Source organism: Ranitomeya imitator, chromosome 9 (assembly GCF_032444005.1).
Source record: "Ranitomeya imitator isolate aRanImi1 chromosome 9, aRanImi1.pri, whole genome shotgun sequence".
Lineage (NCBI taxonomy): Eukaryota > Metazoa > Chordata > Amphibia > Anura > Dendrobatidae > Ranitomeya > Ranitomeya imitator.
Window position 1 is genome coordinate 28922070 of NC_091290.1, and position 59118 is coordinate 28981187.

A 59118-nucleotide genomic window follows, 5' to 3' on the forward strand; every position below is an offset into this window, starting at 1 on the left:
ACTGACTGCCGCCATCTTTGTACAGGAGGAACACATGCGCAGTTTTAATATGATCGTTGCTATCTGTCTGCACAAGGATGGCGGCGGTCTGATTTACCTTGCTGCGTGAATTACGCACAGGTGCAGTGAATCATTCGGCTGATCCACAATGTGTCTAAAGGGGTTTTCCCACAAACAAAAGCATTTAAAAAATTGACTGTGACCGTGTTCGGAATATACCACATCTTCTGGGCAGGGGAGGAAGCAAAATACAATACTGACATTACAGCAGGGGATCACAGAGGATTCATTTTGTGAGGTGAAATATTTCACTGTTTTTAAAAAAATATTTAACCTCACAAAATGTATCCTCTGTGATCTCCTTCTGTAATGTCAGTATTGTCTTTTGCTTCCTCCCCTGCCCAGGAGCTGTGGTATGTTCTGTACACGGACAGACACAGACAATTTTTAAAATAAACTTCCATTCGTGGGAAAACCCCTTTAAAAAGCAAATATCAACACCAACATGGCTCTTCCTATAAAGTATGCCAATGACAATGAAAGGAAAGCAGCAAAAGCACAACGAGACCAAGGGAAAATGAGACTCGAAGAGCAACAGCATTGCTGGGACAAACACTGCATATAAGTGTAGGCATCAAGCACATGAGTCCCCTGATGCAAAAGTCATTAGATTATCGCAGGATGCCATTAGGCAACAGCGCCACATGCCTGCCCCCATCGTGACATTACCTCCCTCCCGATAGCATCGGGTCTCCATCTAGTAAGCCATAAATACAGAATAAATTGTCCTTAATGTAAATATATATATATCTACACTATATAATTGTCTAAGGGTCACTTCCGTCTGTCACGGTCATTCGTTCGCTGATTGGTCTCGGCAGCTGCCTGTCATGGCTGCCACAACCAATCAGCGACGGCCAGTTAGATTAGTCCCTCCCCTGCACTCACTGCCCGGCGCCCGCTCCGTAATCCCCTCCGCTCACACAGGGTTAATGGCAGCGGTAACGGCCCGCGGTGTAACGCACTCCGCTACTAACCCTGTGTGTCCCCAACTATTTACTATTGATTCTGCCTATGCAGCATCAATAGTAAAAATATGTCATGTTAAAAATAATTAAAAAAAAAAAAACCTGCTATACTCACCTTCCGCCGCCTTTCCCGCTCCTCGCAACGCTCCCGGGACCGCTCCATTGCAAACGGCAGCTTCCGGTCCCGTCCTAGGGCTGGTGTGCGACAAGGACCTGCCGTGACGTCAGTCATGTGACCGCGACGTCATCATAGGTCCTGCTCACACCAGCCCTGGGACCGGAAGCTGCCGCTTGCAATGGAGCGGTCCCGGGAGCGTGGCGAGGAGCGGGAAAGGCGGCAGACGCAGACGGTGAGTATAGCAGGACATCAACAGGCCTTCAGAAGGTGAGTATATGTTTTTTTTTTAAAGTCTCTATACTACGTGGCTCTGTGCTGGGCAATATACTACGTGACTGGTCAATATACTACGTCGCTCTGCTATATACTATGTGGCTGGGCAATATACTACGTGACTGGGCAATATACTACGTCGCTCTGCTATATACTGTGTGGCTGGGCAATATACTACGTGACTGGGCAATATACTACGTCGCTCTGCTATATACTACGTGACTGGGCAATATACCGTACTACGTGGCTCTACTATATAACACTATGTGGCTGGGCAATATACTACATGGACATGCATATTCTAGAATACCTGATGCGTTAGAATCCGGCCACCATCTATATATATTTCCTTTCCCTTGGTCTCGTTGTGCTATACACACACACACATATATTCAATTAAAAATGTGCCTGTAATGAAACTTTATTGAAAACATGACCGATCTCTAATGCTACCAGCTGCAAGTTTAGATCTTACCAAACATCTCAAAAAGAAAAATCAGTAACGTAATTAGCTTTCAGAATTTTTTTCTTAAAAAAAAAAAAGTGCTTTAATACAAGATAAGCTTTATACAGTCAGACAAGAAAAAAAAAAAAAAGGCAAGCAAGAGGGTGCGAAATATCAGACCCTTTCTCTATATGCTACATCCTCTGCCTGTCAGACACACAGAACTGTGCATCCATTTATAAATCATGTCAGAGGGAAAAAAAGGACAGATGGACGCTAGGTGCTCCGACACCACGGACACAAGTAAACGATTTTCAGTAAAGTTATATCATTCCTAGAGTATTAACCAACATATGTCTAGAGAAAACAGACTGGAGTCCACGGTAAAGCACTTTTGGGCAGTGGGGAAATGAGGGTTAGTGACGTTTCCACAGGGTGGGATCACCTAGAAAAGCAGTCATGATTCCTATCTAAGCTTACAGTATTTGTGCTGTTAAAATCTGCGCACTTTTCACATTTACCGTTCCGGGCGGCTGGAATCAGAATGTAACATTTATCTTAACTTATGTATTAAAGATCTTAAAGCGACGTAGAAAACCTGACGTTTCCTTTAATCTACTACAAAGTATGAATAACCTGACAGGCGCGCGTTAGTAACTTCGAAACGTTATGTATGTCGACCCTCAGCCGCTTTCTTTCGGAGACAATTGTCCACTGTGCGGAGTTCTGATATGTGCGGCAAAATGCCCTGCAACTTCTCGATTCAAGGGCGTCGATTTAGTTTTGAGGAGGTGGTGGTGGAGGGGCAGGAGGCATAGAAAATGGGGAGAGGCCAGGGACCCCCATCCCCATCATAGTCACATAGTTGGAGTGATCTATGGGAGGAGGGGGAGGAGGCGGTGGAGCATAGAGAAGGCTGGTGGTTCCAGGAGGTGGCGGTGGTGGAGGCGGCGGAGCACTTGGAGGCAGGGGTGGTTGGACTCCAGGAGGCGGAGGGACAAGGGAGGCATTCGACTGCATAGCGTTGTTAGATGAAACAGAGCCTGCGCCTTGTTGCTGCTGCCAGGGAGGAAGGGAAGATGAGCCAGTGGCGTTTTGAGAATCTAAGGAAAAGAAAAAGTCAAATTTAATAAAAATGTGGACAACTAGAAAAATAAGAGATTGTAAAGGTAGCTTTTTTTTACCACTGGATTTAGAAAAGATCAATCCTGTAAAAAAAAAAAAAAAAAAAAAACTCCGTGCCCAACGTAGATTCTCGCCCAAAACAGCAAATCACTGAGCTCCGCAGTTTTCTTGACAATGTAAATGGCATGAGCCGCCGAGTTGACAGATTGGCTGCAGCGCTGGTCAGACGGGAGCAGCGGTGTAGATGCTGCCTGGCTCTAGGACAGTTTGCAAAGCAATTTTTTGTAACAATGCACACCCTAGAAGACAGAACTTCCCCAAACTTCCCATTCATGAATACTGAACTAAAGATTATTTTTGCAATTCGACATCAGAAAGTTTGCAGAATTTGCCTCCGCAGCCGCCGTTACACCACCATTATCTTCGGCTCCATTCACATGTCTAGCTATCCAATTGTAACGGATTTAGCACTGAAATAAACTTACTAGCGGAGCATTAACAGATGCAGACTTTGTTTGTAATGGATCCGTTTCTACTGGCGGTGTCTCTGAATGTTCTGGAGATGTGCAGTGCTTAAATGGATGAGTTAATGGATGACATAACATGACAACCTGACTTTTCCTACATAAACTTCAGTGTTTAAAAACAATAATTAAAAGAAAAGTAACAAACTTTTCAGGAGAAACATTCTGTGAAAGCCAAATCAGCCATTACTTACTTTGCTGCCAAGGTAGAGGAGCTCCAGGTTGGGGTCCACCTGTATTTTGCTGCTGCTGCCAAGGAGGCAAAGAGGGTCCAGATGGTGGAGGTGGTGGCGGTGCAGGACCACTAGGAGGTGGCGGGGGTGGAGGCGGCATCAAACCCATAGGGTGAGAGTGCATGAGACCTGTGGGTGAACGGAAATAGATTAGATTAAGTAGGGATTTATTCTAGGACCGGTTACTTTCCTAGTCGCGTACTTACCCATTGGATGATGACCAGGTGGATGTGCTCCTGGATGAGGCTGCATCCAGTGGGGGTGCGGTCCTGCAGGATTCGGCTGTAGAGGAGGACCATTTCCTGCACCGCCCAGTGGGTGAGGGAAGGAATGAGGGGCGCCATGAAGGGATGGGAATGGTCGATCAGTTGCCATCCAAGGCAGTCGGTTCTGCTAACAGAAAAACACATGCACCTAAATAGGATATACCGTAAGAGAAATCTGTGCCCCGCTCCGATCCACAGATTAACAACCGTAATACCAAAACCGAAACCATTCATTCAGTAGATGTCAGATATCATTCATACTTCCTACAGGAGGTATTCTAACATATACTACATCTTACTGCCTCCACCAGGAACTGAAGAAAATGAACAACGAAGCAACATTGTAACTTAAAAGGCAAAGTCATTCTGATCTTCTCGTGTGTTTCAATTGTTTGCAGGGTAAAAAATGTATATTTAATAAAAGTTTATTAAAAATACCAAAACTACCCTGCTTTAAAGGGGCTGTGCCCAGGCTTGGGGTTCGTCTGCACTTACTGACTGCAGACTTGTGAATCTTCACAGCGCGCACACTGCATGCTGTCAGGATCTCAGATTACATATGGGAATACGTCACATTCCTACTAGACGTGCCCGGCCTTGCTTAATACACTTATTGAGCAAGGAAACGCATGACTGCTCGGCACATGACTGCATGTATGCGAATGGTATACTTAAGGTCACACACTCCCAAAGAATTGTGACAACGTGAAGTGTGCGCACTGTGAAGATTCATAAGTGTGAAGTCACAGAGTAACTGACGTAAAACTCCAAGAATGGACAGCCCCTTTAAGGATTAGCTATTTTATTGTTTAATATGCCATCCCTTCCTAACATGTTCTGCCAATCAATGGAGTTAGGTTTTTAGATCCCTGCCTATTGGTAAAAAATAAATTCTGCAGCTCACACTTTCTTTTCATTACATACACCTCTATGGGCACTCATACAGAAGCCCAGTGGTTCCGCCTGATTAGCAGCACTCTGCAATGCCCCCTGACCTTTCAGTGATGGATGAAGGGGTCCCAGGATACAGAGACCTCCACCCATCTGCTTATGTTGGGAAGAACCTGTATATGAAAAAATCATTACCCCTTAAATATTTTGTTTTTTAATTGAACGGTTCCTTAATGCTATAGGTTGGGGTACGTCTCCCAGTGGGTGGTCATTCTTGACCCGTACGTTCATCTCTAAGGCCCCAAGACTTTGTACATCACACATCTTCCTATAATTTGACCATGATGTCCTTCTCCAGTGATCCCTCACTCAGTATTATGCTTTTTAAGTAGGCAAGTCGCAGCTTGGAGATCCTTGCTTCGAGTGACATGTCTGGCTTGATTTGTTTTGAAATTGGTTTGCTCTCCTTGCCATCCATGGTTTCGACAACGTCCTTCTCCAGCACCACATTTCAGATACATTGATTCTTCTTCTGTCTTGTCTCCAACGTTCAGGTTTTACATCTGTATATTACTAGAGAAACTATCCTATTTAGCATATGCAATTCTGCCTACTAATGTAACCCAATTATGGCATAGCAATTTTGCCTCAACTTAAAACAGGTCTGCAACAGGTGCCACCAGGAAAGGCCCCATAACATCACACATCTAACAAGTTTCCGATGTGCCCAAGATCAATTACCACGTACAACGCCAAGCCTCAGCATGAGCCACATGAATTCATAGACGTTTTAGAGTCTTATACAGCGGTCTGACTTCACTTCTGTAGGACCTACGTACCATGGGTGGCTGGTTTGAAGTCATGCTGGATGGCCTTGGTGACCCTTGAATAGGACTGTGTGTTGGCCCAGCTGTGGCCCCCATAGAAGACTGTATTGGTGCTTCCCCGAGCTCTGCCATAAGGGAAAGGTATTCTTTATCCATTCTTGCCTTATCTTGTGCAGACTGGGGCTCTCCAGGGCGGATTTGGACACTAGAAAGAAATACACATATGTTACAGAGATGCAGAAAGGTGGTGCAATCAGCGATGGATAAAAGGGATCGGTTTTATTTTAAAACGTTTCACCTTGTAAATTTGCAGTCTGAAGCGATGTGTCCAGCCCCTCCACACTTTGTACATAGGGTGGTATTGGTGATGCTTCTGGTTTCTGTATTCTGCCACGGCCGCAGGATCCTAGAAGCAGAAATAATGAACAGAAAACAAAACTAAAAATGTACAAAAAAAAAAAAAAAACACAAAACAAAAAAAAAACAAACCTGTTATCATCCTCCCGCAAAGTACCATTGAGCCGAGCAAGCTCTCGTAGCTGCATTTTTCGGAGATCGTTCTGATCTTCTGGTGTTTCAATCCCTTGCTTGAGAATATTTCTGATCTAGGAGGAAAAAAGGGACAAAAGGCAAATTAGCCCTTATGAATGCACAAGCGGAGAGTGAAGGTTCTGCTCGATTAAGTATCGGTCAGACTTTCAGGTAACTTTTGATGTCTATTACACAGAGCAGAGTAACGTCAAAAGTGCGAGTGGAGATCCTCCTTAACCCTCAAGAAGGAACCCGAGAGAGCGGCAGCCGACCGCTGTGGTGGAGGAAAGTCAAATAAGCCGCGGCGCAGGGAAGATGATTAGCGTTTATCTTGTCTACCCAAGGACACCGCTGACCTCCAGTCCTGATGTGGAGACCCAGTCAGACAACACATTTTGGGGCAAAGACCTGTGTCTTGATTGGCTTTAAAAAAATACATTTAATAAATTAGCAGCCTCTTCCTGTAGCTGATCATTTCAGGGTCTCAAACTCATGACCTTTAGTATGGAAGGCAGAAACTTAAACAGTGAGCCACAGCGGTAGAACAAGACTTAAAAGCTCAATAATATTCTTCTTTACAGGCATAATGAATTGGTATGTACACACAATGGTGACAAAACAGTTACAATATCTTTTTTTTTTTTTTTTTAAAGGGAACCGGTCACTCCCAAAATCTAAGGTGAGCTAAGCCCATCGGCATCAGGGGCTTATCTACAGCATTCTGGAATGCCCAGGCGCGGTCCGGTCCGATGGGTGTTGCGGTCCAGTCCGGGGCCTCTCATCATCTTACGATCACGTCCTCTTCAGGCTGCGGCTCCGGCGTACTTTGTCTGTCCTGTTGAGGGCAGAGCAAAGTACTGCAGTGCGCAGGTGCCGGGAAAGGTCAGAGGCCCAGCGTCTGCGCACTGCAGTACTTTGCTCTGCCCTCAACAGGACCAAGTACGCCTGCCCCGGACCGCAACGCCCATCGGATCGGACCGCCCCTGGGTGAGTATGATCTAACCTCTTTTTCTCATCTTTCAGGTTACATCGGGGGCTTATCTACAGCATTACAGAAAGCTATAGATAAGCCCCTGATGCCGGTGGGCTTAGCTCATCTTCCATTTTGGGGGTGACCGGTTCCCTTTACGAGGGCAATACACATTTGGAATCCCTGTATTTGTAACCTGTACAATGAGGTCACCATATTTAGAGCAAATTGTAAATGACTTAACTAAAACTGAAATAATAAATTATGGGTTAAATGGAGAAGAAAAGTAAATTGAAAAAAAAAAAAAAAAAAATACAGCAGCTCTCCTTGCAAGGAAAAGAAGAAACTCATAGAAAAGTTTAAAAAAAACATTTTGCAGTGTGAACCTGCACCTCTTGAAAACTGTAAAAGGATTCATTTACAAACTTTACGGCATACAACTGCAAGTCTCCTTTTCAGGGTATGCGGAGTCATGGCAGATTTTTCTCTTTTTTTTGTGGAAAATTAACAGGTTTTTTTTTTACGTGTTTTAGTCTGTTCACATCTGCATGGATAGAATTGCAAACATTTAATTTAGACTTATGTAAGGAATAATCAATATCCAAATATGCTACTCTTTAATAGGGGTACTAACATGCACATCAGGAAGCTTGCCAAATCATTAACTAGAATAGTGTCCGACCCACACTTTCAATGTCTGTTTTTACCTTTTTTTTTTTTTTAAAGATCTGGACTATTGCAACTGATCAAATGAACATTAAAATATAAAATAATCCATAAACGCATGAGAAAGTAAACTAATTTTGCCATCACTATTGTGATTGTGATGAAATGACAGATGTTTAGTGGTAATCAACTCTATTAACAGCAGGCTGTTCATTTTCACAGCAGCCATAAATCAAGCAGCGGGTTGTACTGACATCTAGTGGCCAAAAACATCAATATTTTAAAAATTATGATAAAGACACAGCTCGTAGCCCAGTACTTAAAAATTAAATAAAAGCGTCTTCCAATCTCGTTAAGGCATGGGCCATTTTAGGCAGTCACCCATAGACGTCGTGCAAATCGTTCTGGAATTCCGTGCCGGACCAAGTAAAAACATCTGCTCAGGACTGCTGAAGCTTGTGATTGTCTGCAGTGCTCAGGTGACTAGAGTACATCATTGGATGTTTTTCCGATGATGCACTCCTCTAGTCACCTGACCGCTGCAGCTAATCACAGGCTTAATCAATGAGAAACTGAGCTGACTCCAACACCCCAATTATCTTTACGTGAAGGAGGCTACAGACTGGAGTAGCAGGGATTTCCAACATTCCCGATTACGACACTTACCTGGTCTACTGCTTTCTTGACATTCTCCATGGTGTTCGCAGTCACCAAGGCGTGTAGCGGCTCATCCTCCCCTGGAAGCATCTGTCCATCTTTGCGTCCCACTTTGCCCTCTTTCACCGAACCTTTGCCGCGGATCATTATCTTTGCGTTACACTCCTTCTCTATGTTCTTTAGGGTGTTACCCCTACATTGAAAAAAAAGAAAAAAAAAGAAAGGTAATTTAGCCCAAAAAATTTAAATAAAGCAATTCATCTACAGAAATCCATACATTACCTGGGGCCGATAAGTAAACCAACAAAGTTAATCTCCGGATATTCATCCTGTGGGATCATGACCTTGTCACTTACACGAGTAGCGGGTGGTCTGGAAAACAAAGCAGATGAAACATTAAACTAGGATGCGGGGGACGCAAATGAGGCTATTCCTTAAATGTTAGGATGCCTTTAACACAATTTCATTCATTCAGAAGTTATATATCACTTGTGTAAGCTGTACACTAGCCGCAAACATATAAACTGAAGGCCGCTGTCATTGTATTGTGACCACCGTCAGTTAGAACACGCCTGAGAATTAAAGGGAAAAGTGAATCCTTAAAGAGGGCCTGTCACCCCGAAAATCGCGGGTGAGGTAAGCCCACCGGCATCAGGGGCTTATCTGCAGCATTCTGTAATGCTGTAGATAAGCCCCCGATGTTACCTGAAAGAGGAGAAAAAGACGTTATATTATACTCACCCAGGGGCGGTCCCGCTGCTGGTCAGGTCGGATGGGCGTCTCCGGTCCGCTCCGGCGCCTCCCATCTTCATTACAAGACGTCCTCTTCTGATCTTCAGCCACGGCTCCGGTGCAGGCGTACTTTGCTCTGCCCTGTTGAGGGCAGAGGATAGTACTGCAGTGCGCAGGCGCCGGGCCTCTGACCTTTCCGGCGCCTGCGCACTGCAGTACTATCCTCTGCCCTCAACAGGGCAGAGCAAAGTACGCCTGCGCCGGAGCCGTGGCTGAAGATCAGAAGAGGACGTCTTGTAATGAAGATGGGAGGCGCCGGAGCGGACCGGAGACGCCCATCCGACCTGACCAGTAGCGGGACCGCCCCTGGGTGAGTATAATATAACGTCTTTTTCTCCTTTTTCAGGTAACATCGGGGGCTTACCTCACCCGCGATTTTCGGGGTGACAGGTTCCCTTTAAAGAGGACCTGTCACTCGATCAACAAAGTGGAATTAAATACCTTGTAAAAAAGATCCCAAAGCAGTCCTGATTCTGCTGCTTTTTTTTTTATTTTGCACTGTTCTGAGCCGTTGCAGGGATAATCACATTTTTTTTCTGGAGCGCAGCATATGAAATCTTTGCTTGCAGTCCATCTGGGCGTGTCTTCTCTGGGGGTGTGTGCTTTCACACCTCCCTCCCAGATGCTGCCAATCACAGCTAAGCACAGGAGCTGACCTAGCAGACGCTGCCGAGCTCTGATTGGCAGCGTCTGGGAGGGAGGGGTAAAAGTACATGCCCCCTGAGAAGACAAACTCCCAGTTGGACTGCAAGCAGAGATTTCACATAATGAATTCCAGAACAAAATGTGAATAACTCTACAATGGTGCAACACAGCACAAAACTGAAAACAATAGCAAAAATAAATGGAGTTCAGTTATTTTTTACAAGGTATTTCACTCAATTTTTTAGCAAGTGACAGGTCCTCAAAGTCTATAGACACCTTTGACATAGAATTTTGTTTTTACAGATTATTGGATTAACTTTATTTCATAAAATTGCATTTAAACTTCAGTCTGCAATCTTCATTCCTTAATTCACTTTTAACCTCTCCCTAATTTTAAAGCCAGACCCATGTTAGGCGTGCGTGTATCCGGGGTTCCTACGGTCTTCATCTACTCAGATCAGCACAGCTTCTACCCTGCCTTAAATACCTCTTCATGTGCTTTCAGCCTTATCTATAGCCCGATTTCTCTGCCCTCCCCGAGACATTACATGCTTTCTTCGCTACGCACACTATATTTTTGTACATTTCACTCACTTTAAGGCTGGTGTCACACTTGCGAGTGCAATGTGAGAAATACATGCAGCCGCACACTCCGGTCCCGGGTATTGATGCAAGAGACTCACGCGAGTTTCTCGAATTGTACTCGCAAGTGTGACACCGGCAGAAGAGAAAGAATGAGGGGGAGGTGGTGGAAAGCCATGAAAACCAGGAGCGCTAACAGATTTCTAGCTCGGATGTGGTCTTCCAGCTAGGACAAAGTCAAGGCAGCCATCAGTGGTTGCCGATTGGCAGTAGTGGCCACCTGACTTACCAAGCGATAAGATCGGTGAGGAAAATAGGCAGTATTCTAGAGAACTGGCGGTGATCTGGTAAGCAAATGTTTTAAGGTTTTTTTATTTTTTTTTTATTTTCAAGATTGACCAAAAGCAAATTTAACCAATCTTAATGAACTTACTTATAATCAGCCGGTGGTTTGAAGTCTGGGTTCAACCCAACCATCTCGGTAATAAGGTTGTGTCGCTCCTCTTCCAGCTTCTTACGTGTCCTGAACTCTCGTGTGTTAAGACGTTTCCCTTCGCTATTATAAATGGGTTCAGGAGATGGCGACCTGCACGGAGCGAGCAAAAAAAAACAAGGGATCAAAACAAAGCATAAAAAAAAATAAAAAATTCCATAAAGCACAAAATATTCAAAGAAAGGCATAACGATTCTTCAACACTGCACAGGTAAAATACATTTCCAATATTGCAGAGGTGCCACGATCCCCCCGTGGCACACTACATTGTCAGATATATTGGGAATACGCCATAAATAAGGTAGTGATTTAAAACACCACCTAAAACCAATTAGGTGTATTTTTTCATTCTAAGTTTATGGGGGTCTATTAAAAAAAAAATAAATAAATAAAATAAAAGGCTTCAATTGCTGTATCCACATTTGCTGTGCAACAAAATATATTGCTAATTTCCTGGGAAAACAGTCAGTTATTGGCGCTATTACTGGAGTCTCTGCACGCTGCTTTCCCAACATGCCCACTGGAGACATCCCAGGCCAAAACTGGGGGGCATTTGGGGTAAGGAAACTGGCAGACTTCTTCATCAAGGTCCTACCATTTCCATCACTCTTAAGAAATTATTGTATTTGTTTTACAAATTGTGAAAATTAATCAACAAATGGTGATATTTTATAGGCAGATGATCCCATGGCACCTGCTAGGTTTTCATACAATCAGACACTGATCAGCAGGAAAGGGATACAAAAAAGCGCTTGGGCAAAAAAAAAAAAAAAATAATAAAATTGAAAAAAAAAAGGAAAAAAAAAATCACTATTGACTAAAGAGAAAGTCTGCAGGTTAAATCTGTAAATATGGTTAAATATTCAGCCGAAAATGCAATTTATTTTGAGGGCTGCTTTGAGAAAAAAAAAAAATCATTAGAGTCATTAATTCATATCTGCTCACAAACCTTTTTATGTTGGGCCCAATGTTTTAGAACCTGTTTAAAAAGTGCAAAGGCTGTTAACCATTAAAACAAGAGTTGACCTCTCTAATACCTGCTTTTTTTTTTTTTTTTAATTAAACAAAACCAATGGTGAGTGAAGTAGGAGCCGAGAAGAACAGGGTAGCTTAAAGGAAAGGAGTCACCTAGTTATTGCTACCCCATCTGAAAGCAGCATGACGTAGGGGCAGAGACCACGATTCCGGGGATAGATCACTTACTTAGCTGCTTGCTGCCGTTTTGATACATTTTTTGTTTTCTCTGTTGCAGATCTACAAGTTCTCGGAATGCTGAGCTCAGTATAGCCCCGCCCACACAGCTGATTGGCAGCTTCCTGTGTGCACTGTGCCAATCAGTGGTGGGGGTGTGGCTGGACTACCTGGCAGCAAGTTTACTAGTCTTGTGATAATCTCCAGCTGATAAAACACTAAATGTTATCAATACTGTAGTAAGCAGCTTAAGGTACCGTCACATTAGGCGACGCTGCAGCGATCTAGACAACGATCCCGATCTCTGCAGAGTCGCTGTGTGGTCGCTGTAGAGCCGTCACACAGACAGCTCTCCAGTGACCAACGATGCCGAAGTCCCCGGGTAACCAGGGTAAACATCGGGTTACTAAGCGCAGGGCCGCACTTAGTAACCCGATGTTTACCCTGGTTACCAGCGTAAACGTAAAAAAAACAAACACTACATACCTACATTCCGGCGTCTGTCCTCTCCGGTGCTCTGCTTCTCTGCACTAAGCGCCGGCCGGAAAGCCGAGCGGTGACGTCACCGCTGTGCTTTCCGGCCGCTGCGCTTACACAGTGCAGAGAAGCAGAGCGCCGGGGGACAGACACCAGAATGTAAGTACGTAGTGTTTGGTTTTCTTTACATTTACACTGGTAACCAGGGTAAACATCGGGTTACTAAGCGCAGCCCTGCGCTTAGTAACCCGATGTTTACCCTGGTTACCAGTGAAGACATCGCTGAATCGGCGTCACACACGCCGATTCAGCGACGTCTGCGGGAGTCCAGCGACGAAATAAAGTTCTGGACTTTCTGCGCCGACCAACGATGGCACAGTAGGATCCTGATCGCTGCTGCCTGTCAAACTGAACGATATCGCTATCCAGGACGCTGCAACGTCACGGATCGCTAGCGATATCGTTCAGTGTGAAGGTACATTTAGTTACATTACTAGTACCATCTTACATTATGCTCTTCTCAGATTAGGTGGCAAAAACCTTCGTGACAGATTTCCATTTAAAGTGGTATAAACAAACCAGCTGTATATGGATTATTTTCTCTATAAAACTTTCCAACTAATGATATAAGAGACCGTGAAAAGAAAAGGCTACCGAACACAAGATATTGGGCTAGGGGGAGAAAAAATAAAGAAAATGGTTACTGGTTAAGGTATTGAATGCATAAATGACTGGCAGCGATCTACCGCAACATCTGGACAGGACAACTGATGCCGAGATATTGGGTAATGGCAGTAATGAGCTTCAATAAATCCTCGAGTCATGGGGCTAACATACAAGACCCTAAATTAGCCAATGTTTTCTATTATTTATACTAAGGTGTGAACCCAACGATGAGCAGTTTGTGAAGACCTTTCCATTACGGTGAAGGAATCTAGCAAGGCTTAGAAGACACCTAGACATTGTGTGAATGTAAAAGATGAATGTTCATACGCTAGCCTACATGAAAATCTTAACATGAGGATTAAACCATCAGAAACTAAAGTTGTAAGAAGTCGGATTACTAGTCAGCCAGCATAAAAGGAACGCTACGGGCAAAACTGATGATGTTAAGTCTAGAGTACGAGCCGAACGAGGAGAGCATGACAGGCATCCAAAGAGCGCTGCCGAGAATCCACCGCCCCCTCGGGCCATGTACGCCGCATAACCATGTACAAGTTTGGCCTGTAGTGCTTTTATTCTGTACTCGTCCATAGATTTTTCTGCCTTTTAACAGTATCGAACAGTTTAATCAAAGCTGCTTAAGTGTGACAAGATAGAAAATGTGCCGAGGGTCAAAAAAACAGACCAGGCAACGATCGGTGAAAACAAAAAAAAACTCAAACTTCAGGACATAAATAACTCAGTTAGTGGAAATCTGCTTGCTCTCCAGAACAATTTAGATTAATAGGCCCTTGTGCACACTTATAATCATAGCATTTGTAGTTAAAGAGAGAGTTTATTGCCCTTTTGGAAGTTTTTTTTCTTTACCCAAGTGCTCGTATCTTAGGGATAAAAATACATTTTGCAATTGGGTTTCATTAAAAATGCTGCCTAATCTGGCCTTTAGCATTGCTGGCTGCAGAATGAGTTTGTGAGTGAGCTAGTTTGGACAGTCTGTAACTCATCTTTCTGAGCCCCTTAGTTGGTTTGGGACCACAGTAAAAAATTAAGCGCAACTTCCCACTTTCAAGTAACTGGTCATAAATCAGCAGACAGTGTATGTATGTATACATATACATACACCTATATACATATATGTACACACACAGTCAGAAAACGTGCAGGTAACAAAGCCTGCAAGTACCAAACTGACTATTCAAACCCAATTGCAAAAGACTGCTATTAAAGGGAACCTGTCACCCCCAAAATCGAAGATGAGCTAAGCCCACCGGCATCAGGAGCTTATCTACAGCATTCTGTAATGCTGTAGATAAGCCTCCGATGTATCCTGAAAGATGAGAAAAAGAGGTTATATTATACTCGCCCAGGGGCGGTCCCGCTGCGTCCAATCCGATGGGCATCGCGGTCCTGGGCCTCCCATCTTCTTACGATGACGTTCTCTTCTTGTCTTCACGCTGCGGCTCCGGCATACTTTGCTGCCCTGTTGAGAGCAGAGCAAAGTACTGCAGTGCGCAGGCATCGGGAAAGGTCAGAGAGGTCCAGTGTCTGCGCACAGCAGTACTTTGCTCTGCCCTCAATAGGGAAAAAAAAATTACACCTGCGCAGGAGCCACAACAGAAGGAAGAGAACGTCATCGCATGAAGATGGGAAGCGCCGGACCCAGACACCCATCAGACCCGAACAGCCATTGGGTGAGTATAATATAACCTGTTTCACAGCGGGGGTTTATCTACAGCATTACAGAATGCTGTAGATAAGACCCTAATGGCGGTGGCCGCAGCTTATAGGCGAAAAATGAGGTGACAGATTCCCTTTAACCCCATCATTCCATTTCAGTTTCTAGCCTAGCTGTGCGTCTGCAGCCTTTTAGTGGTTGAGGTCACACCACCATACCAGGCGAGTACCGTTGCCTTTGATTCCCGATTGTCGTGCGGATAAATCCCCATGGCGTTTATGGTTATTCCAGTTTTTCTACCTTATAGGCTCCTCTCGACTCTTTCCCAAGAGGATGTCAATGAAGAGAAGGGTTAGGCAGTATGGATCTACACACCTGGTCCTCTTGTCAGGGGAGAGAAGATGCCTACACCTATATGCTGATATCGGATTGCTTGTTACAGACCCCAAATCTCCTTGCCACAGAGGAAGAGCCTGGGGTCTGCAGTGCCCCTATAAAAGCCTTGCCATATGAATAGGACAGAGGAACTAGTGACGCCGACCTCGCCCTCTCTGAGGAGGTTACTTACACATTGTTTCGCAGGGACATTGCACGGCCTTATTCCAGTTTGGGCTCCCCTAAGGAGAAAGCTTACCACTTGGACCCAAGTATGAATCTGTAGAAGACCAGTCCACTTTGACCATGTTGCACGTGAAAAAAACCAGAAAACTTGTCTATACAAATGTCCGATTGGAAACAGCGGTTGGCTAGATGGTTCTGAAAGGGAACCGGTCACGTTAAAATTGGTATCTGACCTGCAGGAAGGCAGAGAAGGAGCTGATCATACTGATTGAAATCCCTGGTGTTTGCATGTAGGAGTCCAGTGGGCGGTCCTATTCAGTGATTGACAGTCAGCCCTATGACTGCACGCAGACCGCTGTAAATCACTCAGTAGGACCACCCACTGGACTCTTATGCATAGAGAGAAGCCAGGGATTTCAATGAATAAAACAAGTTACACTGAATCTGTTCCAGCAAACCTATAATCCTTCTGCTCAGCTTCTTTATACCATGGAGGTCTACAGATCATGTGTGACAGGTTCCCTTTAAAAGATGAGTTATTGGAGCAAAAGTGGTCAAAAAGCGGCTGTCCACTACTCTGACAACTCTTCCAAAACAGCATGTTCGCTCCTGTAAAATATAACGTATACTCGCCTCTGGTGCCTTCAGACGGATCAGACATCAAGAGGAAGTCCGCTGCTCTCACTCCCTTTCGATGCCAGATATGTCCGAAGACTGGGAGAGTGAAGCCAGTACTGAGTGGGAGCAGGGATTACGTGACAATGCTATGTGAGCCCTGAGAGAACGAGTGCTGACACCGCTGGAACGGTGACAGCCCCGGAGGAGGGGTTATTTTTATTATTTTACAAAGGCAAACGTACTGAGTGAAGAGGGAATGTTCCAATAATGGACAACAAAACGCAAGGAAGAGTCTTGCATTCTGTGGTAGGGTACTGAAGATGGCAAACGTTTATCGTGGTCTGCCCAATCAACCGTATCACATGATACTTTAATAAATTTGACTACGCAAAGCCCATGATGCCCAATATTTGTGCAGAACCTGAACAAGTAGCTGATGAAGAATGTTACCGATTATATCATTGGGCACGCACAATGTTGTGCATAGGTTATGGGACCCATTGATGTCTTGAAAGTAATCTGTCAGCACAAAATGACTGTCCAAACCAAGAACAGACACTTGGCACTGACAAGTAGTCCAGGGTACTTTCCCAACTACTATTTCACCATCCATCCCTGCCCCCTGAAGAGCCGACAGTCAGGAAGTCGAGGAAGAGATAGATGCAAAACAAGTACGTGGGGAGATGCCCCGGATGGCTCAGCCCGCGTGCCTGAGCTTGGTTTGTACAGTCATTCTGTGCCGATAAGACTAACTCATAGCACTGCTCATTTCTGCATGAATTCTGCTACGTGGGTTCATCAGCGGTTTATAGACTATTAAAATACTACTGAGCTGCTGATTGCTGACAATAGTGAATCCAAACTTCTAAATGTCAGATTTAATCTAAATTGCAGATATTTATAAAAAAAAAACTAAACGAACAATTCTTGTTTTATGCAAGTTACTTTTTTTTTTTTTTACGAAGACATGCCATTTTCCCACAATTTATTAAAATTTCCTTTATTCTGCACTTAGTTGGACCTGATGGGTGCTGGATTCTCATGAAACATTTGGGACAACCATAGAAAGGTATAAAACTATCTTGGCAGGTTACAGAGCTGGGATCGTGTACTGTATCATCAGAATTCCTCATTAATAGGAATCCATGTACTTACATGTACTTTGCTTCCAATAAGTAACCATTTCCATGAGGCATTTTGAAGACAATCAGCAAAAAAAAAAAAAATAATAATTGTGTCTTGCTATCCTGGGTACACAGCTGAGGCTGCCGTCACACTTGCAGTATTTGGTCAGTATTTTACATCAGTATTTGTAGCCAAAACCAGGAGTGGGTGATAAATACAGAAGTGGTGCATATGTTTCTATTATACTTTTCCTCTATTTGTTCCACTCCTGATTTTGGCTTCCAAACACTGATGTAAAATACTGACCAAATACTGATAGTGTGACGGCAGCCTTAAAGTGAATTGGTCACCATGAAAATGCAGTCCATTCTGCAGGCACAATGTTATAGACCTCTTTCTGGGGTTTTCAGTCCAGTGGGTGATCCTAACAGTGACTGACCGCTATGTACATAGAAACAACTGTGAGTCAATGATCGGATCGCCAACAGGACCAAACATCCCACAAAACAGGTTTAAATGAAAAAAATAAAAAAATGGAGGTTTCTGAAAACTATACATTTATTAAGCTCACACTACTCTATAAACAATGTGCCTGCAGACTGGACTGCATTTTTAGGATGACCAGTTCCATTTCAAACCAGGGCTGTGGAGTCGGAGCCCCTTTTGGTGTAGTCGGAGTCCTGGAAATTGAGTCGTCAGAGGTTTGGCTTACCGACTCCACAGCCCTGTGTAAAACAGAATCTGTCAAATTGATTCATACCGCCCAAACCATGGGCAGAAAAAAAAAAAAAAATCAGAGCCTGCCTATTCGATTGCAGACAGGTCTGCTTTTCTCCGGTGTTCCAGAAAAGAGTTTGAAAAGAAAGCCGGGGACTATAGGTAGCGATGTGACTAGCTTGGCTTTTCCTTGCTTTGCGCCAGGTGATTCACAAGTCTCTCCCTACACAAAGGGAAGTGTCAATCACATGGAAGGAAGCAAGGAGCAGCGCTGGACTAGTCACATCTCTCTAAAGTCCCCAGAAGGCTTATGAATTGCCAGGGTGTATCAGAGAATACCTGGCTGTAATCATGCACTCAGGCGGATTCATGATGCCCGCCGTTTGCAGGACTGTGGAGTCGTAGCCCATTTTGGTGGAGTCGGAGTCGTGGAAATTGAGGAGTAAGAGTCAGAGGTTTGGCTTAAAGACTCCACCGCCCTGGCAGGGCTGTGGAGTCCATTTTGGTGGAGTCGGAGTAATGAAAATTGAGGAGTCGGAGGTTTGGCATAGGCTGGGTTCACTTTGCGTTGATGGGTATCCGCTAACTGAATCCGTTACATAGCGCCACTAACGCAATGTAACGGATCCCGTTAGCGCACCCATTGACCGCAATGTATGTAACGCATCCCTAACGCATGCCATTTTTGGCATGCGTTAGCGATGTTCCGTTATTTTCTGACGGACCTCGAATGCTGTCTGCAGCGTTTTTGGGTCCGTTCTCGCTAGAGCAGATCGGGCATCTACGCTAGCGCGATCCTTTTTGGACATTGCGTTAACGCATTCTGCTAGCGTATGCGCTAAACGGACTGCACTAACGCAATGTGAAACTAGCCTTGCCGACTCCACAGCCCTGGATATTTGGGCAGCATGAATCGATTGTCAGGTTCACTTTAATAGGGACTTTTTTTTACAGCGAGCCCTTTGGTCATAAAACAGGAGTTTTGCTCAGTGTTTTGGCAGAGAACACATTGGGATGGTAAGTTTGCAAGGACAGCGAGACAACACTCCTCTATGGTTGGGCAGACTTACCACGTTTTATCCTCTGGACTACAAAGCGAAATCTGGGAAAAATCTGCAGCATAAATCGACAGATCTATATGTCCATTCTGCAGCGCTGATCCATTTACACTGCACATTTTCTACGCACCGTGTGAATGAGCTTGTGTAACATCTTATCTGCTATCCTGGTACTGGGAGACGGCAGACAAGACAATTACCACATTTCCAACCCCAAAGCTAAAATACCATAGACTACCGATGGAGGAATTGACCTCAACGTTATCAGGCTCTGTGCACACTTCGTTTTTATTTTTTACTATGACTATTCAACAGAAATGTAACATGTCTGGAGAGCACGAGATAATTCCACTAAGTGAAAAAAAAAAAAATGGAAACCCTGCTCACATGCCATAGATCACAAACTATACAGATTACTATATTAACAAGCCCAAGAGAAGAAGAAACGGTTACTGTCAGGTGACAAGCGAGCGGAGGGGGTATCCCAACCTGTCTTCTGGGTTAGGGGGTATTCCCAGGTCTCCCGTGCGAAGCTTGCGAGTCAGATCCTCAATTTGTAGTTGAACTGGAAGAAAGCAGGTTAGAAAACAAAAGGAACGGGAGAAAATGGTTACAAAACCCAAAAAGGAGAAAAATCAAACCCATAACATTTCGATTCAATACAAGTTATGACCGGAAAAGAATGTGTTAAAAGTTGACAAATCTCATACATGGCTGTCAATTGGTTAGGGTTATTTTTACCTGTTTCACACAGTTAACCATAAACAGGAAATTCTCAACAGGATTGTTTTTTTTTTTTTTTTTATTTATTTTTACCCCAATAGAACTAAAATTTGGTTAGTTACGCCCCAGGAAATAAAGGGGCCGTCAAATAAGATCCGTAACGAAAGACTATGCAATATAACATCTAGTGTAAGAGCAATCCCAAACATAGCCACAATTTAATTAAAACAATAGATATTACTAACGTTATTAATAAGCAAATTGTAAGAATACCAACACCAGAAAATGTAATCATGTATCAGCCGGTAGCAGAGTAAGGGCCCGTCCTTCACACCAGCGGATACGTGGTCGATGCGCTGCCTGTGCGCTCAACAGACGGCACCAATAACCTAGTGGCCCGCACACCATCTGGACAGATGGTAGGCGAGAAGAGCTAGATTGATCTTGCACTGGTCCGCTATACTGGAGCGACCGATCCAAGTTTGGGTAAGGCCTTGTAAATCCGGCATAACGTGCCCATACAGGAGATATTGGCTGAGCAAGTTCTCTCTCAAACATTAGGCTCGGTCAAGCATTTGCTCCATACTTGGCTCTTCATCAGTCGTTCATCTTCTGGGAGAACGACAAAACGTGTGATGTGAAACGTTAAATTCCGACGTTCTCTATCGGGTGAGGAGTTTGGAGACCGCTATGCTCAGCTAGCAACATCCATTGTTATTCTAGTGTGTACAGGATGTTAGGATAGATGATCTCACCAGTTTGGTGGGGGTCTGACTGCTTAGCGCTCTACAATTTACTAGAGTTGAGCAAATTTTTCTAAATTTGGTTCCGATTACGATCTGCGGCAAATATCGTATTTGCAATATTGGCCAATCACAGACAAACATCACTGGAGTCAATGCGAGTAGAAATGACCGAACATGTTCGCGATCGATCGTCAGACAAATTCGGGACGAGTAGGGTACCAATACGGCACGAATATGGCTGATTCAGTTCGGCGACCTATTCCGAACATATTTGCTCAACTCTAGTCCATTACCGGTCGCTTTGTCCCCACCAGAATTGAGCAGCAGTGCTCATGCTCAACTGCGGCTAATGTCCATCTCCAAGATCCGATCAATATATAGTCGATGTAATATTAGCAAATGCCTCCAATTAGAAATGTCGTTTAGTTATGTCACGTACCCCATATCTAGGGCATTACAGTAGCTTTAGGCAACCATGGTTATGACCATTCACAACGGTCACTGTGCGAGTGGTCATTAGAACGGATATCCAAGTTACTGCAATGTCCTGCACATGGGTTAAGCGGCATGGCTAATCAGAAGAACGATACTACATTTCTAACTGGAGGTATTTACCAATATTAGAACACCTACCACATATGGGGATAGGATCTTTGACATGGAAATACTCATTAAATTAGGAGACTGCAAAAGGAAGTAAAATTGTTCTCACTCCGTCCCATAGTGAATGAGTGATGGCGGTCAAGTATGCTTTTTTTCGGTGGGCATACTGCGCGGTGAAGTTCTGATCGGTTAGAACTTCACAAGTCTCCTGTGAATGGGTAGAACTTCTAGCAACCGGATTACTGTAAGTCTAAATTCAGCTGCATCTGAATAAGACGACCTCCTACAATAGCGGCTGCTCCAGTGATTCGGGAACGTTTTTTTTTTTATTCTGTGTCTTCGTGCTTTAATGTTATGCTTTCCCCCCTGGTAATTAAGATGCACATTTTCCATTAACATGGCCGTATAATCGCCGAACTTCTGTGGGCGACTGCATTTTCCTACTCTGACCAATCAAAACCACATCCACAGTAGTTTTGCGGTATACACCCTGGTGGTTAAAGGGAACATTTGCATCTTTATATCTGGGTTACATACATATTTTTGGAATGGAGGAGCACAGAAAAAGAAAAAAAACGGATCCAGAACTGGCAGAGCATCGCCAATTGGAGGGGTTCTCGGTTTGAATTAAAAAAAAAAAAAAAATCCAATGAAAGGTTGTTTTGGGGTATTATCCTGAAGTGGTTCAATGATGATTCAAGCACAGTTCTCTCTAACAGCTGCAGTGCTACAGACTAAAATGTGAAAAAAATAAGAAAAATAAAATGATGGCTACAGAACAAAGTGTCAGCCTCAAATGCCAGAGCGAAAACTGAAAAACTTCAAGATGATGTTGCTTTTTTACCTACACACATTCAATACATACTTGTACTGAGCAGCATGAAGTAGGGGGGCAGAAATATAATTTCCGGTGATGCGTCACTTAGTGGACGATTTGCTGTGGTTTTGAGAAAATCCCTGTTTTCTGTGCTGCAGATCTACCAGTTCTCTGAATCATGAGCCCGGTATAACCCCGCCCACACAGCTGATTGGCAGCTTTGTGTACACTGTGCATAGGCAGAAAGCTGCCAATCAGTGGTGTGGGCGGGGTTATACAGAGATCATGAACATGGAGGACTACATAGCAGCAAGTTGGTTATCTCTGAATTTTCGATTGATAAAAACACTTAAAAGAACTACAGCAAGAAACCCAGTGACATCACTGGCATCAGGGTCTCTATACCTACATTATGCTGCTCTCAGGTGAAATAGCAAAAACCTGGTGATAGAGCGGCTTTTCTGATTAGCAGTTATTCTGATTAGCAGTTATAATTTGTTTGGTCTGGCACAACAGAACAAAGCACTTCGAGCCTAAACCTCAGAGGTAGGGTTGAGCGAAACGGATCGTTCATTTTCAAAAGTCGCCGACTTTTGGCAAAGTCGGGTTTCATGAAACCCGACCCGATCCCTGTGTGGGGTCGGCCATGCGGTACGCGACTTTCGCGCCAAAGTCGCGTTTCGTATGACGCGCTTGGCGCCATTTTTTTCAGCCAATGAAGGGGCGTGGGCAGAGTGATGACATGGGTCTTAGGGGCGTGGACGCCTATCGCCATGTTGTCGCTTGTGCGCTGTAGCCAGCTTTTCAGTTCAGGGACGGACGGGGAGAGAGAGAGAGAGAGAGAGAGAGAGAGAGAGAGAGTGTGAGAGAGAGAAAGTGAGAGTGAGTGAGTGAGTGAGAGAGAGAGAGAGAGAAAAAAAAAAAAAAAAATCCCATTGCCTTTGCATTGGGTTTCGTGTTTCGGTCGATCCTCGACTTTTCGCCATAATCGGACGATTTCACTCGACTCGACTTTTGAGATAGTCGGGTTTCGCGAAACCCGGCTCGACCCTAAAAAAGTCAAGGTCGCTCAACCCTACTCAGAGGCATCCAATGCTCCAATACGGAATAAGGACAGGGGTGTTCCTGGGGTGACTAGCTTAAAAGCCGTAATCCAACAGAAAGTAAAATTAAAACAATCTTAAGAGCAATAAAGGGCACACGACTTCTCTAGGCAAAGATTGGCAAAGCTGTAAATCCAACCTAAACAACGAAGAGCATGGTATTTCAAAGAGTGCGATTGTGGCTTCTCACATAACCACTTGCAGAAGTTTAGGAGGGTCAAAGAAAAACAAAAAACATTTAAAATCTACTGACTTTAAAACTCGAGAAGGAAAAGCTGAACCCGAAGTGAGCAGATCACTGTGCCAACTTCATTTCTAAAAAGATTTGTTTTCAGATGACAACCTCTAAGGCGGTGTGGAATAAGGCAGACAACTCTTGCAATCTCAGACTGCGGAATTGTTGAGAATGGAGAGGAATTTTAATAAACAGTAAATTATAAAGTTGCTTGTTTTAACAAACTTACTCAATTAAAAAGAGAAGACAACCCCTATAAAGTCGAAAGGGAAGAGCAGCAGCTAAGAGAAGGTCTTGCTCTGGATCCATAACATTAGTTAGTACATGGCTGGCAATTCACTCGATGGCTACTTTCATGATACCTTTACGACACAGAACGGCCTGTTTAATGTATCCAGAGGTTTTGTTAATTAGCAAATTATAGCAATATATGATAACCGTTCTGGTGTTGGATTCTACTTTAAAATGACATTTGCCTTCATATTCTCATTGACCAACTTCAATAATAGTAAATTAAACTTGTGTGCTGTCAAACGATCAAGAAATTACAAGGTATCACTTTATAAAAAAAAAAACAAAAAAAACAAAACACACAACAACATTTGGTTACTAAAACAAAACCTGTTCAGTGAATAGGATTATGTTTATGAGAATATCTGAAAACTAAACACTAGAATAGTTGTTGTAATAGAAAGATTAACACTTTGAAAACCGATCAAGGTGAAAGAGGAAACCTGACATTACCTATATATGCTCTCTCCTGCTCACGGCTGAGCCCCGGCGGGATTACTGTTGGCATCCCGGGGATGATCGTCTTTTGGTCTGGAGTTTCATCGTTCCAGCGACTGCGTTTTCGCTTCCGACAAAAGTCTGGAAAAACAAAACCGGTTTTACTATTTTTATTCAGATTGTAACCCCCCAAAAATATATAGTATGGTTACAAAGCAGCCTGTACTTGATTTACATGAGCTTAGACAACAGAAAATACCAGGAAAAAAAAAAAACATTTGAAAGAAATTAGTGGAAGAATGAAATGTAGGGGTCAAAGTCGCTAATTTTCATGGTGAAGGGTAAATAGTTAAGACTTAAAAGGGGTTGTCCGGCTTTAAGCTGTTGAAGATTCTCCTGTGCATGCGATTTCCATACATGTGGCCATGTGCCAACTAGATGGACTTCAACTTGATATTGACCATGTTACAGGAGGATCCCTAGTAGGTGCTGACCTGTACAGATTTTGGGCCTTGTGCCGACTACATGGATGCAACCTTGCTCAATGCAAGAGTACTGAGCGAGGCGGCATACAGTCTAGTCGGAATGTGGCCGGAAGTTTGTAAGGGTACCGTCACACAGTGCAATTTTCATCGCTACAACGGTACGATCCGTGACGCTCCAGCATCGTAAAAATATCGCTCAAGCGTCGTAGACTGCTGTCACACTTTGCAATCTACGACGCTGGAGCGATAATTTCATGACGTATGTGCGATGTAGAAGCCGTTGGTTACTATGCGCACATCGTATACGATATATGTTACACCATGCGATCATGCCGCCACAGCGGGACACTAGACGACGAAAGAAAGTTTCAAACGATCTGCTACGACGTACGATTCTCAGCGGGGTCCCTGATCGCAGGAGCGTGTCAGACACTGCGATATCGTAACTATATCGCTCGAACGTCACGAATCGTGCCATCATAGCGATCAAAATTGCACTGTGTGACGGTACCCTAAATCACATACTCGCAGTTACATCACCGCCTGCTCCCCGACGGGGAAACTGATTGAGGAGGCGCTGTCTGAGTAGTGGGCAACCCCTTAAAGACGTCACACAGAAAACAAGCCGAGCATGAGCCAGAAGTGTATAAGTTACACATAAATATGAAAAGAGCGATGGAAATAACCCTTTACATTTTTTTAAAATACAATTTTAAAAGCTAGAACGTTGAGATGCATTTACACTAGCTGAAAATGGGCTACAAGGATTCCTAGGAAGGCGCACCACCAAATCATCGTCTTGTAGAAACGGACAACCAATCGACTGACGAACGAGCAATATGCTTGTCCAGCTTATGAAATGATCTTTGTGCCTTTCTCGGCAGCACATTGCCCTGGCACACAGGACATGTGCTGCCGAGAACAATTATATTCTATGAACGCAGAATGTTCATGTTAAACGTCCCGTGTGCATGGAAGTGCGGTCGGCCGGTCTATAAAAAGGCAAATTGACCACCATCGGCTTAAAAAAAGTTAGGCTGGTTTCACAATTGCGTTTTTTGCGGCTGCGTTTTAACGCATATAAACGCATGCGTTTTTTCCCTATATTTAACATTAAAAACGCATGCTTTTTTTTGTATGCGTTTGGCCGCGTTTAACGACGCATGTGTCGTTTCTATGCTTGCGTTTTGTTGCGGAAATGCAACATGTGGTAATTTCTAGAGGCTTTTTTTTGCCGCAAAAAAACGCATGCGTTGATATTGACTTAGGATACTCCCAATAGGACGCACAAGCGATCTAGTCCTCTTCCGCTCTGAAGAGGCAATTTATCCTGGTTTCTGATCTTCACGCTTTAACAAATATGTGAGCACTGCAGACAATCACTGCTTGCAGAGATTCCTTCAGTGGCATCAATACATCTCCACTACATACAGTTTAACCCCTTAATCCCATATGACGTACTATCCCGTCCAGGTGACCTGGGACTTAATTCCCAGTGACGGGATAGTACGTCATATGGGATCGGCCGCGCTCACGGGGGGAGCGCGGCCGATCGCGGCCGGGTGTCAGCTGACTATCGCAGCTGACATCCGGCACTATGTGCCAGGAGCGGTCACGGACCGCTCCCGACACATTAACCCCCGGCACACCGCGATCAAACATGATCGCGATGTGCCGGCGGTACAGGGAAGCATCACGCAGGGAGGGGGCTCCCTGCGGGCTTCCCTGAGACGATCGGTACACGGTGATGTACTCACCGTGTACCCAGCGTCTTCTCCCTGCAGTCCCCGGATCCAAAATGGCCGCTGGGCTGCATCCGGGTCCTGCAGGGAGCACTTCCGGGTCGCCTGCAGCTCTGTAAGCCTGCAGCGATGTCAGTGAGATCGCCGATCTTACAGAGTGCTGTGCAAACTGTAAGATCGGCGATCTGTGATGTCCCCCCCTGGGAGAAAGTAAAAGAAAAAATTTCCACGTGTAAAAAAAAAAAAAAAAAAATTACTAAATAAATAAATAAAAAAATATTATTCCCATAAATACATTTCTTTCTCTAAAAAAAAAACAAAAAAACAATAAAAGTACACATATTTAGTATCGCCGCGTCCGTAACGACCCGACCTATAAAACTGTCCCACTAGTTAACCCCTTCAGTGAACACCGTAAGAAAAAAAAAAAAAAACGAGCCAAAAAACAATGCTTTATTATCATACCGCCGAACAAAAAGTGGAATAAAACGTGATCAAAAAGACGGATATAAACCATGGTACCACTGAAAATGTCATCTTGTCCCGCAAAAAACGAGCCGCCACAAACCATAATAAGCAAAAAAATAAAAAAGTTATAGTCCTGAGAATAAAGCGATGCCAAAATAATTATTTTTTCTATAAAATAGCTTTTATCGTATAAAAGCGCCAAAACATAAAAAAATAATATAAATGAGGTATCGCTGTAATCGTACTGACCCGACGAATAAAACTGCTTCATCCACTTTACCAAACGCGAAACGGTATAAACGCCTCCCCCAAAAGAAATTCATGAATAGCTGGTTTTTGGTCATTCTGCCTCACAAAAAATCAGAATAAAAAGTGATCAAAAACGGTCACGTGTCCAAAAATGTTACCAATAAAAACGTCAACTCGTCCCGCAAAAAACAAGACCTCACATGACTCTGTGGACCAAAAAATGGAAAAATTATAGGTCTCAAAATGTGGAGATGCAAAAACTTTTTTGCTATAATAAAAAAAACCTATTTTAGTGTGTGACGGCTGCCAATCATAAAAATCCGATATAAAAAACGCTATAAAAGTAAATCAACCCCCCCTTCATCACCCCCTTAGTTAGGGAAAAATAATAAAATTAAAAAAATGTATTTATTTCCATTTTCCCATCAGGGCTAGGGTTAGGGCTAGGGATGGAGCTAAAGTTAGGGATAGGGTTTAGGCTAAAGTTAGGGTTGGGGCTAAAGTTAGGGTTGGGGCTAAAGTTAGGGTTGGGGCTAAAGTTAGGGTTGGGGTTTGGATTATATTTACGGTTGGGATTAGGATTGGGATTAGAATTAGGGGTGTGTCAGGGTTAGGGGTGTGGTTAGGGTTACCGTTGGGATTAGGGTTAGGGGTGTGTTAGGGTTAGGGTTTCAGGTAGAATTGGGGAGTTTCCACTGTTCAGGCACATCAGAGGCTCTCCAAACGCAACATGGCTTCCGATCTCAATTCCAGCCTATTCTGTGTTGAAAAAGTAAAACCGTGCTCCTTCCCTTCCGAGCTCTCCGGTGCGCCCAAACAGGGGTTTACCCCAACATATGGGGTATCAGCGTACTCAGGACAAATTGGACAACAACTTTTGGGGTCCAAGTTCTCTTGTTATCCTTGGGAAAATAAAAATGTGGGGGGCTAAAAATCATTTTTGTGGGAAAAATAAGATTTTTTTTATTTTCACGGCTCTGCGTTATAAACTGTAGTGAAACACTTGGGGGTTCAAAGTTCTCACAACACATCTAGATAAGTTCCTTGGGGGGGGTCTAGTTTCCAATATGGGGTCACTTGTGGGGGGTTTCTACTGTTTGGGTACATCAGGGGCTCTGCAAATGCAATGTGACGCCTGCAGACCAATCCATCTAAGTCTGTATTCCAAATGGTGCTCCTTCCCTTCCGAGCTCTGCCATGCGCCCAAACAGTGCTTCCCCCCCACATATGGGGTATCAGCGTACACAGGACAAATTGGACAACAACCTTTGGGGTCCAATTTATCCTGTTACAATTGTGAAAATACAAAACTGGGGACGAAAAAATCATTTTTGTGAAAAAAAAAAAGAATTTTTATTTTCACGGCTCTGCGTTATAAACTGTAGTGAAACACTTGGGGGCTCAAAGCTCTCAAAACACATCTAGATAAGATTCTTAGGGGGTCTACTTTCCAAAATGGTTTCACTTGTGGGGGGTTTCAATGTTTAGGCACATCAGGGGCTCTCCAAACGCAACATGGCGTCCCATCTCAATTCCAGTAAATTTTGCATTGAAAACTCAAATGGCGCTCTTTCCTTTCCGAGCTCTGCCATGCGCCCAAACAATGGTTTACACCCACATATGGGGTATCAGCGTACTCAGACCAATTGCACAACAACTTTTGTGGTCTAATTTCTTCTCTTACCCTTGGGAAAATAAAAAATTGGGGGCAAAAAGATCATTTTTGTGAAAAAATATGATTTTTTATTTTTACGGCTCTGCATTATAAACTTCTATGAAACACTTGGTGGGTCAAAGTTCTCACCATACATCTAGATAAGTTCCTTAAGGGGTCTACTTTCCAAAATGGTGTCACTTGTGGGGGGTTTCAATGTTTAGGCACATCAGGGGCTCTCCAAACGCAACATGGCGTCCCATCTCAATTCCAGTCAATTTTGCATTGAAAAATCAAATGTCGCTCCTTTCCTTCCGAGCTCTGCCATGTGCCCAAACAGTGGTTTATCCCCACATAAGGGGTATCAACGTGCTCAGGACAAATTGTACAACAACTTTTGGGGTTCATTTTCTCCTGTTACCCTTGGTAAAAAAACAAATTGGAGCTGAAATAAATTTTGTGTGAAAAAAAGTTAAATGTTAATTTTTATTTAAACATTCCAAAAATTCCTGTAAAACACCTGAAGGGTTAATAAACTTCTTGAATGTGGTTTTGAGCACCTTGAGGGGTGCAGTTTTTAGAATGGTGTCACACTTGGGTATTTTCTATCATATAGACCCCTCAAAATGACTTCAAATGAGATGTGGTCCCTAAAAAAAAAATGGTGTTGCAAAAATGAGAAATTGCTGGTCAACTTTTAACCCTTATAACTCCCTAACAAAAAAAAATTTTGGTTCCAAAATTGTGCTGATGTAAAGTAGACATGTGGGAAATGTTACTTATTAAGTATTTTGCATGACATATCTCTGCGATTTAAGGGTATAAAAATTCAAAGTTGGAAAATTGCAAAATTTTCGCCAAATTTCCATTTTTTTCCCAAATAAACACAAGTTATATCGAATAAATTTTACCACTATCATGAAGTACAATACATCACGAGAAAACTGTCAGAATCGCCAAGATCCGTTGAAGCGTTCCAGAGTTATAACCTCATAAAGGGACAGTGGTCAGAATTGTAAAAATTGGCCCGGTCATTAACGTGCAAACCACCCTCGGGGCTTAAGGGGTTAAAGGGAATCTGTCACCAGGTTTGACAGATATAAGATGCGGCCACCGCCTTTCAGGGCTTGTACACAACATTCTATAATGCTGTAGATATATACCCCAGATCCGACCTGTAAGAAGAAAAATAAGTTATTACACTTGCCTGCGGGGTGGTCCAGTACGATGGGTGTCGCAGAACCGGGGCCCCATCTTCTCATGATCACCTCCCTCCTGCTCGTTTCAAGGCTCCCCGAGATGGCGCTCCTGTGCAGGCGTACTTAGCTGCCCTGTTGAGGGCAGAGCAAAGTACTGCAGTGTGCAGGCGCTGGGTGTGTCTGACCTTTGCAGGCGCCTGCGTAGTTCAGTACTTTGCTCTGCCCTCAACATTGTAGAGAAGTACGCCTGCGCAGAAGCGCGATGTCGGGGAGCCATAAGACAAGCAGGAGGGTGGCTATCATAAGAAGATGGGAGACGCTGGACCTGCGACACCCATCTGACCGGACCGCCCCTGGGTGAGTATAATAAAACTTATTTTTCTTATCTTTCAGGTTGGATCGTGGGGCTTATCTACAGAATTATAGAGTGCTGTATATAAGCCCCGAAAGGCGGTGGCCGCATCTTATATCGGCCAAACCTGGTGACAGGTTGCCTTTAAAAGGGAGCCCGTCACTTCCCCCCCCCCACAGGCCCTATTAAGGTAAACGAGCCACCGTTAGTAGCACTAAGGCTGCATTCTGTGAGGGTGGCTCTTACTGTATATTTAGTATCCCTAGGAATGCTGAAATAATCACTTTCATAAATTTCGTGCCATACCTGCATTGTGTCAGGGACGTATGATTTCTCCGACAAGCGCCTTGCAGCCATCCATCATCCCGTGCGCCGCCTCCTCTCTGTCTTGTGCCGTCACCGGCGCTCTACAATTATTTCTCAGGCATGCGCCGTGCGCGCTGCCCTGGAACTTTTAAAGTGACGTAAGTAGATCGCGCCAGATCCCCAGCCCCTCAGTGTGAATATATCATAACACTGTGTGCAGGCACGATCTACTAAGGCCTCTTCCACACTTCCGTCACAATCCGTTTTGTGAAGAAAAAAAACGGATGCAGGAAATGGTGCTGCTGGACCCGTTTTTCTCTCTCAGACTTGTATTAGCGACGGATCGCCTCACGTTTCGTCCGTCGTGCACTGGTTCCGTCGTAAAATCACTGTCTGTCGGGCGGGGACAACGCACAGAGGAACCTTTTTTCTGTACGTCGGAAAATGCCTCAGCGACAGATCCTGTGCTGTCCGTTGTTGGCTATAATGGAAGCCTATGGACGCAGGATCCGTCGCTGACTGTGAAAAGCAGGAATCCAGCGACAGGTACAGGCTTTTCAAACTGCGCATGCGCGGAAGAATTTCCCATCAGGAAAATTCTCGGTCTTTTTACTATTGATGCTGCCTATGCAGCATCAATAGTAAAAGAATATGTTAAAAATTATTTAAAAAAATGGTGACATTCTTACATTCCGGTGTCCCGCACAGCCCCTGCAGCCTTCCCGATGCTCCGTTCCCAGTGATGCATAGCGAAGTGACCCAATGACATCGAAAGACCGCTACCTCACGTGACAGGTCATTGTCTCGCTCTGCATCACTGGGAACGGAGCATCGGGAAGGCTGCAGGGGCTGTGCGGGACGCCGGAAGGTAAGAATATCACGATTTTTTTTATTATTTTTATCTTGAGTTGTGTTGTGTATGCGTCTTCTCTGCGAAAAACTGCGGCGAAGATGCATACACAACGTGTGCACATAGCCAATTCTGGCAACAACTGCCTCGACGGGTCCATCCAAAAAACGGCTCCAGTGCACCCGTTTTTTTACAATCAGCACATTATCCGTCTTTTCAACATTTTGACGGATTGTGACTGAATGTAAAAAAGGGAAGTGTGAAAGAGGCCTTAATCACTTGATGTAAGTTCCAGGGCAGCGCAAACGGCACATGCCCGAGAAATAATTGCAGAGCGCAGGCACAAGCCCGAAGGCCAAAGGGGGATGATGGACGGCTGTGAGGCGCTTGTATCAGGGAGAAATCATACATCCCTGACGCGATACAGGTATGGCACGAAATTTATAAGTGAATATTTAAGCACTCCTAGGGATACTAAACATAAGAGCCACCTTCACAGAATGCAGCCTTAGTGCTGCTGAAGGTGGCTCTTTTACTTTAATAGGCCTGGGGTCGGGGGTGACAGGCTCTCTTTAATGTCTGCAGCATTCACATCTCGCGTATGATACAAGTTAGGTCAAGAAAAAGTCATCCTGGGACTGGCAAATTTAATAATTTTATAGCATATCTGGACAACAGTCGATGCAAATCGATTAACTGGACTCTTATCAATTTGGGCCATCAGATGGGGGCCCTGAGAATTGCCACCTACCTCAGCATCTGCAGCTCTTGGTTAAACGGACTGGCGTGACAATAAGCATGCGCCACGCTAAAATGATGGGTAATCAAAAGAAGAGCTGTAGATACTGGGAGGTAGAAAGACCCACTGACGGCATGAGATCGCTGACTGCGGCGCCTTCACACTGCATTTAGTTACACGCTTGGCAGCCCAGTTAGGGCATACGTTCAAGCCCCCCGCATAACGGGACTCAGGTGTATGCACCAATGGGACCATAGACTACAGGAGCTCTGGCGTTGCAAACGTGCATCATCTTTTGGGCATATAAACGCCAACAGAAGACAGGCACCCAGACAGTCCACTACTTCGGAGTCCGCCTCCAGTAGGCATATACGCCTGAAGATGATGCGCGACAGTGCACCTTTCCTCTGCCAGCACCCAAGGCTGTTGAGTTGGGAGTCACAGCCCATTTTGGTTGAGTCGGAGTCACGGAAATTGAGGAGTCGGAGGTTTGGCTTAGGCTACTTTCACACTTTCGTCGGTACAGGGCCGTCGCCACGTGTCGGCCCGACGGACGTTGTGAAATAAATGAACAACGGGGGTAGCGTATGCAGGTTTACACCACATCCGCTGCCCCATTGTAATGTCCGGGGAGGAGGGGGTGGAGTTTTAGCCGCGCATGCGCGGTCGGAAATGACAGACACGTCACACAAAAAAAAGTTATGTCACTTTTTGTGCCGACGGTCCGGCAAAACACGATCCATCCGTCGCATGACGTGTGGCCATACGTCGAAAATGCAAGTCTATGGAGAAAAAACGCATCCTGCGAGCAACTTTGCAGGATGCGTTTTTTTTTTTCTCCAAAATGACGCACGTCAAAAAACGCTAGTGTGAAAGTAGCCTTCCCGACTCCACCATTATAAACTACGAGTGAATGCTCCCAAATCTCGTTTTGCGTGGGGGTTCGGACGTAGGCCTCGACGGGACCACCGAGGGTGTAACCCTAAACCCAAAGTCGCCGGCATGGGTCCGGTGAATAGATTTGCACCAAGTTTAATAGCCAAATCCTTTAAAAGTTCCGAAATTCAGATTCTGTCATCAATTCTGCATCACCGTGTGGACGGATACGACGCAAAACCTCAAGTTACACCATAAACACCATCAAAAACACAACGAATCTACACAACTAATATTTGGACGCCGATAACGACGGACGGTGCCTACTTTATTCGCTTTTTAGAGTTACCATGACAACAAATGCCAAGAAACCCCACATAATAGCAGGCTTTAGTCTATGCCTGGTCACAGAACGAGCAGCACACGTGTCAGCATCGCTGCTGGGCCCGTCTGGAGCCGCCACAGCTGTTCTCACACACACGGGGACCGGCGACCGACAAAACCGAGTCCTTGTCCATTATTTATGCGCCATTATCAGCTGCAGGAAAGCGTTCAGCAGCAACAAGCCGTAAACGTCGTGCACAATAGGCCTCTCCCTTACCCATTTTGCGGCCACGACTGATCACAGGCCTCTATCTCTCTCTCCCAAGATGACTTGAGTGCGCGCTTGCGTTGCCAGCTGGACCTTTTATAAGCTTGGTTACTCCGCCCACTTACGGCGTTCATTGGTTGGTAAGGCGGTTTCTGTGATTGGATGGCGAAAAAGCTTTCGCATCTGGTCTGAGGGAAAAGGACGTGACGTAATTAACGAGCTGTGATAGGACAGTGAATATGCCAATCAAGTGAGCGGCGGTGCAAGAAAGCGCTGTTAATAAAGGAGGCGTGGCTAACCTGTCGTATCCTGGCCTATCACAGCGCGGGACACGCCTCCTTCTTGAAACGCGCGCTCGCTTTCCGTGCATGTGTTTTCTGTCATCCGGTCTATCGCCGCCATTTTGCAAAGTGTGTGAGGGATTTTTTTTTTTTTTTTTTTCGCGTCTCCTTGTAGACGCGTTTATGTGGGAAAATGGCGGCAAATGTTCAGTAGTGGCACTGTGGTAAAACGTGACAGCGCATGTAAAGGCTGTGGGATAGAGTTTTTCCAGCACAGTCTCTTAGCTGGGGAGCTGGAGAATTTTGTTTTTCCTCAGAATTCTGTGACTGAAAATGGGACCTATGAAAGAGGTAGAACTAGTCCTATCCAACCACATACTAGTGGGAAACCGCAGGGACAATACAGACATAGATCAGTTCTCATAAAGCCATTTTTTTTTGGTGGGAGGGGAGGTGGTCTGTGCTGCCAAAAAAAAAAAAAAATCAAAATGACTGGTAGAAGGAGAATGCAGCTTTTGCTCTTCACATTTTGAAGTTGGACGAAGTTCTTCATCAGGAGTAGTCCAACTTCGAAACGCACCGAGAATGAGCCATCTGGAGAACCACAATTTACTATTATTCACGCCATTTCTTCCATGGCGCTTTATATGTGACAAGGGGTATACACAAGTATAGTCTTTAACAAAAAGAGTCACCGACTGGTACAGGAGGAGAGAGGACCCTGCCGCGAGGGCTCACAGGCTACAAGGGATGGGGGGAGGGTACAGGTAGTTGTGCAGCAGTATGGTGGAACAAGGGTTACTGTAGGTTGTTGGAAGAGGTAGGTCTTCAGGCTCCTGGAGGTTTCCACGGTAGGAGAGAGTCTGATAAGTTAGGATAGAGTTCCAGGGAAGGGAGGATGCACAGGAAAAGGCTGATGGGATTGTGGGAAGAGGGGAGTAGAGAAGGAGATCTTGTGAGGATCGGAGGTTGCGTGCAGGTAAGTACCGGGAGACGAGGTCACAGATGTATGGAGGAGACAGGTTGTGGATGGCTTTGTATGTCATGGTTAGGGTTTTGAACTGGCATCTTTGGATAATGGGGAGCCAGTGCAAGGATTGAGAGAGGCCAGGGAATAGCGAGGGTACAGGTGGATTAGTCGGGCAGCAGAGTTTAGAATAGACTGGAGGGGTGCGAGAGTGTTAAAAGAGAGGCTGCAGAGCAGGAGGTTGCAGTAGTCGAGGCAGGAGATGATGAGGGCATGCACTAGTATTTTTGCAGATTCTTGGCTGAGGAATGTGTGGATCTGGGAGATATTTTGGAGTTGGCAGGAAGTGGAAAGGGCTTGGATGTGTGGTTTGAAGAAGAGATCAGAGTCGAGGATTACCCTGAGGCAGCGAGCTTGCAGAAATAGGGAGAGTGGGCAGCCATTTTGTTTGATGGATAGGTGTGTTAAGGGGTTGAGTGAGGTGGTTGAAAGATGAGGAGTTTGGTTTTATCCATGTTAAGTTTTAGAAATCTAGCAGAGAACAAAGATGAAATAGCAGACAGATATTGTGGGATTCTGGATTGTAGGGAGGGGATATCTGGTCCAAAGATGTAGATCTACGTATTAGCATAGAGGTGATACTGAAAGCCATGGGACTGTATGAGCTGTCCAAGGCCGAAGGTGTATATGGAGAAGAGCAGAGGGCCTAGAACTGAACCTGGGGGACCCCAATAGATATGGGGCAAGATGGAGTGTGAGAGTGAGTGTGTGTGAGAGTGTGTGTGTGTGTGTGTGTGAGAGTGAGTGAGTGTGTGTGAGAATGTCCGGTCTGTTAGATATAAAGAGATCCAGGCTAGGGCCAAGTTTGTGATGCCAATAGAAGAAAGAATGTAGTAAGAGGGAATGGTCCACGGTGTCTATGGTAGAAGACTGGTCCAGGAGGAGGAGGACCGAATAGTGTTTGGATTTGGCAGTTAGTAGGTCTTTAGGTAGTTTTGTCAGGGCAGTTTCAGAGGAATGGTGCAGTTGTAAGCGGTCAAAGAGGGGGAGCTGGAGAAGTGAGGACAGTTTAAAATGGACTTGTTGTTCCAGTAGTTTTGAGGCAAAGGGGAGAAGTGATATGAAGCGATAGCTGGATAGAGAGGATGAGTGTGATCGAGGCATGTTTGAAGCATGAGGGGAAGACACCAGATGTCAATGACAAGTTGAAGAGATGGGTTAAGGTTGGGATGAACTGTGGTGAGGTTTGGGATGAGGTAGGATGTGATTGGGTCAAGTTCACAGGTGGCGAGATAAAATAATAATCTTTATTTATATAGCGCCAACATATTCTGCAGCGCTTTACAGTTTAACAGTTTCAAGCACAATAGTCATAAGTAACAACGTTACCAATAATTAAAGCAAAATAAGCCGCCCCTGCTCGTGAGAGCTTACAATCTGCAATGAGGTGGGGGAGATACAAAGAACAGGTGTGTATTTACAATGATGTATTTACAATGATGGTCCAGCCATCTTGAGGAAGTGGGGGATAGATAGTCGATGGGCTACACACACTTCAACATGAGATGTGATCTGGAGACTAAGACCGGAGTCACACTTGCGAACGTGATGCGAGAAACTCACACGAGTCTCTCGAATCAATACTCGGCGCTGCCGCCGGCACTCAGAAATGGAGCGTTCAGCTGTATAGAAATACATGCAGCCGCACACTCCGGTCCCGAGTGCCGGCGGCAGCAATGGGTATTCATGCGAGTTTCTCGCATAACCCTCGCAAGTGTGACCCCGGCCTAAAGAGGAAATATGATCTTCTGTTATGGTGGAGAAGCTGGTTTTGGAGGAGGAGGGTTGAGTAGCAATGTGGAAGGGCTGTGGTGATTTTAGGTAAAATCTTTGCCTGATGTCAATCTTCTGCGGAGATGAGAAAGGGGGAGGTGCTGTGGGGGACAAAGGAGAGAACCGAAAAGTGTTGAATAGCTGTTTTGGGTTGTAAATAAATATCAAAAGACTGTCCATCACGTCCAAACAGGTGTGAACAGGTGCTTACTAAGACTAGCAATGTCCATATACAACTAAACAAGTAAAGTGAGCACTCTAGCATGCAAACATGAAATATGAAAATTGAATTGCATTACTGCACTAAAAAAATAGAAACATTGAGAATACTTAGTGCATAAATTGGCCAATTCATGTGTACCCGGCAACCACGATAAGGCGACTCTCGTTGCTGGGACCTACCAAATGTGAATCCTCTCCTAGACTAAAGTCTACATCTCTATGGGAAGGTAGAATCCTCCTGTAATTAAAAACACCTGAGGGGCAGAAAAAGAGGTAGGGATATTTGGCTTTAGGTCAAAATTTCAGGATAAACCTAAAATACACTAACCTTCTCAGGTGAACGTAATGTGACAGTCTCCAAATGTTTGAATCCAACTGTTCAATATTTCAGTACTTTCTTTTCTCACAACTTGCTGTTCTCTAATAAGGATCTTAAGTGCAAAATTCACAATAGAGATTTGATCCATGAATTGCCCAATATAGTTCAATTAGAACTGGTATTAAACAGTCCCCCTTCATCACATTTTGACATTAGACAAAGACGACACTTAAAGGGACACTGTCACCTGAATTTGGAGGGAACAATCTTCAGCCATGGAGGCTGGGTTTTGGGGTTTTTGATTCACCCTTTCCTTACCCGCTGGCTGCATGCTGGCTGCAAAATTGGATTGAAGTTCATTCTCTGTCCTCCATAGTACACGCCTGCGCAAGGCAATCTTGCTTTGTGCAGGCGTGTACTATGGAGGACAGAGAATGAACTTCAGTCCAATATTCCAGCCAGCATGCAGCCAGCGGGTAAGGAAAGGGTGAATCAAAAACCCCAAAACCCCGCCTCCATGGCTGAAGATTGTTCCCTCCAAATTCAGGTGACAGTGTCCCTTTAACAATTGATCCATCAGTTCCTCACCATTGCAAGGCTTCAAGCAGGAAGTTGTCTGACAGAAGAGGCCACGGAGCTTAGAGTGTCACAGAAAGACTAGAAGAGTCTCAGAAACGCAGAGAAGTGGTTGTTCTTTGGCTACATCCCACACTTCATTGTGAACAATGTCCTTCGGAACCGGGTGATGAATAACGCACAACTCCAGGCACAGTTAATGGAGGTGAGAGGCATCCAAATGTCACATCAGACCATTTAAAACTATTTACAACAGTGTGGTCTGCATGCCAGACAACCTGCAAGGGTATCTGACCACACCATCAGGCACAGACGTCATCATGTTGCATGGGCCAGGGAGCATCTACACTGGATTACAGAACTGCCCTTCACTGTGACAAGCCCCTACTACGTGAATAACATTAAACCCTTAATGGAGCTTTTTTCGGTATCCGTTTTTCACTCCCCCTCCATCCCAGAGCCATAACCTTTTTATTTTTTCGTCAATATGTCTATGTGCAGGCATAATTCTTGCTTGACGAGTTGTACTTTTGAGCAACACCATTGGTTTTACTATGTAGTGTACTGGAAAACGGGGAAAAAAAATTCCAAGTGCCGTGAAATTGCAAAAAAAAGTGCAATCCCCAACTTGTTTTTTATTTGGCTTTTTTTTTTTTTTTTGCTAGGTTCACTAAATGCTAAAACTGACCTGTCATTATGATTCTCCAGGTCATTACGAGTTCATAGACACCAAACAGGTTGCTTTTTATCAAAGTGGTGAAAAAAATTTCCAAACTTTGCTGGAAGAAAAAAAAGAAAAAAAGTGCGCAATTTTCCAATACCCGTAGTGTCTCCATTTTTCATGATCTGGGGTTGGGTGAGGGCTTATTTATTGGGTACCGAGCTGATGTTTTTAATGATACCATTTCGGTGCAGATACGATCTTTTCATCGCCCGTTATTGCATTTTAGTGCAATGTAGCGGTGATCATGAAAACGTAATTCTGAAGTTTCAATTTTTTTTTCCTCGCTACGCCATTTAGCGATCAGGTTAATCCGTGTTTTTTTTATTGCTAGATCGGGCGATTCTGAATGCGGCGATACCAAATATGTGTAGGTTTTATTTATTTTTATTGTTTTATTTTGAATGGGGTGAAAGGAGGGTGATTTCAACATGTTTTTATTTTTTTCATATTTTTAAAAACTTTTTTTTTTTTTTAACACTTGCCATGCTTCAATAGCCTCCATGGGAGGCTAGAAGCTGCCATAGCCTCTGAACTCATCATCTTTCCTCCATCCCATAGATCTTCCATACCTGACCTATCGCAATCAATGACATCATGCTTTCCCCCACACCGGAAGTCCGCTGCCTCGGTGTAATCTTCGACTCTGCCCTGTCCTTCAAACCACACATCCAAGCTCTTTCTACCTCCTGTTGCCTTCAGCTCAAAAATATCTCCAGAATCCGTCCTTTCCTCAACCGTCTATCTACTAAAATGCTTGTGCATGCCCTCATCATCTCCCACCTTGACTACTGCAACATCCTTTTCTGTGGCCTCCCTGCTAACACCCTTGCACCTCTCCAGTCCATCCTTAACTCTGCTGCCCGACTAATTCATCTCTCTCCTCGCTACTCCTCTGCTTCCCCCCTCTGCAAATCTCTTCACTGGCTCCCATTCCCTCAGTGTATCAAGTTCAAATTACTAACACGGACCTACAAAGCCGTCTATAACCCGTCTCCTCCATATATCTCTGAACTAATATCCCGATATCTTCCCTCACGTGATCTCCGGTCCTCCAAAGACCTCCTTCTCTCCTCCACACTTATTCGCTCTTCACCCAACCGCCTCCAAGACTTCTCCCGAATATCCCCCATCCTCTGGAATTCTCTGCCCCAACATGTCCGATTATCAACCACATTCGGATCCTTCAGACGGAACCTGAAAACCCACCTCTTCAGGAAAGCCTACAGCCTGCACTGACCCCGCTGCCTCCTCACCACTACCGGAGCTACCGCCTCACCAACACCGGAGCTCCTGCAACCCTCAACCTACTGTCTCCTTCTCCATAATCCTGTAGAATGTAAGCCCGCAAGGGCAGGGTCCTCGCCCCTCTGTATCAGTCTGTCATTGTTAGTTTGTTTACTGTAAGTGATATCTGTAATTTGTATGTAACCCTTTCTCATGTAAAGCACCATGGAATCAATGGTGCTACATAAATAAATAATAATAATAATAAATAGCCTGATCGGCTCTGCTACATAGGGGCGATGCTCAGATCGCTCCTATGTAGCAGAATTACAGCACTGCTATGAGCGCTGACCACAGGGTGGCGCTCACAGCAATCTGGCATCAACAACCATAGAGGTCTGCAGGAGATCTCTGGTTGTCATGCCGATGCACCGCTGACCCCCGATCACATGACGGGGTCAGCGGTGCACGCATTTCCGGCCCGACGGCCGGAAGCGCTTTTAAATGCCGCTGTCAGAGTTTGACAGCGGCATTTAACTAGTTAATAAACGCAAGCGGATCGCTATTCCGCCCGCGCCTATTGCGGGCACATGTCAGCTGTTCAAAACAGCTGACATCGCGGCTTTGAGGTGGGCTCAGCGCTGAAGCCCACCTCAAAGCGGGGGTACTGACGTCGGATGTACTATTCCGTCCGACGTCAATAAGGGGTTAAATTCAGTCATTGTGCCTTTGCACAAACAGACCTAATTTCATTTTCATGGCGGACAATGTTCCAGCTCATCGAGGTCACATCATTAGGGAACAGCTGCTAGAAACTGGGGTACCCTAAAGGGAATGGCCTGCACTTTCTCCAGACCCAAATCCCAGTAGTATACCCCAGAACCTCAATGACCCGAGGGCCACTTTTTAAGATGAGTGATGGCATGCTGCAGCAGACAATAGCTCTACTTGTGAACAGCAGAAGACATCTTTGTCAAGCTGTAATTGATGCTAAAGGCCACATGACAAGTTATTGGGACAGTTACATTTTTTGTTGCCCCCTAACAGGACCCTATCATGCTGATAGCCTGTCTGACAGCGGCGATTGGCACCGTAAGTTCGACGTCGGCTCTCCGTTATGTCCCTGCCAGCCCCTATTCTAGGGTGACAAATATAAAACCTAACGTGCTTGCAGAACAAATTGTCTATGACTGTTTGGAGATTCTCTCTGGTGACAAAAAAATAAATAAATTTGCTTTCTCGAAAAAATTAGCTCAGTATCAGATAATCTCTCTGCCCGTCTGCTTAGGTTGGTTTAAAAACGTAGTTAGTGAACGTCTTTCTGTGGTCTCAGGTCTCAATAACCGAGACAATGGCCTATATATTATTTGAGTTATAGGCCACTTTCTCAGAATATTCTGTGGGCCCAACCACTCTAACGGAATAACAAAATACTCCCAAAATATTAATATAATAAAAAAGTTCTCTTGTACAAGGCTGGTCCACCTGCCAATATCTGATATACCGAACCACATAAGAGGAACATACAGGCAACATGGATCTGTAAAGGGATAAATAAGTCTTGGCTAAATGTTTCTGTTTATGTCATAACATGAGTGACATGGTCAAATTCATATTTCATTTAATATGCCCAGTATTAAATACATTAATTGTACATATAAAAACACTACCACATTCAGTGTTTTCTTAAACTGATTTTCGCTGCCTCTTCAGGTACCCGATGTTATAGTCTCTCGCCCCCTGTCCTCTCGCCCTCTTTGGCTGAACTTGGGACTGAGCAGTGAGCTGCAGCTTTATAGCACTAGAGTTCACTTTTGCAGCTACTAAAAGCTCCTTCATTCCTTTCATTTTCTGGCTCTGGAAACTGAGTGTAAGTTCCTGTGTAACCTCTGTGTCCTCCTTTTGATCTGGAGGTGGTCGCTGCGGGAGCTGAGCAGGTTCCCCAGGCCTCGACTCTCTGCGAGCGGCCCTTCTTCTGTTATCATCAGAGTCATCATCTTCATTGCCAGAATCGGAGTTTACAAGAGTCACTTGCTGTCTCACCTAAAAAAAATAAAAAAATAAAATAGAATAGCAGAATTCGGGAATCACCACTGTTTCTGTCCAGATGGTTTCTGTACCCTCACAAATTTGCATTTAGCAGCAAAAAGTTCCCATAAAGTTGAGAGATCTTTTGGAACCATACGCCTCTGCAAAGTGTGTCTTTGTTCAATCACTCTGCAATGAATTGCATGTACAAGCCTTCAGAGCATACAATGACACAGTTACGAGGGTTGTCCACCCCCGGTGACATCTTTGGCATATGCTGCAGCTTGACTCATTCTAATGATCTGTATTGCTGGTTTCGGTGATAGTCATTAGTGACGAGCGAATGTGCTCAGATATGGTGTTATCCGAGCAGGCTCTGGTGTTATCTGAGTATCTTGGGTGTACTCGAGATACTCCGATAACACTATATCAGAGAATGTTCGGCCATCACTAGTCATGCGATCTCATGATGACTAAAGTTTCAGTCAAGAGTCAACAGATCACTGCGAGACTCAGCCAAGGCTCTAGTCTGCACCCGACGACCGCTGGAATCTACAAGTGGAGCAAACTTACACACCTTGCCATGGTTTCACCACAGGTGGACTAACTCTTTAAATAGGACACAACTTGTTCCTACTTGGCTAATCCAGTGCATTCTGAACTACATCAGTGTAATTTCGGCTATTGCCATCTTGTAGTCCGAGCCAAATTGTGACTGAATCTAACCACACTGTATTAGAAACTACCTGTATGCTTTTAACCAATTATTAAGAGTTAATCTGAATTTTTGTGCCACTGACAAAATTGTCTTGGCTTCCAGGGCAGCAAGATCAGTAGTGCTCAACAACTGTATATGAAAATATAAAACTTCCTAATAAATATACCTTGTGTTTCAATTCTTGCCTTTTTTTTCTAATCTAATCTATGAACAAGTACACTTCTGTACATTCAGACGTAGCTAAGAAGTGCATCAAATTGTATCTGGTCAAGGCAACACTGACCCACCAAGTCGGGGCTTCAGAGTAATACTTTCTAGAAAACTAAAATTTTGAAGTTGAAATTTGTTCTGTAGTATTCTGTCCTGAACCATTGACCCCTAGCAACTGTTAAGAAGAAAGGGCTCAGCCTCTCTATAGGGGAATACCGCTTCTCTCTGGGGCAATATTATAGCCAATGCTAATGGTTGACTATGAAAGGGCCCTTGACCAAATTTTTCCAGTTCAACTTGACACCCCATGCAATTGTGGCTACAGAGTGGAATAACGTTTTTATTATTTATTTTTTTAACCTTGCCTCCATGTTGGAGATATTAAATATTTTGCACCTTCGCTATGCCACTTACGCCATGTGCAGGGCATTGATGTACAGTGGGGCAAAAAAGTATTTAGTCAGTCAGCAATAGTGCAAGTTCCACCACTTAAAAAGATGAGGCGTCTGTAATTTACATCATAGGTAGACCTCAACTATGGGAGACAAACTGAGAAAAAAAAATCCAGAAAATCACATTGTCTGTTTTTTTAACAATTTATTTGCATATTATGGTGGAAAATAAGTATTTGGTCAGAAACAAAATTTCATCTCAATACTTTGTAATATATCCTTTGTTGGCAATGACAGAGGTCAAACGTTTTCTGTAAGTCTTCACAAGGTTGCCACACACTGTTGTTGGTATGTTGGCCCATTCCTCCATGCAGATCTCCTCTAGAGCAGTGATGTTTTTGGCTTTTCGCTTGGCAACACGGACTTTCAACTCCCTCCAAAGGTTTTCTATAGGGTTGAGATCTGGAGACTGGCTAGGCCACTCTAGGACCTTGAAATGCTTCTTACGATGCCACTCCTTCGTTGCCCTGGCGGTGTGCTTTGGATCATTGTCATGTTGAAAGACCCAGCCACGTTTCATCTTCAATGCCCTTGCTGATGGAAGGAGGTTTGCACTCAAAAACTCACGATACATGGCCCCATTCATTCTTTCATGTACCCGGATCAGTCGTCCTGGCCCCTTTGCAGAGAAACAGCCCCAAAGCATGATGTTTCCACCACCATGCTTTACAGTAGGTATGGTGTTTGATGGATGCAACTCAGTATTCTTTTTCCTCCAAACACGACAAGTTGTGTTTCTACCAAACAGTTCCAGTTTGGTTTCATCAGACCATATGACATTCTCCCAAAACTCCTCTGGATCATCCAAATGCTCTCTAGCAAACTTCAGACGGGCCCGGACATGTACTGGCTTAAGCAGTGAAACACGTCTGGCACTGCAGGATCTGAGTCCATGGTGGCGTAGTGTGTTACTTATGGTAGGCCTTGTTACATTGGTCCCAGCTCTCTGCAGTTCATTCACTAGGTCCCCCCGTGTGGTTCTGGGATTTTTGCTCACCGTTCTTGTGATCATTCTGACCCCACGGGGTGGGATTTTGCGTGGAGCCCCAGATCGAGGGAGATTATCAGTGGTCTTGTATGTCTTCCATTTTCTAATTATTGCTCCCACTGTTGATTTCTTCACTCCAAGCTGGTTGGCTATTGCAGATTCAGTCTTCCCAGCCTGGTGCAGGGCTACAATTTTGTTTCTGGTGTCCTTTGACAGCTCTTTGGTCTTCACCATAGTGGAGTTTGGAGTCAGACTGTTTGAGGGTGTGCACAGGTGTCTTTTTATACTGATAACAAGTTTAAACAGGTGCCATTACTACAGGTAATGAGTGGAGGAAAGAGGAGACTCTAAAAGAAGAAGTTACAGGTCTGTGAGAGCCAGAAATCTTGATTGTTTGTTTCTGACCAAATACTTATTTTCCACCATAATATGCAAATAAAATGATAAAAAAACAGACAATGTGATTTTCTGGATTTTTTTTTCTCAGTTTGTCTCCCATAGTTGAGGTCTACCTATGATGTAAATTACAGACGCCTCTCATCTTTTTAAGTGGTGGAACTTGCACTATTGCTGACTGACTAAATACTTTTTTGCCCCACTGTAGCTTGGGTTTCCATGAATACGAGCACTCTGACAGTTATTGGTCGTAACCATGGATACCTAAGCTACTGCAATGCCGCCCAGTGCACAGATTAAGCCGGGGTAATTGCAGCAAGCTTAAGTGCGCATTGTCAGGGAGACATGCTAGGCAAGGTATAAACATTTTTTTTAGGGTAACATACAAAGCAAGAAGCCAGCAAACGGGGCCTGAAATATAGACATGGGGAAGCTAAGAGTCTGCATACATATTGACTTACCAGTCCATCAAATCTGCCCAGTGATTGGACAAGGAATGTCGCCCACCCCACATGTAGCACGGGTGTGGGGCTATCTTCTTCCCATTTACATATCCCATCATAAAAACGAAGAAGATTTGCAAAGCACAAAGGATCCTGAAGTGCAGATCCATTCTGAAAATTAAACAGTAAAAAAAAAAAAAAAAAAAAAAGTCAAAATAACTATACTCCTATCAAAAGGCAAAAAAGCAGAAATGTGAAACTCAACTCACTGGATTGTCCGACGATGCTTCCTCCTTTAGTAAGTTCGGTAACAAGTCATTAGCAATGTCGAAGACATCTTTGTAGATCTCTTCATCTTCGCGGCAATAATTATACCTGAAAATAAAAAAATATTAAATTTGTCGCCTGATGAACACTGTACAGTGGCATGAGGACACATTACTGAGCCGTAGGCACTTTGTGCTGCTCTATGCTGAGCCTCATCACAATACACAGTTCTAGAATATGTCATCCGATGGGACGTACCGGGACTAAGATCTTACAGATTGCGTATGAAATCAGAGGCAGAGTTACAGTATCGCCATATAAGACCATGGTTGGTAAATGTCAGCATCAGGGAACAAAGTGATATTTTTCTGAATAAATAATAATCATAATACATTATAGAAACTCACTCTTGAATAACTGCAGCCGTCTCAGCCCAAGCTTTCAATGCTTCTCGCACGTTCTTTTTCCGGCAATGATAAGCAGCTAAGTAAATGTGAGGATACAAATGTTGATTTTCATAATGTACTCGAGAAGACTGTATAGCCTGGAAAAGTAGAGGAAAGAAATGGAAGAATCAGATTCAAACCTCTCATGAATCGGTGACATAATTATATGCACAAAAAAAAAAAAAAAAAAAAAAGGCTGAGGGTGAACATAAGAAATGGACTGCCAATGAGCCCATCCTTTTCCCCTCCAACATTTGGGATGCCCCTATACATATTAAACTGACCACTGAATCTGCAGATACCTGCGAGTTCGGACAGTAATGTTTATAGGAGCCTTTGCGAACCAGTATTTTTTCTTTTCATAGTTAAGGACATGAAAAGTTCAACTAAAAAATACAATAAATTACAATAAATTACATAAAAACCTAGTTTAAACAATGGATTCTGATAACACATTCCCCTTATTAACCTTTGTTTTTTTTCTGATGGATAATTGGGTAAAGAAAATAAAAAGACACCATTGAGAAAACGAACCTTGTTATAGAGCTCAAGTGGCTTTGGACGTCCAGAAGTTGAAGCTAGATCTTCAAGGTCTGCCAAATTACCCAGGGCCATTGGGTACCTGAGAGGAGAGAAGTGTTAAAAAAAAAAAAAAGGAATCCGTCAGCAGGATTTTACCCCCCAAACTATTTACGCTCACGTGACGTCATATGAACAGAAAAATCAATCGGAGATAAGGAAAGTCTCTGCAGTACCGCATTGGCGCATCACATTTTGGTGTATTTGAAAGTTTTAGCAATATTAAGACTTACTTCAAAAGAAACCCAACATGTAAAAAAAATTCAGGATAAGCTTGCAATCATCTCTAACTCATTTAAGGCAGGCAGTCTTATTGCGTAGCACCGCCCACTGGACTCCTAAGCCCAGACAAAACAAAGCTCTAAATAGTTATATCAGTTTTATTGACTTTCTTCCTACAGAAACATAGCAACGTGCTCAGCTCTTCCTTTCAGTATATTGGAATGCATTTGATGGGGTCCCTTTAAATGGCTCAGAATATCCCTTTAAATGTCTTATATGTGCACTAATTCTTCCTCAATGGAACTTACTTGCTTAGGTGTCCTCCATCATACAGCAACCAAAGTAAGCTCTAAAATGTAAAAAAAAAAACACGTTTATTACAAACCGGAATGTGAACTTTACCCTGCAACATTTAACCCCTTCATACTGCTCCTATCCCCCCCCCCCCCCTCCTTCCAAAAGCAATACCTTTTCTGATTTTTCCATCGACATAGCCGTGTGAAAGTTTGGTTGTTTTTTTTTTTATTGTGGGACTAGTTTAAAATGATACTTAATTTTACCATATGATGCACTGTACTAAAAGAGAAAAAAAAATCCTAATTGGGGGCACTGAAGAAAATTCTCTTTTTTGGTTACAATGTTTATTTTGCAAAAAAAAAAAAAAAATAAAGGACCTGATAATTTTGTTTTAAAGGTAGTTACGGTTTTGGAAATCCCAAATTTATATACTTCAAATTTTTTTTTTTTTTTTTTACCTTCAGTCACTTATTTTTGGTGTTTATCACATCATGACTTTTTTTTTTTTATCCCATTAATTTTTTTTTTTTAGGTAGCAAAATAGTTTTTTTATTATATTTGACATTCACCATATGGGACAAATATTTTATTGGTTCGGACAATTACGTATGCAGCGATACCAAATAAAAAGAATTTTAATCCATTTTTACGCTTGGAGAAAATTTAAAAAAAGGCAACTTAAAGGAGGAATTGTCCACTGCTATGACAACCTCTTCTTGATCAAAATGTTATAATAAGGCAAAAACGTCCCGTGTTGGAGCCGTTCTCGCGGTGTCGGCACGATCTCGAGGTTCTGGTGCGGTTTGTTGTGACGCCAGCGCTCAGAGCTGCCGCCACTGTCCCCGCCTCCGGACAAATCAAACATGAAGAGGAGGCGACAGGGTCATGTGTCACAACAACTGCGAGGGGGCCCCAGAAGAGCGAATGCCGACACCGCAGGAACAGCACCAGCACGGGAGGAGAGTATAAGCTTTATTATTTTATGGGGGTGAAGTGTGGGCTATGGCAAGGAGTTGTCCAAGTAATGGACAACTTTCATGTTTTATTATCAGTTTCCTTGGGGAACTCGTAGTTGCTTTATCACCTGTATAGTACACTGCAATACAGTAGTATTGCAGTGTATTGTATAATTACTGGTCTATGATGCTATGTAATAGAGTCAGCATCCACAAAGTTTATAGCAGGCTCAACTCCTGAGCCAGCTCCATGCGGTGAAGGCACACTTACGCCCCTACATGTATGGGGACAGCCCCCAGTAGGTTAAGAGGGGTTTTCCCCAAAATAGACATATTTCCATGGGATAGGTGATAAATGCTGATCACTGGGGAGGGAAGGGGACAATGTCTACCATACAACAGTCAAATCAATTGTTTCTCAGTCAGCCCCATAGGTCCCATAGAGACGCCAAGTTGCAACAGCCACGGAAAAAAAATACGCTGTTTGCTCTCAGGGCTCCCGTCTATCGGCTGCAGATTAGCTCCGTGGCCATTGGACATAGTCCTGCGAATCGATTCACACCAACTCTAGTAATATTCCTCTAAAATTAGGATTAAAATGCACACTATACAGAAGTAAAATAATGTACCTGCTGTAACTGCAGCAATTCCAGGCTGTCTGTGTGGGCATCTATAGAAGAATTGATAGCGCAGACCATAAAAGCCACTTCCATGTGACGGTCACAGCTCAGGTATCTGCCGTTTAGATACAACCAGCTCTGGCAGGGCACAAGAGAAAACACACAGGATAGATTGATTTTTTTAGACTTGTAACACTAAGGCTGTGGCCGTATGCTGCACCTGACCGCACAGCCAAGTTTCGACAGACCAACCGTCTGGCAGCGGCACTCATGGATTATACAGGAACACTTTGCCAAGTCGAGAGTCCGACCAATAGCCATCTGATGTGAATGGGGCTCACCTTTTCTGCCACCCCAGGGCTCACAGACTGTCCTCTTCTGTCCTCGTTGCCCTTCCCATGCCAGGTTACTTCAGCCGTCTCTTCACCATCTTTTCCGAACACAACCCAAGCGTGGTCCTCCGAGAGCGCTAGATGTACATCAGAAAGACCCAGTACTTGACAAGCAGCCACAACTGCAAACGCCACACCCGGGGAGTCAAGCTTTGTACCTTAGGCAGGCAGAGAAGAAGAACGACAATGTATTTGGGTCCATGTGATATGAAACAACAATACCATTGCAATAAAATATATAGCCTCGATCAGCTGGTATTGCCTGCGGCAGCAGCCGCGAAGTGAACTGCAACAGGAACTACCGTTCGCTTAAATTAGAGCTGTTCTGCAGTACCTGGCAGCGGCCACTACACACTGAATGGAGCTGTACATTGTGTTTACATCCAGTCACCGACGACAGAGGTTATAACTGCTCATCAGTGGGGGTGGCAGGTGTCTGACTTCCACCCCCACAGGCATGTCACCAATATCCAACTGGAAAACCCATTTAATGCGCAATAAATTATTTTACAGCAAATCTGTCACCAGGTTATGCCACCTAATCTGAGAGCAGCATGATGTAGGCCCATACATTGTAGGGGCTGAGACCCAGATTCCAGTGATGTATCACTTGCTGGTCTGGATGCTGTAATTTTGATACCATCAGTTTTCTCTGCTAAAGATCTAGCAGAGCGCAAGAATGCTGAGCATTGTATAAACCCGCCCACTCCACTGATTGGCTGCTTTCTTCAATGCGTGTGTACACAGAAGGCTGCCAATAAGAGGTGAGGGCTGGGTTACCAAAGCAGCAGCTGACTAGTCTCATGCTTCCTATTCCTGTAGTGATAATCTCCTGCTGATAAAACACTGATATTGAAAGAGCAACACGCAGCCTAGTAAGTGACACATCCCTGGAATCAGTCTCTCTTCCCCTACATCAGGGGTGGGGAACCTCTGGCTTTTCATGCGGCCCACGGAAAGGTCCCCGGAGTCCACAATGCCTGGGTGGCAGCCATATCCTGCCAGCTGCCGGCTCTAACTCGAAGTGCACGGCACGCAGCGTTCATCACAGTACACTGCCTGCCCTGCACATGAATGATGTCATCGGGGTGGGCGGGGTTAGCGCCGAATGCTCTCCCATCCTTCTGTCCTGGAAGAAGAGCTGCTGCCAGAGAGTGCAGAGCGATCTCTGTGCTGGCAGCTGTGTCTGCAGGTGAACTAGGCCAGCACGGTGGCTCGGTGGTTAGCACTGCAGCGCTGAAGTCCTGGATTCAAACCACACCAAGGACAACATCTGCAAAGAGTTTGTATGTTCTCTCTGTGTTTGCGTGGGTTTCCTCTGGGTTCTCAGGCTTCCTACCACATTCCAAAGACATACTGATAGGGAATTTAGATTGTGAGCCCCAATGGGGACAGCAACGATAATGTGTGCAACCTGTAAAGCGCTGCGGAATAGGTTAGCGCTATATAAAAAAGATTATTATTAATTATTATAACTGTGCCCCTCAGCTATGTGCCCACTGTGCCCCCCCGCTATGTGCCCCAATATGATCTCTTTGCTCCCCCAAATATAAGCCCCCTGTGATCTGTGCCTCCCAGCTATGTGCCCCCATGTCATGTGACCCTCAGCTGTGCCCCCGTGATTTTTGTGCCCCCCAGTGATCTGTTCCCCCTGTGATCTCTCTACCCCCAGCAGCTATGTGCCCCCCTTGTGATTTATGTGCCTTCCAGCTATGTGTCTCCCCTATGATCTCTGTTCCCCCTGTGATTTCTGTGCCCTCCAGCTATATGCCCTCCTGTGATCTCTGTGCCCCCCAGCTATGTGCATCCCTGTGATCTGTGGCTCCCAGCTTGGTGCCCCCTGCTACGTACCCGCTGCAATATTTGTGCTTCCATGTGATCTGTGCCCCCTGTGATCTGTCCCCTACAGCAATAATAATAATTTTTATTTATAATAATAATAATAATAATAATAACAGCAATGTGCTGCTCCATGATCTGTGCCCCCAGCTATGTGGCCTCCTTTGATCTTTGCCCCCCTGTGATTTGTGCTCCCTGTGATATGCCCCCCCCGTGATTTCTGTGCCCCCCAGCTATGTGTCCTTTGATCTTTGTGCCCCCCTGTGATCTTCATTCCATCCCTGGAAAAGCAGCTGTGAGAAGCAACATGATCAGCATCACCTAACATCACAGCTGCACCAAAGAGAAGCAGCTCCAGCCGTCACATTAAGGACGAGTTACCGTAAATTGTTTGACTAAATATACCGGGGTAATTTTCAAGGTGATCTTTTTATGTGGCCCCCGAATGATGGTAGAAATTTCCAAATAGCCCCCCACCCCTGTCCTACATCATGCGGCTCACAGATGACATAGCAAAAGCCGGCTATAACAAAGTACAGTTGGACGCCATGGCTTTGTAAAATCAGATCAGTTTGTGTACAGCAGGTGGACAAATGAGGAATGAGCTAGCCCCGGTTCTTACCCTCAATAGACAGGTAGGCCCACATGCAGTTCTCCAAAGGTTTCTTTTACCATATGTAATATTAGTGTTATTGGAATGTATACTGATTTAATCAAAAGCTGATCGGGCATTGCGTCGCCCATCTTTTATTCTCACCTGTAACAAAGCTGAAGAGTGACTGAATATGGGCTCGGTCTTTGAAGTACGATCGACTAAGGCCATTCCAGATGATATCAGATACTCGACGAAGCAACTCCCGACTTGATGCACCATTCTCACGAGGATAGGAAGACAAGTCCACCGCCCCTCTGGTTTGGGCCGTGAACCGTGCATACAGCGCCTGGACAACCGCTAGTTCTAGAGTAGGAAAATATGGAACTCCTTTCTGGGAAGGTTCTGGACTGTCACCAGCTTTTCCAGTGCCTTCCTTTCCAGACCCAATTCTTGATGCCTCTTCTGTAGCACTGCCGTCTTCACTTGCTACATCCTTGTCTTTCTTAAGCCCAGATCCTTCCTTCGATGATTTGCTGACTTCTTTCTTAGTTGGCCTTCCAGTGACTTCTTTATGACTGGCCTCTTTCTCTTTCGTCGCTTGCGCCCTAGAAACACCTTTTCTTCCCAGTTCATTCCTGGCTCCTCTCTTTCCTCGATCAGCTTTAACGCCGGTGCCCGGGTTGGACGAATCCTCGGGTTTTGCCTTTGTTCCATCTCCATCGACTTTTGACGGTAAATCAGGTGCTCCTGGTGGACTGGTCAAATTGGTGGGAACAACACGATTAACGGCCAAAAAATGCTCAACAAAGCCCAATGTAAGCGATAGCAGAGCAAGATCAGGCTCGGGACGAGACAGTTCCCATCGGAACAGTTTCAGAAGTGACTCCAAAGAGCAAAGCGGGAAAAACGATTTTTGAGTAGGTGAAAGACCCATAATATTGGAGTCGGCCTGTAAGGATTACAAAGATAAAAGGGGAGAGACAAGAAAAAATAGAATATATAAATCTATTACATAAAGATTTAACTAAAACAGTAATTCAATCCAATTAGTAAAAAAAATGAATGCAGGATGCCAAAATCCAAACTTAAATTATATTACAGCACAATATTACCTCTATACAAGTCACTAGTTCGACCACACTTAGAATACTGTGCACAGTTCTGGTCTCCGGTGTATAAGAAAGACATAGCTGAACTGGAGCGGGTGCAGAGAAGAGCGACCAAGGTTATTAGAGGATTGGGGGGTCTGCAGTACCAAGATAGGTTATTACACTTGGGGCTATTTAGTTTGGAAAAACGAAGACTAAGGGGTGATCTTATTTTAATGTATAAATATATGAGGGGACAGTACAAAGACCTTTCTGATGATCTTTTTAATCATAGACCTGAAACAGGGACAAGGGGGCATCCTCTGCGGTTGGAGGAAAAAAGGTTTAAGCATAATAACAGACGCGGATTCTTTACTGTAAGAGCAGTGAGACTATGGAACTCTCTGCCGTATGATGTTGTAATGAGTGATTCATTACTTAAATTTAAGAGGGGACTGGATACCTTTCTGGAAAAGTATAATGTTACAGGGTATATACACTAGATTCCTTGATAGGGCGTTGATCCAGGGAACTAGTCGGATTGCCGTATGTGGAGTCGGGAAGGAATTTTTTTCCCCAATGTGGAGCTTACTCTTTGCACATGGGTTTTTTTTGCCTTCCTCTGGATCAACATGTTAGGTTAGGCTATGGGTTGAACTAGATGGACATATAGTCTTCCTTCAACCTTAATAACTATGTAACTATGTAATAGTACCACTTTTAAAGGAATATCTGTCAGCAGGTTTTTGCTATATTATGATGTAGAGGCAGAGACCCAGATTCTAGCTATGGGTCACTTACTAGGCTGTGTTTTGCGGTCAGTGTTTTATCAGCTGGAGATTATCACTACAGGACTAGGTGCCTACTGGTCCAACTCGGATTGGCAGCTTTCTGCATACAATGTATACTGACAGAAAGCTGCCAATCAGTGGTGTTGGCAAGGTTATATGAGGCACAGTATTCAGAGCTCTGCCACAGCCATCTGCAGCAGAGGAAACTGATTGTATTACAATTGTTGCACCCTAATCTAATCTTTATTTTTTATATAGCAGTTTGCACACATTATCATCACTGTCCCCATTGGGGCTCACAATCTACATTCCCTATCAGTATGTCTATGGAGTGTGGGAGGAAACCGGAGGAAACCCACGCAAACACGGGGAGAACATACAAACTCCTTGCAGATGTTGTCCTTGGTGGGATTTGAACCCAGGACCCCAGCGCTGCAAGGCTGCAGTGCTAACCTCTGAGCCACCGTGCAGCCAGACAACTAAGTGATATATTGCTGGAGTCAGGGTCTCCACATTATAAAGTTGTTACATAGCAAAAATACCTTCTGACATTCCCTCTAATGGTCGTCCAGATTAATAAAAAAAAAAAAAAAAAAAAATCGAACATTCGGTAATAGGTAAACTAGTTGCATTATATTTCTAATAGAGCGGAAAACAGATATGACTTTTAGGAAGCCGTTTCATAGCAGGCACATCTCAGACATGAATGAAATACTAAATGTCGCTCAAGACTAACTCTGCTAAGGGCATGGGGGTCCACGTGTAAGCCAAAATTTGCCTTTTCAATCTAAAGGTACAGTCACATTTAGCGACGCTGCAGCCATCTAGACAACGATGTCGATCGCTGCAGCGTCGCTGTGTGGTCGCTGGAGAGTTGTCACACAGACAGCACGCCAGCGACCAACGATGCCGGTCCCCGGGTAACCAGGGTAAACATCGGGTTACTAAGCGCAGGGCCGCGCTTAGTAACCCGATGTTTATCCCGGTTACCAGCGTAAACGTAAAAAACAAACAAACAGTACATACTTACATTCCGGTGTCTGTCCCCCGGCGCTCTGCTTCTCTGCACTGACTGTGAGCGCCAACCGGAAAGCACAACGGTGACGTCACCGCTGTGCTCTGCTTTCCGGCTGGCCGGGGCTCACAGTGCAGAGAAGCAGAGGGTCGGGGGACAGACACCGTAATGTAAGTATGTAGTATTTTTTTTTTTTACATTTACGCTGGTAACCAGGGTAACCATCGGGTTACTAAGCGCGGCCCTGCGCTTAGTAACCCGATGTTTACCCTGGTTACCAGTCAACACATCGCTGGATCGGTGTCACACACGCCGATTCAGCGATGTCTGCGGGAGATCCAGCGACGAAATAAAGTTCTGGACTTTCTGCTCCGACCAGCGATCTCCCAGCAGGATCCAGAGCGCTGCTGCCTGTCAAACTCAACGATATCGCTATCCAGGACGCTGCAACGTCACGGATCGCTAGCGATATCATTCAGTGTGAAGGTACCTTTAGTCTATAGAGCATTGTTCAGACACTCCATAGACTTACAATGTAAGAGCGGCATCCGGCTCACGCACACAGCTCAATGTGATCTGACGAGTCAGAACAGTCAGCACTTGAGTGAGAAGAGGACGAGAGATGGAAAATGGGAAAGACGACCATCAGTAAGCATGTAGGCTGTGTGCACACAGCAGCTTTTTCGCGGTTTTTCGCTATAACAACGCTAAAAAAACCGGAAAAAAACGCTCACATTAAGCATCCTATTTAATAGAATGCAATCCGCATTTTTTGTGCACATGCTGCATTTTTTTCCTGAGCGGAATCGCATTCCAGAAAAAAAACGCAGCGTGTTCATTAAATTTGCGGAATCGCAGGGATTCCGCACACCTAGGAATGCATGTAGCCGATCACAAGTATATAGAGGTCCTGGTGCAGGACGGGAGTATGAAATTTCTTTTTTTTTTTTACCTCCCTGTGACCAAAACAAGAGGTTGTCCTAAAGTGGGATACAAGTTCTGCTGAAAGCCTAAAGGTACCTTCACACATAACGATATCGTTAACGATATCGTTGCAACGTCACGCTTTTGGTGACGTAGCAACGATCCCGCTAACAATCTCGTTATGTGTGACAGCGACCAACGATCAAGTAATAACAAAACCCAGCACTCAAGTTTGTGGTGAGAAGCAAACGGATAATTTATTGTATCCCAAGCAAAACGTTTCGGTCACACATAGGACCTTCGTCAGTAACTGAAAAGTATATACATCAAAACAGTACATATAGTCAAGATAACAAAAATCATAAATAATAAACAAAGTATATACACAACAAACATATACAGCCGTACATGTACATGGCAAAAGAGAGAATTTTCTGCAGTGCGCGTATGGTAACCGAGAGAAACAGATATATAGTGGCACAGTGAGTGAGAAGGAGGGTATAGAAGGGTACGTACCAAGTACTGGGATAGAAGATAGATGCTAGTGGCTATATATGCTGCCTATAAAATAGAAAACATGGCAAGACCGGTCAGATCCGGAGGTGTGGGGATATAGTAAAGGTGGGAAGCATGTCAATGTGAGCCTACCAATAATCATTTGCGACCAACGATCAGGCCCCTGCTGGGAGATCGTTGGTTGTTGGGGAATGATCAGGACCTTTTTTTTGGTCGCTGATCACCCGCTGTCATCGCTGGATCGGCATGTGTGACGCCGATCCAGCTATGTGTTCACTTGTAACCACGGTAAATATCGGGTTACTAAGCGCAGGGCCGCACTTAGTAACCCGATATTTACCCTGGTTACCATTGTAAAAGTTGTAAAATTGTTACCATTGTAAAAGTTAAAAAAAAACACTACATACTCACATTCTGATGTCTGTCACATCCCCCGGCGTCCACTGTGTCAGCACCGGCCGTAAAGCAAAGCACAGCGGTGACGCTGTTACTGCCGGCGCTGACACAGTGCAGGGAAACTCTCGGCAGCAGCGCGTGCATTAGCAGCGCTCTTGCCGAAAGCAGTTTTAACCATGTGGACGCCGGCGGGGGATGTGACAGACATCAGAATGTGAGTATGTAGTGTTTTTTTTTACTTTTACAATGGTAACCAGGGTAAATATCGGGTTACTAAGCGCGGCCCTGCACTTAGTAACCCGATGTTTACCCTGGTTACCCGGGTGCTGCAGGGGGACTTCGGCATCGTTGAACGATGCCGAAGTCGTTCCCCTGATCGTTGGATGCTGGAGAGAGCTGTCTGTGTGACAGCTCCCCAGCAACCACACAACGACTTACCAACGATCACGGCCAGGTCGTATCGCTGGTCGTGATCATTGGTAAGTCGTTTAGTGTAAAGGTACCTTTAGGGTATGTGCACACGTAGATGGAACCCCTGCGGATTTTTCCGCACCTGCTTTTGTAAATCCGCAGGTAAACCGCACTGCGGATTACCTGCGGATTTACTGCGGAATTACCGCGGTTTTTGTGCGGATTCCTATTATGGAGCAGGTGTAAACCGCTGCGGAATCCACACAAAGAATTGACATGCTGCGGAATACACAACGCTGCGTTTCCACGCGGTTTTTTTCCGCAGCATGTGCACTGCGGATTTTGGTTCCCATAGGTTTACATGGTATTGTAAACTCATGGAAATCAGCTGCAAATCCGCAACGTGCGCACATACCCTTAGTGCGGTATGAAATCATTTCAAAAGCAACACAACAAAGTCCGTCACGTCATCGGTAGAAAAACCATCATCCAAGGAAACGTTCACATCTGCGTAATTCATGCAGGAGATGAACGCGGGACACAAACTGCGCACAATGCATAGCAATGACCATAGTGGGACCGGTCACGTTTCCTTCCGTGACACCATAAAAACAGCAGTCAGTCACTCACAGAGGCTGGAAAGTGGATGTGAACACAAAACTACAAAAACAGATATTTAAAGAGGTTATCCGGGAAAATATATTTATATATACTGTATTTTCTGGCATATAAGACTACCTTTTAACCCCTGAAAATCTTCTGAAAAGTCGGGTGTCGTCTTATACGCCAGGTGTCTTCTTATAGGGCAGGTGCGGAGTAATCTGCGGTCGCCGCATATTGTGGGGGGAGCGGTCCCAATGACGAGGTGAGGGGGCGCCTCACCGGGAAGGTGTAAGTGAAGCAGAGGCAGAGAAGGAGATAACAGGATACAAGGGTGAGCCAGATTAGTGAAAGAGGAGTGTTTTTCTAGGCACAGCATCGCTCTCTCTCTTTTATTTGTATACCCCTGGCATCCCAGACGCTGACAGTTTGCTTCACTTACACCTTCCTGGTGGGGCGCTCCCTCACCTCGTCATCGGGACCACTCCCCCCCACTATATACTTCGACCGCAGATTGCTCCGCACCCACCCTATAAGACGACACCCGGCATATAAGACAACCCCCGACTTTTGAGAAGATTTTATATTTTAACTGGAAAAGTTGGGGGGGTCGTCTTATACGCCGGAAAATACGGTATATTATATTTTTTTACTATGAGCCTAAAAACTAGCAGGTAGTTGCTAATAGAGGCCACGACCTGCCTGTAGTAGCCGGCGCAGAGCGGCCAATGACCATCCCTGTGATTCAGCTGCTCCACGTCAGCAGAGGGGCTCTTCTTTTAGGCTGCACTGTCAACAGGTTGTGAGTGCAGTCATCATGCTGACATCTGGCTCCCCGCAGTTAGGCTGCAGGGAGCCAGCACTCAAGCCCTATCCACAGCGCAGAAAGAAGCCGCTGCGCTCAATGGTAGGTCAGCAAAAGCTGCGGAATCGCCGACAGGAGCGGTCTGTGGCAGCAGGTAGTTAGCACTTAGGCACACTGTAAAAAGAAAAAAGTTCCGGATAACCCCGTTAAAGAAGGTTTTCTGTGTCACCCAAGTGCGGTTTAAAAAAGGCAAAAAACCTTCTTTAAACTGCTCCCCAGGTGCAGTGCGAGTCTTCCACTGTTCCCAGTGCCTTATCTGCTGCGCTGCCGTAACGTCAACAGTTCTGCAGGCAATCTAGTAAGGCAGGACACCAGCGCTGCTGACGATAAGACACCGGAGACCCAGCGCTGGACCTGGGGAGGGTGCTAAATATGTTACCCAAAAAAAACTATCGGAGACGAGGTAGGGAAAAAACAAGTCAATATCAGAATAGGTCTGTAGACTCACATCCACAGTGCCATCGCCTGGGACCGCACATGCCGGATCTTCCTTGGTTTCGCCGGCTGACGTCTTCGCGGCATCTGGCGCGGACTTGGGTTGGCCACTCCGCTCGCTCCTGGGTTGGCGGCAGTCGCTCTGATCGGACAGATCTAGCAGCTTGTACCGGTTTACCAGGCGCGACACCGTGCTTTGGTTACAGTTATAGAGCCTGGCGATCTCGTACTGCGGAGTGCCATTCAGGGCGGCCTCCACTACGGACCGCCTCACGTCTGCTGGGAGGCTTCGGTAATGCACCATATTAATAGCAGGAGGCACCAACCCCTCAGCCCGATCATCAGTCGGCCCGATCACCAGGCGTCCCCGACAGCATCTTACTACTACAGGCTACTATGACTACATGCGTACCATATACAGACAGCCCCGGCCGCGTCTCTTCACGTGATACACCGAGCCTTCCAGCCTCACAGATCCCAGCAGCAACAGACACTAGAACACGTCCTGACTCCGGGGCAGACGGAGCTCCGCTCGTTCCACTCACCATCACCTCAATGACGGAGCCACTTCCGGTCTGCGCGTACCACAGGCAGGAAACGCTCGCGAGCTCTGCCGCCAACCGAAATGCAGTCCGCTGATTGGCTGCAGAAAAGGGCGGGAAGCGCAGAGCGGGATGGGACTGGCCTCCTGCTGCTCTCTCATGGCGCAGGCGCAGCTCCTGAGGGACACGAAAACAGACTCGGCCGCCATTACTTACAGGTATCAGAGAGGTGGTTGTAGGCTCTGCTGATGGACAAGAGCGGGGCCATATAGAGTCAGAAGCTCTGAGGAGGGAGGCGTGGAAGAGTGTCATATGGAAAGAA

The 59118-nt window shown here is 44.8% G+C and overlaps 2 protein-coding genes across 6 annotated transcripts; both read right to left on the reverse strand.

Moving 5' to 3' along the window:
- Positions 1-1822: 1822 nt before the first annotated feature.
- SF1 (splicing factor 1) lies at positions 1823-33690 on the reverse strand. 4 transcript variants are annotated; one of them, XM_069738870.1, is made up of 12 exons: positions 33629-33690; positions 24123-24248; positions 19641-19716; positions 11007-11159; positions 8837-8926; positions 8564-8747; positions 6220-6335; positions 6029-6136; positions 5743-5935; positions 3953-4136; positions 3708-3875; positions 1823-2967 (listed from the first exon to the last, which is right to left on the reverse strand). In XM_069738870.1, exons 1-12 carry the CDS (start codon positions 33630-33632, stop codon positions 2642-2644), a joined length of 1728 nt encoding a protein of 575 aa, XP_069594971.1. In that variant the 5' UTR covers positions 33633-33690; the 3' UTR covers positions 1823-2641. The 4 variants fall into 4 exon arrangements, with proteins under 4 accessions (XP_069594971.1, XP_069594970.1, XP_069594973.1 ...); XM_069738869.1 differs by having other exon boundaries at positions 3953-4139; XM_069738872.1 differs by lacking the exon at positions 19641-19716.
- A 7679-nt stretch (positions 33691-41369) lies between these two features.
- MEN1 (menin 1) lies at positions 41370-58831 on the reverse strand. Of its 2 annotated transcripts, none has more exons than XM_069740126.1 (10): positions 58667-58831; positions 51376-52162; positions 48729-48937; positions 48397-48525; positions 46823-46863; positions 46248-46335; positions 45675-45811; positions 45270-45375; positions 45019-45171; positions 41370-41808 (listed from the first exon to the last, which is right to left on the reverse strand). In XM_069740126.1, the coding sequence occupies exons 1-10, from the start codon at positions 58667-58669 to the stop codon at positions 41452-41454; spliced, it is 2010 nt and encodes a 669-aa protein (XP_069596227.1). In that variant the 5' UTR covers positions 58670-58831; the 3' UTR covers positions 41370-41451. The 2 variants fall into 2 exon arrangements, with proteins under 2 accessions (XP_069596227.1, XP_069596226.1); XM_069740125.1 differs by having other exon boundaries at positions 58268-58811.
- Positions 58832-59118: the final 287 nt, after the last annotated feature.

Coding starts and splice junctions, on each gene's coding strand:
- SF1 (XM_069738869.1), bottom strand. Junction 19,717..24,122: donor GCAGGAGAGAGCATATATAG/GTAATGTCAGGT, acceptor GCTTTCTTCCAG/TTCAACTACAAATTGAGGAT. Junction 6,336..8,563: donor TCAAGAAAGCAGTAGACCAG/GTAAGTGTCGTA, acceptor TTTTCCTCCTAG/ATCAGAAATATTCTCAAGCA.
- MEN1 (XM_069740125.1), bottom strand. CDS start 58,558: ATGGTGCATTACCGAAGCCTCCCAGCAGACGTGAGGCGGTCCGTAGTG. Junction 45,376..45,674: donor ACGGCTGCAGTTATTCAAGA/GTGAGTTTCTAT, acceptor TTTTATTTTCAG/GTATAATTATTGCCGCGAAG. Junction 41,809..45,018: donor TGGGCAGATTTGATGGACTG/GTAAGTCAATAT, acceptor TATTTTTTTTAG/GTGAGACAGCAAGTGACTCT.